This window comes from Nomascus leucogenys, chromosome 5 (genome assembly GCF_006542625.1).
Source record: "Nomascus leucogenys isolate Asia chromosome 5, Asia_NLE_v1, whole genome shotgun sequence".
NCBI lineage: Eukaryota > Metazoa > Chordata > Mammalia > Primates > Hylobatidae > Nomascus > Nomascus leucogenys.
Window position 1 is genome coordinate 20,108,546 of NC_044385.1, and position 69,231 is coordinate 20,177,776.

At 58.2% G+C, this 69,231-nt stretch overlaps 1 protein-coding gene across 1 annotated transcript; it reads left to right on the forward strand.

Annotated features, from left to right (window-relative positions):
• The first annotated feature begins 6,823 nt into the window (after window positions 1-6,823).
• WNT9A (Wnt family member 9A) lies at window positions 6,824-36,321 on the forward strand. Its single transcript, XM_030812761.1, has 4 exons — window positions 6,824-7,000; window positions 29,358-29,614; window positions 30,474-30,736; window positions 32,993-36,321. Exons 1-4 carry the CDS (start codon window positions 6,906-6,908, stop codon window positions 33,473-33,475), a joined length of 1,098 nt encoding a protein of 365 aa, XP_030668621.1. The 5' UTR covers window positions 6,824-6,905; the 3' UTR covers window positions 33,476-36,321.
• Window positions 36,322-69,231: the final 32,910 nt, after the last annotated feature.

A 69,231-nucleotide genomic window follows, 5' to 3' on the forward strand; every position in this document is an offset into this window, starting at 1 on the left:
GCTTTCTTGGGCATATTTCCTAGAGATAGGAAACTTATGTTCACAAAAACATGGACATGAATGCTTATAGCAGTTTTATTTGTAACAGCCAGAAACTGGAAACAGCCCATGAGTGAGTGGTGAAATGCACTGTGGTGTATCTGTAGAATGGAATATTATGCAGCAGTGTAAAGTCATGAACTATGGATTTCCATAGAACTATTGATCCATTTGGGTGGATCTCAAGGGAATTCTGCTGAGTAAAAAAGTGAATCCCAAAGAGTTACCTGCTGTAGGATTCCAGGTAAATGGCATCCTCGAAAAGACAAAATGAGAGATGGAGAACAGATGAGTGGGTTCCTGGGTTGGGCTGTGTCTATGCAACAGCAGCATGAGGGGTCCTGTGCTGATGGAAATGTCCAGTATCCTGATTGTGGTGGTGGACACATGAAGCTAATATAGAACTAAACACCCACACACACAAATGAGTGCCTGTAACAATGTCAACTTCTTGCTGTCATAATGTCCTAGAGTTTTGCAAGCGGTTACCATTGGGGAAAACCGGGGGACGGATACCAAGGGTCTCTCTGCACTATTTCTATGCAAGTGTCCAGCATGCATCTGACAGAGGACATGGTGCTATCCATGAGAATAAGCAGGACAGGTCCCGTGCTGGATGCTGCCTGAGGCGTGCGCGCGCGCCGGCGGGGATGCAGGCACCTTCTCTAGCTGGCCTGCAGGGGGCAGCCCCGCCTTGCAGGGAGCTGAGCTCAGCAGACGCCCCGGGCTGGGCTCAGCCTCCCAGGCCTGGCCTTGTGAGCCCAGGAGCTGTTCTGTGTCTGTCTGTGTCTGTGTCTGTGTCTGTGTCTGTGTCTGTGTCTGTCTCTCTCACACGCACACACACACACACACACGGCGCAGCCCGTGAGCTCACTCTGCCCATGGCTGGCAGTCTGGGTGGGTTGCTTCTGCTTGAGCTCTTTGTCCAGCTCCATTTCAAATGACTCATGAGTGGTTTTTGCCCTCTCCCCTAGGGACACCCCCTGCCTGGCGTCATAAACCTTCCCAAGGAGGCAACATTTCCTGATAAGCAGCCTCTCGCCCCACTCCTCCAAGACCACCCAAGAGATTGGCCCCCCCTCCCTGGGCGGTGCCAACAGCCTCCCCGCCCTGGGCCTCCCCATGGCCTCTTGAGCTCAGAGCAGTGGTGTGCAGCTCCCTGGAACCCCATCCTCATGTACTCTGTTAGCTGGGCCAGGTCCAGAGAGGAGCACATCAGCTGGGGAGGAGGCCTCCCCCTGTTCTCCCAGGCCTTGGTGGGCGTGGTGGCGGGGGGCACCTTTGCCCAGTAGGGCATCCTGGCAGCGCCTACACTGTGGCAGCTCAGGCAGCCCTGCTGCACACCCCTCCTGCAAGGGTTTAATCAGCGGCTTGTGGCCATGGGGATTCCTGTTCTCTGTCCTCCCTGTCCCAAGGGAAAGGCTCCCTTTCTCTCACTGGTTCATGCTGTCTCTGTCTCTTTCTCACATGCTCTTACTCTGTTTCTCATTTTCTATCTCATTCATTTATTGTCTTTCCCTCTCCATCTCTTTTTGTCTCTCATTCTCTGTCTTCGTATCTCTCTCCGTCTGTCTCTTTCGTCTCCCTCTCATTCTCTCTCTTCATCTTTCATTAATTCCGTGTCTTTCATTCATTCTGTCTCTCCATCTGTCTCTCATTCTCTTTCTTTCCTATCTTATCTCTGTCTCTCTTTCCATCTCTGTCTCTCTCTCTGACTCTGGCCCAGGGAGCATGGGACTGAGGAGGTTGGATCACTGGACTGGAGAGGTGGAGATAGGAGCCGCCAGGATCCTCACCCTGCCCAGTTGCTGTACACGGCCAGGGACAGCGGGGCAGGAGTGGCCCTGGGGCGGAGGCGTCGCTCAGTTTCCCAAGGGTCCCGCCTCCTGAGCTTTCTGGCAAGGCCTAGGGGAACAAGCACCTATTTCTGCCCAGCCACATGGTGACTTGAGTGGATCGAAGGATGTTAGAGTTGCTTCTGTTTGGTGGGGGCACCTTGGCTTTCGAGAGGGGCCCACCGTTGGGGGGGTGTGAGCCCAGAGCCCTCCAAGCCCCTCACAACCCACACCACTTCCCTGAGGAATCCAGACTGGGCCTGGAAGGGGGGTCGGGATGAGCCTGGCCTCAGGGGGTGGCTGCCTTTGCCCGGCAGGGCGTCCCAGCAGCACCCAGACACCACGGCAGCTCAGACAGCCCCTGTACATGCTGTCTCGTGTGGGCATAGTCAGGGTCTGCAGCTGTGGGGGATTCAGCACTTCATAGGACAGGGGTCTGCACGAAGACGGATGTTTGCAAGAGCGCCTGGACGTGATGAGCATTCACAGGCGGCTTACTTTTTGGGGTTTTTTCTCTACGTGGTGAGGCTCCTTCCTGAGCCCACACCTCCTCCCTGGCGCTGACACAACCTGTCAGGGTTGTGCCTCCCCCACCCCTTGGAAAGCATGCTGAACCCTAGTTGGGGGTAGGGCAGGGAAAACCCAGCCTGGCCTTAAACACTTCTTGCAATCCCTTGGGGCTTCTGCCAGCTGCCCAGCGCATCCATTACAATTACACATCTGGAGCTGGGGAAACCACCACAGAAGGGGCTCCAGGAGCTGTGGGAGCAACTGGGAGTTGACTGAGCTACAATTCCATGGGTTCCAGGACCTCTACAAGCCCCTGCTGTGCCTGGAGCCACCGCGACCTGCTGGTTCTCCTGGAATCAATGTTGGTGCAGGGCTGTGTCCAACTGTCCCTGAAAGGTCTGATTATCTCCTCTCCCCACTGCATGGTCACCCTGGTAAAAGGTCAGAAGTGCCTTTGGGGAAGGCTGGGAGAAAGGTAAGAACAGTAAGTTTTTGGTAGTGCAGCGGGTCCCCCTCAAGGGGGCCCAGCCTCCCCTCCATCCAGGGGGTTCTGGGTCTGCAAACTGGCTCAAATTTGGGACTTGACTGAGGAGCTTGGACTTTTTCTTTTTTTTTCAGACAGGGTCTCACTGTTGCCCAGGCTGAAGTGCAGTGGCGCAATCATAGCTCAGTGCAGCCTTGAACTCCTGGGCTCAAGCAATCCTCCTACCCCAGCCTCCTGAGTAGCTGAGACTACAGGCACACACCATGATGGCCAGCTAACTTATTTTATTTATTTATTTATATTTTTAGTAGAGACGGGGTTTCGCCATGTTAGCCAGGCTGGTCTCGAACTCCTGGCCTCAAGTGATTCTTCCCGCTTTGGCCTCCCAAATTGCTGGGACTACAGGTGTGAGCCACTGTGCCTGGCCCAGCTAATTTGCTAATCTGTTTTTCTTCTTTTTCTTTTTTTTTGTTTTAGATGGAGTTTTGCTCTTGCTGCCCAGGCTGGAGTGCAATGGCACGATCTCGGTTCACTGCAACCTCCGATCCCTGGGTTCAAGCGATTCCCCTGCCTCAGCCTCCTGAGTAGCTAGGATTACAGGCGCCAACCACCAAGCCTGGCTAATTTTTTTTGTATTTTTAGTAGAGACAGGGTTTCACCATGTTGGTCAGGCCAGACTTGAACTCCTGACCTCAGGTGATCCCCCCACCTCAGCCTCCCAAAGTGCTGGGATTACAGGCATTGAGCCACCACACCTGGCCCGCTTGTTTTTATTTTTTATTTTATAGACACAGGGTCTTGCTATGTGTCTATAGCTGGTCTCAAACTCTGAGCCTCAAATGAACCTCCAGACTTGGCCTCCCAAAGTGCTGGGAGTAGAGGGATAAGCCACCACACCTGGCCTGTTTTTGACTGGAGGTAGACTTCTGTTCACCTGACTGTGGGCCCAGTGATGGCTTGTCCTGCCTACCTGGACAAGCCATCCCTTACCTGCAGAGCTTCTTAGGCCTGGGAGGCCATAGGGAGTTGTGGGGTACAATGCACCTTCCAGCCAGAGAACCACCAGCCCCACCTTCTCCAACAGAAACATAGGGGCCAGACTGCAGCATGGCAGATGAGAATAAAGCCCACACTTCCTGGGAAACGTCTCCCCCCTCACACTGTGCCCAAGGTTGTCTGGATATGGCTTGAGAGAAGCAAGGGGTGGGGGCAGGTGCTTGCCTTCTTAGCACCGTGTGCCCTTGGGCAGGTGAATGCTGCCCTCTGGGAAGGGCCACTAGCAGCTGAGACAGCAGGCAGGCCATGGTGGGCAAGGGCAGCCTGACATGAAAGGGAGTTTGAGCCTGGGAGATTCCTGGGAGGGGGTGTGATTCTCCCTGGGTCCAGGTAGGCTGAGGGGACTGCCTCTATCTGCCACCATCATCCTAGGTGCAGGGAGGTAAGAGCTGAGCCAGCCCTGCCAGACCTCAGGTGTATCTCTGACATTACCCTGCCTCGGGCACTGGGCCCTACCAACCACTTGCCCTGGGTCCTGTCAGCTACATGCCCTGGGCTCCTGCGCATTCTGATAGGCTCCTGGCTGGGGCTGGGCCGGGACTTCAAGTGGGGGTCTGGTGGGGCCACTCAGGGCTGGCCTGCCACTCCCACTACCACCAAAAGCTGCCATGAGCTGATGGCCTCCCTTCTCTGGCGAAACAGCAGGGTCCTTCCCGAGTCCATGGATGTCGGATCATCCGTCTCAGCACCCTCTTGTACCAAATGTGGTCCTGAGAGTGCAGGACTGGGACTAGAGCCCCCTGCCTCTCAGCTGGCCAGACAGCTGCCTCCTTCCTTGGGGACCACCAAGCTGCTGCTGCTGGGAGAGCGCTTCACCCCCAGTGGAAGGGAGCTCTGTGATGCTGGAGGCGCTTGTGATGCATATTTACAATCTCACACGTCTTCTTCTTGGAGGCAGCCTTCAAGCCTTTAAGCATGCCATCGTTGGGGGGGGGGGGTCTCCCGTCCTGTCTGCTTCCCTCTGCTGCCTCTCACCTCCTGGTGCTGGAGCCAGACTTTGGGGGCTCACTGGAGCCCATGGCCGTGGGGCAGGTGGGCCTCCCACTGGGGTCGCTGCAGCCTGGGTGGGCTGGGCTGCCGTCTGTGCTCCCTCTGCTGAGTCAGCCCCATTTCAAGAGAGGTGGCCCAGCCCCCTGAGCAACAGAGGACAAACAAGTGCCCTCTCCCCACAGGAGGGGGATCCTATGGATGGGGAAGGATGTGAGACCAGTCACACCTAGTGGAAAAGCAGAACCAGGGGCCAGGGCTCCCACACAGGACATCATGCTTTGGAGAAAAGCCACCACTCGCTGGAGTTGGATGGGTCTCAGACGGGGAAACTGAGGCCCTGAGAGGGAGTGACTGCCCAGGCCCGGTCTCCTCCCTTCCCCACCCTTGCTTTGCCCCACATGCACCTGGAGCTCACCTGGCAAGCTGGCCATCAGAGACTCAGAAAGAGCATGCTCACTGGGGTGACCCACATGGCCAGGCTTTCCCAGGGAAGCAGGGCCAGGAGCCCAAGGGGTGGCAAGGTTGGCTCAGATCCTCGTGGGGGCCATTTTCTGCTGCTCCTATCTTCTTTGTTTTTCCTCTGAGGACCCCTCATATTCGCCTCTGTTGCTGCCACTGGCAGGGTTTCACAGCCTTCCGGGGGCATGTGCTCCACCCCCCAGGCTCTGCGGTCACTGTGCCAGAATCAGTCCCTGAAGGCGCAGAGGGCACTGCCTAGACAGCTGGCACTGCAGCCCAGGTCTCTGAGGCCCCTGCAGCACGTGGCTGGGCAAGCTCGCTGGCCCTGTGTCCTTAGCCTTGGCAACCTAGCCCGTGTTGGAGGCACCATCCTGCACTGACCAGGGTCTGCAGGTGGCAGGCATGCCACCGCCAGCCTGGACCCCAAGCCCTGTTCTTGTGTCCCTTGTTGCATGTCACAGAGGCCCCATCCAGGGAACTCACAAGCCTTCTCCTGGACGCCACCCCCGGGTCTGTCTGGAATGTGTGCACCTGTATCCTAATGCCAGCTCTGGGTTCTCTGACACCATTCTGCTTCAGAAGCAGCTCCAAATCTGTATCAGCAGAGGGGACGAGTCCCTGGGCTGTGACTGTGCGCTTCTAGCTGTCTGGGCGTGCACCTTCCATCCCAGGAGTCCTCTGTCTCACCGTCCCGGCCAGGAAACAGGCTCTGAGAAGGGCGTCGCCCGATGGCTGGTGTGGCATTGACTTAGCCGCTAGCTCCACTCCCACAATTTAAGAATGGGGAGACCACCAGGACCCCAAAAGGTAGAGCTACTCACCTCACAGCTCCAGCAGGCTACGTCGCTTCATTCCCAGGCCGAAAGCGGCCACAGTCCCCGCCAGAAAGGAGCGATTCTCTGGCCCCGCTCCTCGAGGGGGTCAGCATGCGCAAGAGGCGAAGGCATCACCGGCTGGCCCGACTCCTCACCAAGCTTCCCCCGGAGCAGCCGCGCAGCGCCCAGCTCGTGGCAGACGGCCGGGTCCTCTGTGGAACCATCCCCGACCGTCCCGGCCTGGAGCCCCGCCGGCGGCTAGCCCGGCCGCCAACGCCTCCCCTCCCCTCCCCCTCAATCCCGCCCCCGGGGCCGCCCCAAGCTCCCATTGCGCGCCCCCAACGCTCTACCCGCTTCCCGATGCCCGCCCCCGGCCCCCCCAATGCCGTCCCGCCGTGGTCGCCCCGGGTTCTTGCACGCCCCGCCCTCGGTTCCCACCGCTCCCCGCCTCCCCGTCCTCCATCCCCGCCGGGCAGGGCGCGCCCGAGACCCGCGCCGGGAGCGGCGGCCGGGGCCCCGAGTGGCCGGGAGGGGCTGGCGGGCTGGCGCGCGCGGCTCGGGTTTCGGCCCGCCCCCGGCGCCGGCGTGATCCCCTCCCGGGCGCGGGGCGGGGCCGGGCCCAGCTGGCCGCGCTCCGGGCGCTATAAGAGGGCGGCGGCCGCGGCGCGCCCTGCGCGGAGCTGGGAGCGCGATGGTCGGCCGCCGAGGCGCGGCAAGATGCTGGATGGGTCCCCGCTGGGGCGCTGGCTGGCCGCGGCCTTCGGGCTGACGCTGCTGCTCGCCGCGCTGCGCCCTTCGGCCGCCTACTTCGGGTAGGTGCCTTCGGCGGCCGGCGCGCACTGGTGGGCGGGGGCGGCGGGGCCGGGGCGGGGTCGTCCGGAGTCCCTGAGGCACCCGGGGTGGCTGGGGCCGGGGCGCGGCGGGGCCGCCGGGTTGCCTGGCGCTATTTGTTTGCGGCGCGCGCGTCGCTCCGTCCGCCGCACGGCAGGGCTACAGAGGCAGGCGGGTGGACCCGTCGGGCTTGCGCCGGGCCGCGGTCCTCCGTGACCGCCGAGTCGTCGTCGTCGTAGTCGCCGCCGCCACCGCCTCCGTGAGCAGGACTGCCTCGCGCTTAGGGACTGGGATCAGGTCCCGACTTCCTTGGGCCGCCGTGTCGTTGCCAAAAGGCTGGAGCCTGAGTCCTCAGCCCCTGGCCATCGCCCACCTAGCAGCTTCCCCTCCTTTCTCTTCTCGAGAAGTTAATTTAACAATAACAACAATACGTACAAAATCCAGATGTTCCTCGCGCTGAGCCCCAAACGGAGAGAGAGAGAGAGAGAAATCCTCCAAGCTGGAGGAATTTATTTTTCTTGCGCTTTGCTTCTAACGCTGTGGCCCGGGCCCCGGCCCGCGGGAGCGCGTCCATGGGACCTGGCCGGGAGCGCAGGGCCCGGCCGGGGCGTCCCGCGGTGTCACTGCCCGTGCTCGCGTCTCTCTGCAGCAGCGCTTTGCGGGGCTGTCGGCGCGTCTCTGTCTTTCTTTCCCTTCCTTCTTCCCTCCCCCTCTCCGAGGTCTGGGATGCCGGGTCCAGCGACCTTTACAGGGACCCTCGCTGCGCTTTGGGCGCGCTGAGGTGCAGGGTGGCGCCGTGCGAGGCAGCGCCCCGGGCCTCCCCGCCACCTTCCCGCCTCCTACCCCGAGCGCCGCCGCTGGGAGCCCTGGCTGGCCTTCGGATCCCAGCCCCCGACCTGGACGCCCTGGGCCGCTCCCTCGGCCGGGCCGCCGCCCTCCGCCGGTCACCTGTTCCCGGCCTTCTGGCCTGAGCGCCAGCGCTCGGCGGGCTGGCCGGCAGAGGGCCCCGTTGGTCCAGGAATCTGGCACCCGCCCGGGCAGGGAGAGGCCGCCTGGGCCGAGGAGCCCTGCAGGTGTATCCTGTTCTCAAAGAAAATAAAATATTTTCATGGGAAACTTTCCCTTTGTGTTTTTCTTTCTCCCCCTTTCTTCTCTCTGTTCCTTTCTTCTGGGTCGTCTTCCAGGGTCAGCCCGGTGTCTCAGTTCCCTGGGGCCCCCACCCGCAGCCCTCTCCTGGCTCCAACTGTGGGTACGGCCCTGGGCCTGGGCTGGCACGCCACGGCACGCCATCTGTGCAGCCCGTAGCCTCACCCGGGAGGGCAGGAGGGAGGGCCACAGGTCCGCGGTGACTCACCGTGGCCTTGTCAGCCAGCTGTGCTTCCCTGCTCTCCGGCCCAGCGGAGGCTCTGCTTCTTGGGCTTGGGACACACCCTGGGCTTGTTCGGGCTGCAGCGGCTTTGTCCCTGCTGTGATCCGATTCCTGGAGACGGGGTGGCGCTGGGTCTTGGCCTCTCCTTCTCTGACCTATCTCTGGGCTTTGTGCCCTGGAGAAGGTCAAGGGGCTCTGCTGCTTTGTGTGCGTGTGTTTCAGCTCTCTTGCAGACAGTAAGTCCAGGCTGGTGCCAGGCGCATAGCAAGGACTTAAGTGCCGTTGTGGCTTCTCTGGCCAGGCCCCCTTGGCCCTGCTTCTTGGCTCAAAAGGACCCATCAAGGGAGAATTCCTGAGTCCTGTCCGAGGGCAACTCTCCATGTAGCTGCCCTGTGGGAAGTCCAGAGGGCAAGCGTGCTGCCTTTGGGGACAGCTGGCATTGCAGAGGGCAGCTAGGACTCTGTTTGACTGATGGAGAATGAGCACCTTCCTGAACTAGGGGCTGGGGGGCATCCTGGGTCAGGGCAGGCCAGGTTCCATCTGGGCTGCTGGAGGCCTTGGGCCCCCCTTAAGTCAGTTCCCAAGATTGGGCTGGGGAGGGGAAGCAGGGTACAAAGGGCTCCAGGCTGGGTTGTGTGGAGGCCTCTCCTGCTGTGGTTCCTGGCCCAGCAAAGGCAGGGGGTGGCCCAGGGCATTAAAGGCCAGGCGGGGTTGGAGCTGGAAGGGGGCTGGGGTGGCCCTTCCCAGCTCCAGTCCAGGAAGCAGGGAGAAGGGGCTGGGATCTAGGGCCGTTTTCTCCCTTCCCCCTCTCGAAAGCTCTGCCTGGCACGGAGGCTCCCGGGCAGGAACGCGGCTCCAGTTACAGCCCAGGAACCCGGAGACGAGAGGCTGGCCTGGGGGAGGGTCACGTGGACCCACGGGAGCCCTCCCTGCCTGCTCCCTGAGCTGCAACCCAACCCTGGCTGGCGCCCGCTGCCTTCCTAGAGGCCTCCGGCCACCAGGCTGGACCCCCTCTGGGGAAGAGGCTCCCCCTTGGCCTGGCCCTGCACCTTGGCCTGGCTAGCAGGTGGCATCTCCATCTGGTTCTCCCATGGCTGTGTCCCTGTGCTTCCTCGCTGGCCTGGCCCCAAGCCCTTCTAGACAGAGGGGTAAGCAGGGAGGCCGGCCCGAGGTCCTAGGGAGGACTTGGGGTGCAGACTCAGACCCTCTCCCCAAGGTTACAGCAAGAGGGTGGGCCTGGTGGTGGTCTGAGGATGTGGTTTGTCCTCCATTGGGAGGCCCTTCTCGCTTCACCCTTGCTGGGTTGTGGTCTCAGCTGAGATGGTAGATCCGGATTAGACGCCGGGGCTGCTCCTCTGCTGGGCCCAGACCCTCTGGATATGGAGTCAGGGCTGGGCCTGGGCCTGGGGGCTGTTCCTGCCCAGCGGGGTTTGGACCCCCACCCCTGGCTGCTAGGCTGCCTGGCTCCCTGGCACCTTGCAGCCCTTTCCTTAGGGGTCCCGGGCTGGCTCGGGACAAGGGCTGAGGCTTCCCACTGGAGTTCTTCTTTAAAGACCCTGAGGCTGTTTTGTGGTGGTGGCCCTTGCAGTTTACATCACTCAGGAAACATTTGCAGGTTACTTTGGGGGGCACGATGGTGGGAGGCCAGGCCCTGCCAATTTGCCCCCTTCTCTGGGCCTCAGTAGCCTGGAGGCCTGCCTGGAAGAGGCATAACCAAGGCTGGCACTGAAGGATTGTTGAGGTGCCCCCGGCCATGGCCCCACAGCCAGCCATCGGGGCTGGAAAGGTGCTTGGAACTGGTCCAGAAGCCAGGCTGGAGGGAGTGACCACTGTGAATTGTGGGCCTGGTGGGCCTCAGGGCTGGCCGAGGCTTTTTGTTATTGGCTGTAACTCACGTCCTGTAAAATCCACTCTTTTAATGTATACAGCCCTGTGATTTCGAGTACCTCATTTGCCAGGCCATGCAGCTCTCACCACTGTTTAATTCCAGAACATTTTCCTCACCCCAGAAACCTCACACGCATTAGGCAGTCGCTGCCGGTTCCCCTCCCCCAGTCCCTGGCAACCACTCATCTGCGTTCTTTCTCCGCGGGTCTGCCTGTCCCGGACGTTTCCTAGAAATGGAATCCTATGCCGTGTGGCCTCCGCGCCTGGCTTCTCTCACTCAGCATCACTGTTGTAGCACGCGTCAGTATTGCCTTCTTTCTTACAACTGAGTTAGACTCGACTGGAAGACTCTCCGAGAGATTTTTTGACCCGTTCATCAGTTGACGGACATCTGGATCGCTTCCACCGTTTAGCTGTGATGGATAATGTTGCTGTGAGCATTGGTATGTGAGGTTTTGTGTGTGTGTGTGTTTTCAGTTCTTGGGGTACATACCTAGAAGTGGAGGTACTGGTAACGCTGCATGTGATGTTTTTGTTTTTGTTTTGTTTTATTGAGACAGAGTCTTGCTCTGTCACCCAGGCTGGAGTGCAGCGATGTGATGAAGGCTCATTGCTGCCTCCACCTCAGAGGCTCAACCATCCTCCCGCCTCAGCATCCCAAGTAGCTGGGACCACAGGCACAAGCCACTAATCCTGGCTAATTTTTTTAAATTTTATTTTTTGTAGAGACGGGGTTTTACCATGTTGTCCAGGCCGATTTTGAACTCCTGGGCTCAAGTGATCTCCCGCGTCAGCCTCGCAAAGTACTGGGGTTACAGGCATGAGCCCCTGCTCCCCGCCTGCATTTAGGTTTTTGAGGCCCTGCCAAACCCTTCTGGATGCAGCATTTTACATTTCTGCCGGCAGCACAGAAAGGCCTGTTTCTCCATTTCCTCGCCAACACTAGTTTTCTGTTTTATTTTCTACTGCAGCCATCCTAGTGGGTGTGGAATGGCACCTTGTGTGGCTCTGATTGCATTTGTCAGGTGGCCAGTGGCGCTGAGCATCCTTTCGTGGCCTCATGGGCCATGTGTCTTCTTTGGAGAATGTCCATGCAGCTCCTTTGCCTGTTTTTAGTGGGGCTGCTTGTCTTTCTCCTGTTGAGTTATGAGAGCTCTTTACATATTTGGATCTCTCCTTGGACTGAGGAGAACCTTGTCTCTAGACCTGTGAGCCTGTGGGCACTCTTACCCCTGCACGAGGAGCCAGTGACACCCTGGCAGCCCCACTGGGTGGGTGGGGGCAGCCAGGACATCCCCCATTTCCTAGAGCCTGGTGTGGGGCAGTTCTGGGTGCTCGGGACTCTCAGAGGAGGCTGCGGAGAGGTTGCTGTCGCGGGCGTGGGGAGGGGATGTGTTTCTCACATTAGTGCCAACATCAGACCCCGCAGGGTCCAAGAGGGAGGCCGCCGGCTGTGGGCAGGACATACCCTGCCTGGTCCCATGGCTCTGCCTCTCTGAGCATCAGGCCTGGGGCACAGCTGGCTGCCTGGACGAGGGGCACCTGTGGGTCCCTGGCAGGGCTGGAGAAGGAGGGGTGGGCCTGAGGTGTGGAATCATGGGGCTGTGTGGTGGGCAAGAGAAGCCTGGGAAGGGGCTGGCAAGAAGGCGGCATCTGGGGTGACCCCTTGGCTGGGGCCTGGGTCGGGTGCTCTGAGCACTGTGGGCCAGGGGGTTTGGGAGCAGCTGAGAGCTCAGGCTTAGGTTTGGGCAGGCGCTGTCCTGGAGACCCGCCCCCTCCAACAACTTAGGACACCCCAGGAAGCACATGGGGCCTGGCATCAGGAAAAAAGGCCACACAGAGTGCTCTGGAGGGCCAGAAGGGCAGGGAGGAAAGGGGCCAGGCAGCTGCCTTGTTTCGAGAGATCATGGAAGTGGCTCAGTGGGGCAGACCTCAGCAGAGGGCTGAGAAGAGAGGCCCTAGGGGGCCAGGGGACTCCCTGGGGACTTCTTAGCATAGAAAGGAGAGGACGGGGCAGTGGAAAGTCGGGGCATTTCTCCAGGACTCCTGGCCAGGGACCCCGTGGCCAGTAGAGGGACCCAGGTGCCTGGCTTCCCTGACAGTGGGGCCGTAAGTGGAGGGCCTGGAGTGTCAGCCTCATGGCCCCTGCAGGCACTGGTGGCCGTCCTCCTTCCTGCTCTGCACCCAGGGGCCTTGGAACCCCCAGCCTCTCCCTGCCCCACCTGCTTGGGGGTCCTGGCTCCCTGGAGGGTGTGGAGGGTGTGCAGTAAGGACGGAGCAGCAGCGCCTGGCCTCCCACAGCTGAGGGAGCAGATGTCCTGCCCACAGCCGGTAGACGTCTGGTTGGGGAGACAGCTGGCCTCATCTTGCTCCTGCCCTGCTGCAGGCTACAGAGGGCCCCAGTGCCTGCCCTGGCCTGGGACCTTCCGCCGGCTGCTGGGATGGCCCGGGCTGGGGGTGCCCTGCTCTGGGGTTTGGTCATCAAAGAAGCGTGTGGGTGACTCTTCCCCTAGGAAAGAGCACACAGGCACGGATACCTCCTGGAGGCTCTGGACCCTGGGGCAGGGAGGAGGTGATGCCTGTGGGAGGGTGGGGGCTGCGGGAAAGCGACACCTGTTGACAGGCCTTGGTCGCGCCACCTGATCCCGGCTGCGGCACGGGCTCCCTTTGTGCATTGTGCTAGGCAGTGGGGTCAGGACCGGTGCAGTTGTCTCGGAGCAGGGTGGCTCCCACAGGAGTGTCTGTGGGACTGGGGACTGAGCCAGGCCCCCGGAACCCAGAAGGCCAGCCAGGAGTGGGGGTTCCCCAGACCCCATGCCTTCTGGCTGGAAGTTGACCTCTGATGGGGCCGACCCCAAGGGTCAGGTGAGGCCCTTGGGGCACAGTGGTGCCATCTCCCCTGTGCTCCCAGGGCCTTGCCTGTCCCTCGAGGTCGGCCCTGGCTGCTGCTTCTTGCAGGAAGCCCAGTGACTGCTCAGATGCCTCCTTCTCTCCTTGGTTGCTCAACTCTGGGGTCGGCCAGGAGGGTTCCCGTGGGGTCTCTTCAGATGCATCCTGTTCTCCCTGGTCGCTCAACTCTGGGATCAGCCAGGAGGGTCCCCTTGTGTTCTCCTCAGATGCATCCTTCTCTCCCTGTTCGCCCAATTCTGGGATTGGCCAGAAGGGTCCCTGTGGGGTCTTCTCCAAGCTGCATTCTGTGTGCCCCCCTACCCCAAGACTCCCTCAAGCATGAGGCTCTCCCTGCCAGGTGAATCTGTGTTACTCATTCACCTGACAGCCCAGCCCTGGGTCCTACAGGACCCTGACTCTGGCAGGGCTGTGTCTGCACTTGTGGCCAGACGTAGTGCAGTGCAGACGTGGCTGCCAGGCTGCCGCACCTTCCTGTGTGTGGATGGTAGGCCAGGTGTTGATGGCCCCACCAGAGCAGCCATGCAGAGTGCAGCCCCGGCGGGGATGTGACCCTGGTTTTCCTTCAGGGGTCATTTTCAAGCACATCCGTGGTCCAGGCCAGGCAGGGTGGCAGGTGACTGGGGATGGTGTTGCTGTGCCTGCTGACCTGGGTGGCACTGGGCTGCCCCGGCTCCGTGACCTGCAGCCTGGGCCCTCCCTGGAGCCTGTCGCCCTCCCGGCGTGGTCCTGGCTGGCTGGGCACCGCTGCCTGCCAGAGGAAGCCCAGCTGTCCAGCTGGCAGTTGCAGCACCTCAGGACCGGTGGCCGGATGGGACGATGGAAAAAGGCAAGCCGCAGGCTGCATTTGTTTTTCTTAGCGATACCTGAGGTCAGTGCAGCCAGGGGAAGTGGGCTGGAGGTCTGGCCCAGGAGGAGCTGCTGCCAGAGCCTCCCAGAGCTGGAGAACGTCAGGGCCGGCATCCCTCCTGGCCTGATGGGGACAGAGGCTGCAGCCCTGGAGTCACTGTGGGTGGGGAGGGGAGCCAGGTGGACTTTGGGATGCCCCCTCTGTGACACCCACAGTAGAGTGATCTCCAGAGGGGATGACAGTGTGGGAGGTGACACTGGTGGCTGCTGGAAGGTTGCATGGCTCTCGCTGTCCTGCTGACCAGTTGTGTGGGTCTGCGGCTGTCTGGGAAGGCCATGGGGGGCTGTGGTCACTGAGCACAGAGGCCTCCTGGAAGCTTCTGCTCTTCACCTTTCCCCCAGGAGTCCTGTGTGCAGCCTTGGTTGCCTGTCTTGCAGCCCACAGACCAGCCATGCCCCCTCTGGGGTCCAGGACCCTGCCCCAGAAAAGGGCAGTTAGCCCAAGTGCCCTGGGGAAGCTGGGCTGGCCTCTGTGGTCTGGTTTGGGGGACCCCATGGATGCTGCAGACACAGACAGGGCAGGGCTTATTCCAGGTGCTGCCGTGGGACACGGTGCTTTCAGCAGGGTGGAGGGGGCGTTTCTGTCAGGCCGGAGGATGCCTCGCCTGGCAGGCACCTGGGCATCTGCACAGGCCACCCCTGCCATCCTTGCAGCATGTGTCCCACCTCCTCCTGGGTGCAGCTGGGCCCTGGTGGCATTACAGCCCCGAGGGACACAGCAGACGTGCTTGGGCTGGAAGCTGGGCTAGGGGTGGGTTGATTTGCAGACCACGGGAGGGTGGAGAGTTGATCTCAGCCCTGGTTTCTCAGTGCTAGAATTTGTTTTGATTTTGTTTCACACAGAAATTAAACGCTGTCTGCAGGACTGAGGTTTTGCTGGCGGGGCATTGTGGCTTCTGGAACTGCAGTCTCCTCTCCCTCTGTCCCAGCCTGGGGAAGAAAGCTGGGTCCCGGTCAGGGTGGCTAGACCTGCTGGCAGGAGGCAGGGAGGTCGGAGGCTGGCCTTGGTGATGTGTGCTCCCTCCGTAGGACTTCCTGTCTATCGTGCTGGGACCCGGAAGGAGCCTGTGGCTTTAGGGACCGGGCAGTGTGGGGTGGCTAACCCTGTTTGTCTCGGGTTCTCTCTGGGGACAAGGCCCATTTGCCTGCCCTCAGGCTCAGGGCAAGGTGTCTGAGTGTCTGGGTCCTTCCAGGGTGGCCCAATCCCCAAGCAGCCAGGACATGGCAGCATCAGGCCTAGCCCGAGGAGCAGGGGGCCGTCCCCAGACTCAGCACCATGTGTGCTAAGCTCCACTCCTGTGGGGCTGGGGAATGGTCTCCATGGAGCTTCTGCAGGGGTCAGTGCTCACCACCACGGCCAGCTTCCAGGGCTCAAGGAGGTGGCCGGGTCACCGTTCCCTGGAGCCACCTCCCCCATGGTCCCTGAGACCAGCATGTCTGCGGCCCCATCTGGAGCGTGGAACTGTTCTGTGTGCCCTGTGGCATGGCAGCCGCAGCCACGTATGGGTGTTGAGACGTCTTCCTTCTCTCCAACTGGCCTGTGTCCTCCTGCATGGCTGCACCTGGAACAACAGTCAGAGGTGGGAGGCGGCTGGGGCTTGAGGGGTATGGGTGTCCCGTGGAGCCGTCGCCATCCGGGCCCTTCACCGGGGAGAGCAGTCATGAACTGGTGCTGCTGTGGGCCTGGCAGGGGTGCCGCCAGGTCAGAGGCCGCTTTCAGGTCCCAGCCCTGCCTCTGCACTCACAGGCTGCACAGGCCGCTACACTGTTTAATCCCCTGAACCTCAGTTTCTTGCCGGTGTAGCAGAGTAAAAAACACACTCACCAGGTAGTTTAGGACATGAAGACACGAGACACTGGAGAGCATAGATGCCCGTTTTCAGCAACAGGCCCACAAGACTCAGAGGCTTTTCTGCTTGAAACAACTAAAGCTGAATTTTTACATGGATCTTACGTGTGTACATGCATGTATATGTATGTGTGTGCATGTATATGTGTTTGCGTTTGGATGGATGTGTGCATGTGTGTATACATGTATGCATGTGGGGGGTTGTGTGTCTGCACGAGCGTATGCGTGCATCTCTGGGTTTATCGGTTCATATGGGTGTGTCTGTGTGTACACATGAATGTATGGGTGTATCTGTGTGTATGGGGGGTTTGTGTGGGTGTGTTTGTTCCTGTGGATGTGTGTATGCATGTGTCTGTGTGTATGGGTTTATGGGTTTGTATGGGTTTGTGTGTGTACACATGTGTGTCTGTGTGTATGGGTGTATCTGTGTGGGGGGGTTTGTGTGGGTGTGTTGTTGTCTTTGTGCATGTGTATGTGTATATTTAACTTTGTAAGTGTCAAAGAGCTGATGAAATGGTTGGTAGGGATCTCTAGAAATAGCAAGAATAGATGCTGAACAAGGAAGTGTGAAGTTGGTTTGGTCTCATGGGATGAGGGTGCATAGTAAAGGCCAGGGTCCGCTAAGGAGAGAATACTCAGAGGAGACCCTCCCACAGCCCCAGGTGGCCCCCAGGGCAGGGCACAGCCACCACGTGTGCGCTGAGGCCTGAGTCACCAACGTGGTCCCAGGCCCTGGCCTCATGCTGGGTTTTGGGTGGCCTGGCTCTGGGACTGCAGGTGGCCCTAGAAGCCTGGCTGGTGTGCACATAATGAGGTCCTTTCCAAAATCTGTGCTAGTGTCCTGGGACTGCTGTCAGGCACCACAGACTGGCTGGCCTAAAACAACAGGACTTCTGTCTCAGGTGTGAAGGCCAGAAGTCTGAAATCACAGCGTCCGCAGGGCCATGCCCCTCTGGAGGCTTGAGGGGAGGGTCCTTCCTGCCTCTTCCAGCTGCCAGTGATGGCTGCGAACCGTGGGGCTCCTTGGCTGGTGACTGGCCACTTTGCGCCCTGCCTCCATCTTCACGTGGCCCTCTCATCCGCCTCTGTGTCTTCTCCTTTTTCTTATAAGGACAGCCTCCGCTGGCTCTAAAGAGCCCACCGTGTCTGGGATGATCTTGCCTTGAGATCCTTATCTCAGTTATTTCTGCAATGCCTCTTATTCCACATAAGGCCCCTGACTGAGGTTGCATTAGACGCATTTGGTGAGGGACGCCGTTCCACCTACTGTAGTACCTTTATCCTCTCCTTCAACTTGTTTCTGCCAACTGTTTCCTCAGTACAGTGAGCAGCCCGGGGTCAGAGCTAACCAGGCCTGCACAGAAACACAACGGGGGCCTCGAAAGACAGCCGCAGCCCAGGAAGCGGAGCAGCGGTGCTGAGTGTAGCGGCTCTCCTCACTCTGCCTCTAGGAAGGAAGACACTTGGGGATGGCTGCAAGGCTCGGGAAACCACAAAGACTGACCCAGCAAGTTTGGAAAAACCAAATAGAGCTAGAGGGGGAAAAAAGTAAGTAATGGCCTGATTTAAAAGCAGATTAGAAACAGCTGAAGGGAATTAGCACACCGGCAGATAGGTCAGAAGAAATTACCCAGAGTATACCAGAGAGGCGGTGAGATGTCAGACAGAGGGCAGGACACCTCAGCGACACGGGGAGGCCATGCTGGAGGCAGCCAAGAAGGGTGCGGGAGTGGGACAGGGCTGATATGTATGAGGGGAGAGGACGAGAGTTTTCCGAAATTGAATAAAGCTGTAAAGAACATTCCAGAAGCCCAGTGTCTTCCCAGGCCAAAAGTAAAAATAAGTTCACCCTGGAACATGACACATTAGAAGCACACAGCATGCTGGGCATAGTGCCTCATGCCTGTGATCCCAGCACTTTGGGAGGCTAAGGAAGGAGGATCACTTGAGTCCTGGAGGTGGAGGCTGCAGTGAGCCAAGATAGCGCCACTGCCCTCCAGCCTGAACAGAGCAAGACCATGTCTCAAAAAAAAAAAAAAAAAAAAAAAAAAAAAAAAAAGGGTGCAGTGGCTCATGCCTGTAATCCCAGCACTTTATGAGGCTGCGGTGGGTGGATCACCTGAGGTCAGGAGTTTGAGACCAACCTGGCCAAAATGGTGAAACCCTGTCTCTACTAAAAATACAAAAATTAGCTGGGTGGCCAGGTGCAGTTCCTCACGCCTGTAATCCCAGCACTTTGGAAGGCCAAGGTAGGTGGATCACCTGAGATCAGGAATTCGAGACCATCCTGGCCAACATGGCAAAACCCCGTCTCTACTAAAAATGCAAAAAAATTAGCCGGGCGTGTTGGCAGCCGCCTGTAATCCCAGCTACTTAGGAGGCTGAGGCAGGAACAATCGCTTGAACCCAAGAGGTGGAAGTTGCAGTGAGCTAAGATGGCGCCACTGCACTCCAGCCTGAGCAACAGAGCGAGACTCCATCTTAAAAAAAAAAAAAAATGAAAAACTGCACAAGATTGAAGACAGAGAATCATGAAAGCCATCCGAGAAAGAAGAATACAGATGAAGCATGAGGACACCAACAAGCTGGTGCCAACCTCAGGAGGCGGAGGCCCTGCTGCATAACAAGATGCAGGAAGGAGTGAGGGCAGAGCATGGGCTCTGAAGGTGCCAGGAGGGAGTGCTGACTGATAAAACAGTGTCTTGTTGGGCCCCCAACTGGAGGTAAAACACGCAATTAGCACATAACTCAGGGTGGGAGTGTCGATGGGAGTGTGTTCTCTGGCCCTGTGCTGCCCAGGTAGAGAAGGCACTGACCAGCATCAGGCTTAGGTAGGTCACAGACACATGGTATAGCATTGAAGGTGACCGCGGAAATTACAAAAAAGACTATGCAGCTTCAGATGAGCAGAGGGAAAATGTGGAATAACAACAACAACAACAGCAACAAAAACCCAAAAAGAAGAAAAGTGGATGAAAAAACCCAGGACAGGCATGGTCAACAGAAAGGATGAGACGAGAGTAAACTGAGGCCCCAGACCCTAGGGGATGAACTGCTCCAGGCGAAAGGCTGGGTTGATTGGAGTGTAGTTAGGGGTTAGTCTAATTTCCCTGTAAGAGACACTCCAAGGACGGAGGATTTAGAATGTTAGAGGAGGGGAGAGAACTCACCAACTCAGAGGGCTTAGGGCACAGAGGGAATCTCGAGAGAAGAAGGAGGAGAGGGCCAGATGGTGAACCAGACTCTGCAGCATGACCTGAGTCTGTGACTTGGTCTCTGTTTGGCAGCCTGAGATTGTGACTCAGGCTCTCTGTGGCAAACAGAAACCTAGGCTGTTACTGGGGTCACAGTCCCCACTATAGTGAACTGGAGCTGTGACTCCATCTTTGTATGTGAACTGAGTCTGACTCAGGCCCTGTATGGTGAACTGAGGCTGTGACTCAGGCTCTGTATGTGAACTGGGGGTATGATCTGGGGTCTGCTTGGCAACCTAAGGCTGTGGCTGGGGTCACAGTTTCCGCTATGGTGAACAGGGGATGTAACTCAGGCTCTGTGTGGTGAACTGGGGCTGTGACTCAGGATCTGTATGGCAAACTGAGCTGTGACTCAGGCTCTGTATAGTGAACTGGTGCTGTGACTCAGACTGTGGTGAACTGGGGCTGTGACTCAGGCTCTGTATGGTGAACTGGGGCTGTGACTCAGGCTCTGTGTGGTGAACTGGGGCTGTGACTCAGGCTGTCTATAGTGACCTGAGTCTGTGACTCAGGCTGTCTATGGTGACCTAAGATTGTGACTGGGGTCACAGCCCCCACTATGATCAGCTTGAGCTGACCTGAGGCTATGACTCAGGCTCTGTATGGTGAACTGGAGCTATGACTCAGGCTTTGTAGAGCTCCGTGAGGCTGTGACTCAGGCTCTGCATCGTGACCTGAAGTTGTGACTGAGGCTACAGTTTAGGAGCAACTGAAATGATGACAGTGATAGCTTTAAGTGCACATTTTAGAAGAGGAGAGAAACTAGAACACACAGTACTGTTGAGAAGACAGAGAGAGAACTACAGGCCAACATGAAAGGAAATAGAAGGAAGACATTGGAAATAGTGCCAACAGTAATTACATAAGAGTAGACATGCCGTAGAGATGACAGCTCACTTCTTGGAAGTATCTGAGACTAATCCAGAAAGATGAGGCTCATTGCATTAGTTTCCTGTCTAGGGGAATCCCTACAGATTCTTCAGACAAAAACAGGAGAAAGCAATTAATAGATTCATGACAATAAATCTGAAAATTTAGATGAAACTGACAAAATCAGAAAAGAAAAGTAATAGAAACTAAGTCAAGATACAGAAATATTCATTAATCCTATAATAATTAAAGAAAATGGGGCATTGAGAATATAAAGTGCAGCAACATTGGAAAACATCTGAGTTCCCAAGGGATTAAGCACAGAGTTTCCCTGTGACCCAGCAGCTCCACTCCCAGGTGTATACCCAAGAGAAGTGAAAACATATGTCCACACAAACACATGTGTGAATGTTCATAATGGCATCAGGTATGAAAGCTGGAAAATGGAACAACCCAGGTGCCTCTCAGCACGTGAATGGATGAGCACAACGTGTTCCGTTCACACAATGGAATAGGATTCACCCTTAGGAGGGATGTTCTGACACAGGCTGCAGCCCGGATGAACCTCGAGGACATTGTGTTCGGTGAAATAAGCCAGCCACAAAAGGTCAATGCTGCGTGATTCCACTTAAATATCCAGGATAGGCAAATCCATCAAGAAAGCAAGTGGATCAGGGCTGGGGGAGTTTCTGAGGAGATGGCAGGCCCTGCCTCTGACTGTGGTGATAGTTGCCCATATCGGTGAATTCACAGCGAATCTTGCAGTGGGTGAGTTTGTGGTGTGTGAGCTGCAGCCTGACCCTGCTCCACTGTGCTTGGCTCTGTGGTGCCATTGCATGTCAAGGGTTAGTAGCAGCCCTGCCACAAGCACGTCCTTTGGGGCCATTTTCCCAACAGCGTGTGCTCACTTCCTGCTTGTGTGTCACATTTTGGTAATTCTTGCAAGATTTCAAAATTTCTCATGATTATATCTGTTATGGTGATCTATGGTCAGTGATCATCGCTGTTGCTATTGTAAGTATTATGAGGTGCCGTGAGCCGTGCCCATGTAAGACAATAAACTTAATTGATAAACGTTTTATGTCCTCATTGCTCCACCGACAGTCTATTCCCCATCTCTCTCCCTTTCCCCAGGCCTTCCTATTCCCTGAGACACAACAATATGAAAATTAGACCAATTAATAACCCTACAGTGGCCTCTGAGTGTTCAAGTGAAAGGGAGAGTCGCATGTCCCTCACTTTAAAGCAAAGAATGATTAAGGTTAGTGAGGAAGGCGTGTCCAAAGCCAAGACAGGCTGGAAGCTGGGCCTCAGTTAGCCAAGCTGTGAATGCAAAGAAGTTCTTGAAGAAAATGGAAAGCGCTACTCCAGTAAACATACAAATGGTAAAGTGAAACAGTCTTATTGCTGATATGGGGAAAGTGTGAGTGGTCTGGATAGAAGATCAAATCAGTCACAGCATTCCCTTAAGCCAAAGCCTAATTCAGAGTAAGGCCCTAACCCTCTTCAGTTTTATGAAGGCTGAGACAGGCCAGGAAGCTGCAGAAAAAAAGTTGGAAGCGAAGAGAGGTTGGTTCACGAGGTTTAAGGAAAGAAGCAGTCTCTGCAACATAAAAGTGCAAGTGCTGTTGGAGATGCTGCAGCACGCTCTCCAGCAGTTCCAGCTAAGATCACTGATGAAGGGGGCCACAGCAACAACAGATCTTCAGTGGAAATGAAACAGCCTTCTACTGAAAGATGATGTCATCTGGGACTTCCATAGCTAGAGAGGGGAAGTCAATGCCTAGCTTCAAAGCTTCAAAGGACAGGGTGACTCTCTTGATAGGGGCTAATGCAGCTGGTAACTTTTAAGTTAAAGCCAATGCCCATTCACCATTGCAACAATTCTATGACTGTTAAGAATTACGCCAAATCTACTCTGCCTGTACTCTAGAAATGGAATAACAAAGATGTCATCGAGATGACAGCACATTTGTTCCCAGCCTGGTTTACTAAATATTTTATGCCCACTGTGAAGACCCACTGCTCAGAAAAAAAAGATTCCTGCAAAGTATTCTTGCTCATTGGCAGTGCCCCGTTCACCCAAGAGTTCTGGTGGAGATGTGCCAGGAGATATATGTTGTTTCCATGCCTGCTAATACAATGTGCATTAATTCTCCAGCTCATAGATCAAGGAGTCATTTCAACTTTCAAGTCTTATTATTTAAGACATTTCATAAGGCTACAGCTGCCATAGACAGTGATTCCTCTGATGGATCTGGGAAGAGTCTATTGAAAACCTGCTGGAAAGGATTCACCATTCTAGATGCCTTAAGAACATTCATGATTCACGGGAGGAGGTCAAAACAGCAACATGAACAGGAGTTTGGAAGATGCTGATTCCAGCCCTCAGGGATGACTCTGAGGGATCCCAGACTTCAGGGGAGGAAGTCACTGCAGATGTGGTGGAAGCAGCAAGAGAATGAGAATTGGAAGTGGAGCCTGGAAATGGGACTGAATTGCTGCAGTCTCATGAGAAAATGTGAATGGATGACAAGTTGCTTCTTATGGATAAACAAAGAAAGTGGTTTCTTGAGATGGAATCTACTTCTGGTGAAGATGCTGTGCACATTGTTGAAATGACAACAAAGGATTTAGAATTGATATCAATTTAGTTGATAAAGCAGTGGCAGGGTTTGAGAAGAGTGACTCTAATTGTGAAAGCAGTTCCACTGTGGGTAAAACGCTAGCAAGCAGCATCACTTGCTATAGATAAGTCTTTCACGAAAGGGAGAGTCCATTGATGTGGCAAACTTCGTAGTTGTCTTGCTTTAAGAAATTTCCGGCTGGGCGCGATGGTTCATGCCTGTAATCCCAGCACTTTGGGAGTCCAAGGCAGGCGATTCAAGAGGTCAGGAGTTCCAGACCAGTCTGGCCAACATGGTGAAACCCCGTCTCTACTAAAGATACAAAAAAAAAAAAAAAGACATTTCCACAGCCACCCCAAACTTCAGCAGCTACCAGCATGGAGGCAGACCCTCCCCCAGCGAAAAGATGACAACTCAGTGAAGCTCAGATGATTGTTAGCCTTTTTTAGCAGTCCAGTGTTTTTAACTAAAGTATATGTATTATTTTTAAAACATAATGCTATTGCTCATTTAAAGGCTATAGTGTAAGCATACCTTGTAGAAGCACTGGGAAACAAAAAAACTCATGTGATTTGCTTTATTCTGACCTTCTCTTTATTGCGATGGTCTGGAACCAAGGCTACATCATCTTCAAGGTGTGCCTGTGTATCTCAGTAAAGCTGTTCAGAAAGAAAAGAAAAAAGAAACTGGATCAGAAAGGAAATCTTTTTGCCAAGAATAGCTCAGTCCTTAGATGGCTTCATGGCCAGTTCTTCAGAACAAACAGTTAAGAAGATATAATTCTCATCTGATAGAAACTCTTCTAGGAAAATTAAACAGAAGACCCCTCACACAGGCACTGAAACTCAGTGGGAAGAGCTAGAGAGAAGAAAATCACAAACACAGATGTGAAAATCCCAGGAAGACACTATCAGAAGACATCTAGCCCCATAGAAAAGGATGGAGCCCGTCCTGGCCAGGTTGAGTCTAGGAAGACAAACTTCCACAGAACATTGGTCAGTTTCTGTAGCTCACTGCAACAGTGAGGCTGCAGTGAGCTGTCATTGTGCCACCGCACTCCAGCCTCGGTGGCAGTGTGAGACTCTTCCTCTAAAAAAAAGGAAAGGAAGGAAGGAAGGAAGATGAGAGAAAAGTCATAACTCAAAAGATGTAGGGATGACATTTGATAACATTCAATTTTCATTTATGATTTTTTTTGAGACAGAGTCTCACTCTTTTCGCCCAGGCTAGAGTGCAGTAGCATGATCTCGGCTCACTGCAACCTCTGCCTCCTGGGTTCAAGCGAGTAGCTGCGATTACAGGCGTGCACTTCCATGCCCAGCTGATTTTTATATTTTTAGTAGAGACAGGGTTTCACCATGTTGGCCAGGCTGGTCTCAAACTCCTGACCTCAAGTGATCCTCCCACCTTGGCCTCCCAAAGCGCTGGGATTACAGGCGTGAGCCACTGCGCCTGGCCTCATTTATCATTTTTAAAGGTTCTTAGCAAACTAAGAACTAAAGGGCGCCTCTGTGGCCTGAAACGGTGTGTGGACGTCCGGCTTCATGCTGAAATGTTGAAGGCATTCCTCTGAAGATGAAGAACAAGACCAGGATGGCTGCTGCCACCTTTATATAAACCGGGGTGATGCAGATTGGTTTTTTTGTTTGTTTTTAGATGGTCTCAGTCTGTCACCTAGGCTGATGTGTGGTGGTGTGTCTGTGGCTCACTGCAGCCCCCACCTCCCAGGCCTGTGCCATTTGTTGAGTGTGGAGCGAGTTCCATGGATTCTGGATAGGCCATCTGTGCGCCGGCACAGCTCACAGCTGTGTGGGGAAGAATGTGCTTCCTCCATCTTTGGGTCTTTGCTTGGTCCGGTGCAGCCACAAACACGTGCACCCACATGCAGCCCTTGCTGAGCTTATCCACCCACTGCTGGGCTCTGCTTGTCCACTGAGCACACCTGGGGCGTGACTCGGCATGGATTCACATGGGGTGGCTGGCTGCTCATGGACCACGTGACACGCCACAGAGCGTGTGGATCTGATGTTCCCAGCTGCTTTCCTGCTGTCTCCAGCACCTTCCTATAACAAGGCTGTGTTGAATGGCATGCTGGGAAGGTACAATGCACGTGCAGGCTGTGCTTCCAGAAAGATGTGATTATATATGTAATTGTCGGGCATCTTAGTTTACGCAGGCTGCTATGGCAAAACACCACGGCCTAGGAGCTTGTAAAACACAGAACTATGCTGCTCACAGCTCTGGAGGCTGGAAGGCCAAGGTCAAGGTGTGGCAGATTCTGTGTCTGGTGAGGTCACTTCCTGGTTCATAGACAGTGCCTTCTCACTATGTCCTCACATGGCAGAAGAGGCAAGGGTCTCTCTAGGGTCCCTTTTATTTATTTATATTTTATTATTATTTTAACCACAGCTCACTGCAGCCTTGGCCTCCCAAGCTCAAGCGTTTCCCCCGCCTCAGCCTCCTGAGTAGCTGGGACCACAGGCATGCACCACTGCGCCTGGCTAATTTTTAAATATTTTATAGAGACCAGGTCTCAATATGTTGCCCAGGCTGGTCTCGAACTCCTGACCTCGAGTGATCCTCCCGCCTTGGTCTCCCAAAGTGCTGGGTTTACATGCGTGAGCCACCGCACCCAGCCTGGGGTCCATAAGGACACTAATCCTGTTCATCACCTAATCACTTTCCAGAGGCCCCACCTCCTAATGCTACCACTTTGATGGTGTTAGGTTTGACCATATGAATTTGGGGAAGACACAAACATTCAGACCACTACAGTGGATGATTTTTAACGTTTCCTAGATACGTCAGTCCGGAATTCCAGCCGTGGAAGAGTGTCTCCCCGTGTCCTTGACAATATTCTCATCAGACATTTGATTTGTGCTTATTAATTAACGAAGCATAATGTATCAATATAGTTTTTTTTCTTGAGATGGGGTCTTGCTGTGTTGTCTAGGCTGGTCTCCAGTTCTTGGGCTCAAACAACCCTCCCGTCACGGTCTCTGGAGCAGCTGGGAAGGCAGGCACAGAATGTCTTGGAGTGGGGCCGAGTGTCGGCTCATGGGTTTGAAGAGCCAGTTGGTTTCCTTCCCTTGGCCTGTGGGTTTATACCCTTTGTCTGTCTTCAGTCGATTCCTTTGTTATTGGTTTATAGGAAGAGATACGCATCCAGACACACACACACACACACACACACACACACACACGTGCACAGCGCCGGCCCCTGGTCTGGGGTGTGAGTTGTAGGCATTTGCCCCAGATGTAATTTGTCTGTTGGTCTCTGGACTCTGCGCTGCCTCTTTTTTGTTTTTTTGCTATGCAGAGATTTTTACACTTTTAAGTAGTCAAATATATTCACTTTTCGGTGACTTGTGAGTCTCACAGAAGAAAGCGTCTCTGTTCTGAGGTTGTGTTGGGAACCACCCCTCCCTTCTTCAGCCCTTCTGTGGCTCTGTCGTGTGGCAGACAGAGAGCCCCACCTGGGAGCCCTGCCTGTCCGGAGGGTCTGGGCCCCCTCTGCTGGGCCCAGGCTCTGAGATCGTCCATCCTGTTCCCCAGCATGCCCTGTGGGGCCTGTGGTCTGCCTGTTTATCCTCCGACCTGCACCCCCTGAGGCTGTGAGTCCCCTCAGTTGGCTATATGTGGAGCCCACCCTGACAATGAAGGAGGCATGGGGCAGGGGTTACCCAGGGTGGGAGAGGTGAGGGGGCAGGAGCTTAAGAAGGCCATGGCCAGAGCAGCACAGAATTCAGTGACTACTCCAGGGAAGGGCATAGCCCTCGGGCCTCAGGCCATCCCTGGCCACTCCTGGGCTGGGGCCACCCTCCCTCCACACCCTTCTGCCAGTGCCGACGGCCCACCCTGCCCACCCTGCCTGGCCTTGGATCAGGGTCAGTCACCTGTAGCTGCATTTAGGGAGTTGCCTCTGATAGAGGGGTGTCCTGGGGCCAGAGGGGAGGGCAGCTGCCCTGCTGTCTGCCTGCTTCAGGGGTGCCCTAGGGAAGGCTGGAGGACTCAGCTAGTCACCGTCAAACCAGCTCTCAGTGCCCCGGTGTGCTCGGGCCTCACACTGACCAGTGTGGGCAAGGTGGTGGGTCACAGGGAGAGGGCAGGGCAGGCTGATATCCTCAGTCCCCATTGACAGGGAGGGAGGGGTGGCTTGAGTAGATGGGGTTCCTCCCCCTCCTCCTCCTCCCCTGCCCTCTTACCTTCCTCCTCCTGTTGTCCCCTCGTCCCCTACCCTCCTCCTCTCCCCTTTTCCCCTCCCCCTCCTCTTCTTAGCGCCCTCTGCCTCCCCTCCCCCTGTCCCCTGTCCACACCCACAGTTGGGTTTTGTAGCTTGTGGAGGTCCCATGCTGGCCTGGCCGTAGGGGTTTTCTGGGACAGTGGCTTGGGGCTCGTGGATCCTGGCGGGTCCAGGCCTGGGGAGGCACAGGTGGGAGGCTATCGTCTTCCTGAGGGCTGTTCTGGTCACAGCTGTGGTGTTCCGTCTGGGGATGGAGGTCTCCACCTGCAAGCTGCCCTTGTGTGTGAGGTGTGGCTCTCCTGGCCCTACTCCCCAGCCTGCCTCCCGCCCTAGCCCTGTTCTGTGTGCCCAGCTGTCCTGGGACATCCCATCCCTAGCCCTGGGGCTTGGAGGTATCTGTGCATGGATGCCCACAGTGCCGCCCCGTGCTCCTGTCCTGACCCCTAGGGCATCTGAGGGGACCTGTGTGCACTGCCCTTCCTTCCCTCACCCAGGCCTCTCCCAACCTCAGCCCACGGCAGTGTCCAGGCTCGGAGAACTGGCTGGTCCCTCCTGTCCTCCCCATGGGACCCGTTATGCTACATGGGGCCTGTGCCTCGGGGACCTTAGGGATTTGCTAGAAGGGCCCTTGGGCGGCTCCTCTACCCACTCCCTGGCAGCCTGGCACATAGGTATGTGTCCTGAATCCTGGGCATGGCCTCTCCAAGTGAAGACCCCCTCCGCGGCACCCCTTGGTGGCTCACTGACTGGTGGGGGGCCGTTGCAGGTCCTTCTGCCTGCAACTCTGGCTCAACTCCGAGGGCTCCCAGGGTCTTAGGCTGTCTCTGAGCATCCTGGAGGAGCAGACACCAGCTTAGGGGGCAGGACGTCAGCTTGGCCAGGCAGGGTATCTCAGCACGCCCACCAGGCAGGTGGCTCCTGTGGAGGGGCTGTGGGGTCCTTCCTGGGGCCTCTACCTGCTCCCCCTGTGGCCTGCGCCTGTGGCCCTGGAGGCAGGTGCCCCTCAGTAGCCTTGGGGTCACCTGTGTGGCCTTGCCTTTGATGGGGTGTGATAGGGAGCCTCTTGGGCCCCTCCCCTCCATACCCCTGGGCAGGACCTACTCCCTCGGGGTGGGTGGTGGGGTCTAGCAGGGCCATGTGAGGGTGTGGGGGGAGCCTTCCCAAGCTGGCACCCCGGTGGCTCCCAGAACGTCCTGAGTCTGCTGTTCTCTGCTGAGTTCTGCTGGGGGTGGGTTGGGCAGCATATGTCCAGTGATGCTCTCGGGAGGGGCCTCCGAGCCCTGTCCCTGTCCAGGCGGGTGCCCTCCTAAGGGCTGGAGGGTTGAGTCTGGCTTGAGGTGGCCGTACCTGGGGCCCCTGACATTCAGTCCACCCATGTGGGGACACTGGGCTGGCAGGTCTGACACACAGCTGCAGAGCATGCCTGGTCAGTCCCAGGATAGACAGGTGACATGGGGGCGGGGTCAGGGTTTGGGGTTGAGGGCTCTTGGCTCAATATGGGCTGGGCTGTGCCAGGGCGGGGTGTGAGGGAAGCCCTGTGAAGTGAGCCCAGCAGCAGCAGCAGGTGAGCCAGCAGCCCGCTGTGGGGAGGGGGCACCCAGTGGGGTGGAGCCGGGTTCCTGGAGCAGTTGAGGTTGGGGATGCGTCCTCAGTGCTGGGGGCTGGTGCAAGGCCTTGTTTAAAGATGGAGGGTGGTGTGCATCAGCTCAGAGGCCCCCAGGGGTGGCCTATGGGGATAGGTTAGCTGAGGTCTGTCCTGCAAAGGAGGATGTCCAGACTTGGTGAAGTGAGGGGTAGAGTGTCAGAGAACCAAGAGCCACTTCCCAGTGCCACACCCAGGCACTGAGGTGGGGAGGCCTCAGCCAGAACCTGGGGGCATATGCATAGACTGCAGGAGTGCTGGGAAGCTGCAGGGGGCCACAGGACTGTGGACATCCCAGCAGGTCATGGCAGAGGGTAGGGGGACCTCAAGCGGGGTCCTGCGGGTCAGCTGGGGCCAAAGAGGGTGGAGGATGTGGCAGATGCCCATCAGGCATAGCTTGGGGTTCAGGCTCCGGAGCCTCCTCCCTGCCCACAGCCCTAGGCGGGGCTGTCCTCTTGCGTATGTTGTGTGTGTTGTGGGGGTCTTATCTGTCCAATGCAGCCAGAGTCAGCTAGACTCCCTGAAACTGTGGGGGTCGAGTCGGCAGCAGACAGCCCTGTGGTTGCTGAGACCATGCTCGCTGGAGTGGGAGCCATGGGTGTGCAGGGGGCCAAGGCCCTTCTCGCCTCCCCCTCCCCTGCCTGGCTCATCCTGGATTCTTTCTGCCCCTCTCACCCCCGGATGGACACGCCTGTCCCCTGTACCCTGGCCACCGAGACACCTGGCCAGGCTCCAGCAGGGCTTCCTGGGGCCGGGCTCATGCTGGCCTCTCTGTGCCCAGGCTGACAGGCAGCGAGCCCCTGACTGTCCTTCCGCTGACCCTGGAGCCAGAGGCGGCCGCCCAGGCGCACTACAAGGCCTGCGACCGGCTGAAGCTGGAGCGGAAGCAGCGGCGCATGTGCCGCCGGGACCCGGGAGTGGCAGAGACGCTGGTGGAGGCCGTGAGCATGAGTGCGCTCGAGTGCCAGTTCCAGTTCCGCTTTGAGCGCTGGAACTGCACGCTGGAGGGCCGCTACCGGGCCAGCCTGCTCAAGCGAGGTGAGTGTGGCCGGCCCGGCTCTCAGGAAGGCCCCAGACAGAGGTGGCAGCCCAGGCCTTGTCCATATCCCAAGAGGCCCCATTCAGGCTGCACTCCTGGGGACTCGGGGCCCAACCTGCCCAGAGCTCCTGGGCCTAGGCCCTGGAAAGGGCAGCCCCTGGACCTCCCTGAGTGCTGCCTGCCCTGCCCTGCTTTAGGCACAGGCACAGTCGTTGCTGGTGGCCAGGGCATGCTGACTCGGCCTTTGACGGGGCCCCAGGCTACCCGGGGCTGCCCCAACAGCCCTCAGCTGCCAGATGGCCCAGTGCCCAGTGGGCTATGCCTGTGCCGACTCTCCTCCTGCCCCTCCCACCCTCATGAGGGCTCTGCCGCCTTATTTCAGCCACCCTCCCACCCAGCCTCCTCCCGCCCCCTCCCAGGGGCTCTCCATCACCTATTTCAGCAACCCTCTCACTTCAGCTTCTGGAGTAGCTGGGGCTGCAGCCATGTGCCACTGCACTGCATAAGCTTGTTTAAAAATTGGGGAACCAAGGCCCAGGGCAGGGCAGGCCTTGCCAATGGCCTCATGGTGAGGCTGGGAGGTTTGAGACCCTGATGGGGACTGTGACCACAGAACCAGAGCCATGGCCATGGCGGGCTCTGGTTTCTCCCCCCAACTAGCCCTGCGCCTGGGACACCTGGGCGTTTCCTACCCTGTGGTGCCCAGGGCACACCCACACCCTGTCCCGAGTGCAGCACCAGGAAAGATGTTCTGAGCCCCTACATGGGATTCATACTCTTGGGGTGGTTTGGCTGCAGGACAGTGAAGGGGGAACTCTGGGCAGCCTGGGCTCACTGACCGGCCTTTGCCAACCCCAGGCTTCAAGGAGACTGCCTTCCTCTATGCCATCTCCTCGGCTGGCCTGACGCACGCACTGGCCAAGGCGTGCAGCGCGGGCCGCATGGAGCGCTGTACCTGCGATGAGGCGCCCGACCTGGAGAACCGTGAGGCCTGGCAGTGGGGGGGCTGCGGAGACAACCTCAAGTACAGCAGCAAGTTTGTCAAGGAATTCCTGGGCAGACGGTCAAGCAAAGATCTGCGAGCCCGTGTGGACTTCCACAACAACCTCGTGGGTGTGAAGGCAAGTGGGGTGGGGCTGGTGGGGTGGGAAGGGAGGGCCAGAAAGAGTGTCAAGGGGATGGGGGTGGGGCCTGGGGCTGGTGGGGTGGGAAAGGAGGGCCAGAAAGAGTGTCAGGGGGATGGGGGTGGGTCCTGGGGCTGGTGGGGTGGGAAGGAGGGCCAGAAAGAGCATCGGGGGGTAGGGGTAGGGTGCAGGGTTGGGGGCGGGGCTGCAGCAGGGTGGGCAGGCACACAGTGGAGTGGCCCCCTGCAGGAGGGTGGAGGCCGTGCAGTGCCAGCCATGGTCCTGGAGCCTCTCATGCCCGTAAGGCTCCCTACCCACCAAACGGGGCACTAGCCAGGGAGAGGTACCCTAGGTTCTCTGTAGAGGGGTGCCGCATGTCTGCCTACAGAGGGGCCCCCACGGTCCCTGTGGGGCCACCAGGAGGGTCTTCTTGGTTAGGCGGTCTAACCAGGATCATGGCACTGTGGGCCCCACCTGTCAACCAGCTGGCAGGCTTGTCACCAAGACCGGTGGGAGGAAGATGTGCCCCCCACAGACCAAGGTGGGAGGCATGGTGGGCAGGGGATCCCAGGGAAGGGTTAGGGGTATAGAACCCACTCACCCAAGTCAGGGGAGTCTCGTTCTGCCCCACCAGGCCTCTCCGTGGCCAGGCCTCTGTTCTGAGAGACAGGATCCCGACCTACAGACTTTGAGGTAAAAGGGCTCTCTCCTGAGCTCTTCCAGGGGCCACTGGCTGTTGGGGTGGCTGACCCGGGGTGACCCCGGCTCTCTGGTCATCCTGCGTGCTACCTGCAGCCTGTCAGTGCCCAGGTCCACATGTCTGGGGGAGTCCGGGCTGGACCTGTAACCCCACTCTGCACAGAGCCCCCAGCATCTCTGCAGTTCCTGAACAGGGGTGGGCAGGGTTGACACCTCTATTGGAAGCTGAGGAGCATTTCTCCCTTCTGCCTTCATCTTCACATTTGCCAGGCAGGCTGGGAATGTAGAGCCCCAGCCTGGGGAGGGGTGAGGTAAATAGAGCCGGCCCTGCTCTGAGCCCCACTTGATTGAGAAGTCAGAGTACCCAGTCACCCACTTACTAAAGGATCAGCCTCCCCTGTTTAGGCCTCTTGTGCCTCCTTCCTCCTTCTTGGGCAGGGGAGACCCTTCGAAGGCAGATTCAAGCCCCAAGCAAGGCCCTTTCTTTTCCTTTGTGTATGACCCCCCTTCCCCTCTTTGCTGCTTTGTAAGAGATTAATGAGAAGTCGGAACATGAAGGGTGCTCCATTAGCTCCACAGAGCCTGGGTCAGCGACATTTTAATTAAATTGGTCCGGGTTTCTCTGCAAAGCATCATTAAATGTGACTCTTCGGTTGCCGGGCCAGAGGTGGCTGGATTTCTTAATCCTCCTTGAGCCGGCCCTCCTGGGGGCTGCTGGCGTGGGAGCAGAGCCGCCTGGCTCGGGTCCCACCTGGGAAGGGACCTCCCCAGCAGGCCTGTCTTTGCAGGTGGGGCCCTAAGTCCTGGGAGGGGGCAGGCCCAGCCAGGCTTCTGTGGCAGCCCCCAGTATGGATTGTGGGTACCTGGCCCTCCTTGCTGTGGGTGAGGGGTGCACCCCACTCTGGGGCCAGACTGGACACTCTCCTGTGGTATAAGGAGCTCTCTCTTCCCCAGGAGCCCCTCTCCCCTGCAGCGTGGGCCTCCCTGCTCCTGCGGTGCCTTCACTGGCCCCCCAGCAGGCTGATCCTCAGCACTTGTGGGTTGGGGGTCGCGTCTGCGTATGCAATAGCACCTGGTTCCCGATACTAGGGGTAGGGAGGTCACGGTCAGCTCAGACATACACCACTAGATGAGGTCACATTTGTCCTCACCTGTCCAGCGAGCTGTGTGCTGAGAGCAGATGTGAAGTCCTGGCAGGACTGGGATTGTGGGCATGGGGGCAGAAGGTCCAGCCCCTGCTGAGGGCAGCCCCTGACGCAGAGTGGACATCAGGCAGGAACCTCCCCTTGTGGAGATGCAAGGGTGGCCACCCTGGGGGCTGAGGTGCCGGCCCTGGAGCTTCTGTCCTGGGCAGTCGGCAGCCTGGAGGAGGTAAGGCAGCCCCACGAGCCGGGAGACTGAGCTGGATGTGAGATGTGCAGTGGTGATGCCCGCCAGCAGGGCCTGGGACTGGGTGGGGGTGTGGGGTCCCTCTGGGGGTCAGGGGCAGGGTCTGCTCACTGGGCCCACCTGCACAGCCCTCACACTGCCCTCCCTCCCGTGCCCTCCTGCCAGGTGATCAAGGCTGGGGTGGAGACCACCTGCAAGTGCCACGGTGTGTCAGGCTCATGCACGGTGCGGACCTGCTGGCGGCAGTTGGCGCCTTTCCATGAGGTGGGCAAGCATCTGAAGCACAAGTATGAGACGGCACTCAAGGTGGGCAGCACCACCAACGAAGCTGCCGGTGAGGCAGGCGCCATCTCCCCACCACGGGGCCGTGCCTCGGGGGTAGGCGGCAGCGACCCACTGCCCCGTACTCCAGAGCTGGTGCACCTGGACGACTCGCCTAGCTTCTGCCTGGCCGGCCGCTTCTCCCCGGGCACCGCTGGCCGTAGGTGCCACCGCGAGAAGAACTGTGAGAGCATCTGCTGTGGCCGTGGCCATAACACACAGAGCCGGGTGGTGACGAGGCCCTGCCAGTGCCAGGTGCGTTGGTGCTGCTATGTGGAGTGCAGGCAGTGCACGCAGCGTGAGGAGGTCTACACCTGCAAGGGCTGAGTTCCCAGGCCCCGCCAGCCCTGCTGCACAGGGTGCAGGCATTGCACACGATGCGAAGGGTCTACACCTGCACAGGCTGAGTTCCTGGGCTCGACCAGCCCAGCTGCGTGGGGTACAGGCATTGCACACAGTGTGAATGGGTCTACACCTGCATGGGCTGAGTCCCTGGACTCAGCCCTAGCAGCCTGGGGTGAGTTCCTGGGCTCAGTCCTAGCTGCATGGGGTGCAGGCATTGCACAGAGCATGAATGGGCCTACACCTGCCAAGGCTGAATCCCTGGGCCCAGCCAGCCCTGCTGCACATGGCGCAGGCATTGCACACGGTGTGAGGAGTGTACACCTGCGAGGGCTGAGGCCCTGGGCCCAGTCAGCCCTGCTGCTCAGAGTGCAGGCATTGCACACAGTGTGAGAAGGTCTACACCTGCAAGGGACGAGTCCCTGGGCCTGGCCAACCCTGCTATGCAGGGTGAGGGCCATGCATGCAGCGTGAGAGGTCTACACCTGCAAGGACTGAGGGGCTTTTCTAGCATGTTGGGGCGTACAGTTGGAGCAGGGTGCCGGGGGTCCTCTGGGTTGGCTGTCCAAGCCCTGTGTCTCCCCCTCTCCAGGACCCAGAGGCGGGAGTTGGCTCTGGTCTGGCGTATGCAACCTCTCTGCTTGAGCTCTGGGCCTCAGCTTCCTCCCTCTGACCCGAGAGCATTGTACCAATGCTTTCTGAGCTTTCTCCCATCCCTAACACACCAGTTCCTGGGAAGCGGCTCCCTATGCCAATCCATTGGCTTTCCCTCCCCACCTCCTCTGAGGCATGGGTGGCAGGTGCACCTTGGTGACCATGTGGCCTCCGTGTGGGCCACCCGTTGGGGACTGGCCTGGCCCAGGCTGCCCCAACACCAGCACTGTCTTCAGAGACTCAAACCACTAGAAGAGGACGCAGCCTGTTCTGCACTCCCAGGGCCCAGCCATGCAGGTGCCCAGGCTCGGGGGACACTGCCGACCTCTGACATTGAGCACTTCTCTTTGGAGTAAATATCAGTGACTTTTAAATTATTATGATTATTTAACTAATATAATAATTATTATTTTCTCCATCCCTGCCACCTCCCGGGCTGCAGCTACCCGCTCTCGGCCAAGCCCCAGTCTGGGAGGGCCCCGCCTTCTGTCCCTGACATGTTCCCTCCTAACCCTGCCTCTGATCTGCTTAGTCGTTTGAAACCACTAAATCGAGATAGATGTGTGTAGTTAAGGAAATACAGTGAGCTGCGTCTGGCCACAGCCCTTGGGGCTTCTGGAAGCCAGCTCCCCCCACCCCATGCCAGCCAGCCACTGCCATGTGGTGGGCCAGCCGGCGGCCCCTGCCCTGCACCCTGTGGGCAGACGGCCCGGCCTCCAGGCAGCTCGGTGCGGATTCTCGGGCTGGGGGTGGTGGGAAGGGGTGGGCATGGTGAGGGGGCAGGGCAGTCCTTTGATTGGTTCATGTCATGTCATGAGGAAGCTGCTTGCTTTGTGTCACTGGGGGACAGATTGGGACAGATGCGGTGGAGGCAGTCTTGGGCTCGCATCTGGCCATGGAACGCCATGCTTTATGGCCCTGCTGTTGTGTGTGCTGGGGACAGGGTGACCTGCACTGACCTGGCTTGGTTTGAGGGTGTAGTGTGTGTGTGTGTGTGTTGTGAGAGTGTGTGTGCTGGCGCGGTCAGTGTGCATACGTGTGCGTGTGTTGTGAGTGCGTGTGTGCTGGCGTGGTTAATGTGTGTAAGCATGTGTTGTGTAAATGCGTGCTGGCGTGGTGTGTGTGTGTGTGTGTGTGTGTGTGTGTGTGTGTGTGTGTACTGGCGTGGTCAGCTTGGCCGTGCTGTGCTGTCAGTGGCATGGCGGTGCCTTAGGTTCCCAGAGCCTCTCGCCCTGGGCTCCATCTTGTGGGTGTCCTGATGGCTGTGGGCTGGGTTCTGGGTGGGTTGCTGGTATGGATACAGGAACTACTGAGTGAATAGGTGTCTCAGAGCCCCAAGGTCTCCAGAAAGCCGGGGTGTCTGCGTTTTTAAAAGAAAACCTATTTATGTTGCTGTGGGTCTCCGCCGTCCCTGTGTTATAGTACATAAGAACCTTTATTCTCCTGTGGTTCAGAGAGCACCCTGACACGTGCCTGCAGCTGCATCCCCATACCACAGTGTGGGTGCAAGACGCTGGGTTTGTCCTTTGCCTGGTGAAGCCTGGCTAGAAGCGGTGGGGGTGGTAGCCCGTGCCCTCTGCAGTGTCCGCATCCACTGGACCCTGAGCAGCATAGCTGGCCACACCCTCATGACATGACAAGACTGTCACTCAGTCACTATTGGGTCTATGAAGGGCGTCAAGTCAGAGGAAGGTTTTTATTTTTAATCAAATACCACATTTAGCTCTATGTCATAAATATTCAGAAAAGTATTTTTTTAAACAAGGCAGACCAAAAATGTCTGCTAGCTGGTTACACATATATATTCGAATGTGTTGCTGGATGAAGAGGCCACTCAGCCGGAGCCTCCTGTTTCATGCGCTTCTCTTCAGAGGGGCAGTAGAGGAGAAAGGGCTGTTGGGAGGGGTTTAGCCCGCTCCTTGGCCAGAGGATCCCAGCCACCTTCTGTGCACCGGGCCCTGCCACGAGGGACCTGGACCCCCAGGTGGCTTCTGGCCAGGTGTGGGTGGGTGGGAGGGGCCCTGTCTGTGCTCCGAGTCTCCGTGGGTGCAATGATTTCTCTACCTCATCTGTGTGGCCCGTCCCAGAGGGACTGTGGAGAATGTATTTATTTAACAGCTTTGTGTCACAGAACCAGAAACAAATGGAAACACTAAATAAATGTATTTTAAATTATAGCCTCATCTCAGTCTGCTGCCTTCACAGGGGCTTCTGTAGGCCTGGGACGAGGAGGAGGGCCTGAGGAGGAGGCCTAGGAGTTGGCCTCTGCGAGGAGGAGGACAAGAAAGAGGGTTGGAGAGGAGGTGGGCTCGGGGAGGTGTGCCTGGGAAGAAGGAGAAATTGGGAGGAGGGACCAGGGAGGAGGAGGAAGGGGGAGGTTTTCGGGAAAAGGGGTATCCACGAAGGAGGACCCTGGGGAGGAGGAGGACCCTGGAGAGGAGGGCCTGGGGAAGAGGAGGGCCCTTGGGAAGAGGACTTGGGGAAGAGGAGGGCCCTGGGGAGGAGGAGGGCCCTGGGGAGAAGGAGGACCTGAGGAGGACAGCCCTGAGGAAGAGGAGGACCTGGGGAGGAGGATGAGAGCCCTGGGGAGGAGGGCCGTTGGGAGGAGGAGGACCTAAGAAGGAACCCCAGGGGAGAAGCCCCATCTCCCAGCCACATTGGGCACCTTTGTTGGGCAGGCATCTCCAGGCTGCGTGTATGGCCCCAGCTGACCCTGGTCTCTGTGCTTCCCATGTCCAGGCTGGAGAGCCTGAGGTGCCATAGGAAGCCCTGTCCAGCCCCGTCTTCTCAGACACCTAGCTCCATCCCACCCCTGCCTACAGCCTCTTGCTGAAGGAGGCCCCTCACTCTTGTAGTGCTGGGTCCCCGGCAGGGCCTCATCATCCCCCTGCCCTGCATCTGGGGTCTTCTGGGCACAGCCCCTCACCTCCCTGACTCGGAGCCGGTTCCCAGCCCACAGTCCTCACCCTCCTCTCACCTCCATCACCCTTCTGAGCCCATGTCGTGGGTCCCCCACTGCTGCAACATGCCCTGCAGGAAACCCCTCACTGGCCCTTCCAGACCCTGCCTGCCCCTCTCCTGCCACCTTGCGTCTGGTCTGTGCCCTCCCGGACATCCAGGTCCACGCCCACCACAGCACCGGGGAGGGAGGGGCTGCCCACTGAGGAATGTGGGATTATCTCCCTGATGGGAACAGTCCAGGCTTCCTTTCCAGACCCATGGCCACAGCTCCTACTAAGAGGCCGGTGGGGGCTTCCTGGTGCCGGCCCCTGGCCCTCAGCCTCTGGCCACTGCTGGGTGAAGCCACACTGGATAGCTCTGCCTGGAGGGACAGGCCTCTGGAGGGCAGGGTGGTCAGGGGCTTGGGCCTCTGTGCCCACGCGGGAGGGGGATGTGAGCTGTCCAGCCAGGGAGCAGGTGGCCTGAATGAGACCATTCTTCTGAGTGACAGCAGTGAAACCATAGCTGAATTCAATCCGGGTGCAGGCGACAGGCAGGCGGGGGCCAGGCTGCTGAGGAGACAAGTCGCTGGTGGGTGGACTGGCTGGACAGGCCACTGTGCACAGCCAACCCTCCCCCTTTGTCCTGGGTCCAGTTGTGTGGGCTAGGGTTCCCTGTGTATGGTGGATGCTCTGTGTGTCTGGTCTGCATCTGCACATGTGTGTGTGTGAGGTTGGATTCGTGTGGGTCTGCATGTCAGTGCATCTGTGTCTGCAGGTATTGTGTACCTGTGCATGTGTCCACATGTCTGTGTGCATTTATATGCAAGCATGCATGTGTGTGTGGCTGGGTTTGTGTTGTCCACATGTGAGCATGCATGTGTGTGTTGTGCACGTGTCTCCATGCATACATGTGGCTGGGTCTGTGCATGTGTCCACATGTGTGCATGCATATATGTGGCTAACTCCATGCATTTGTGTCCATGTGTGCATGTCTGTCTCGAGTGTGTCTGCATGCATGTGTGTGGCTGGTTCCATGCATTGGTGTCTGTGCATGCATGTGCATACATATGTGTATCTTTTGTGTGTCTGCATGCATCCACGTATATGGCTAGGCCTATGCATCTGTGTCTGTGTGTGTCTCTTCAAGTATGTATGTATGGCTGGGTCCGTGTATCTGTCTACATGTGCGAGTGCATGTATGTGTGCATATGTGTGGCTGGATTCATGCAGCTACCTTAATATGTGTGCATGTGTGTGTGCATGAATCTGTGTCGTGTGTCTCTGCACACAGGTGCATGTGTGTCTCTGCACACAGGTGTTTGTGTCCATGTGGGTGCATGCACATGCATGCACGTGTCCATATGTCTGTGTCATGCATCTGTCTCTGCATGCACACATGTGACTGAGTGCTGTAGGTGTGTGCTGAGCCATAGCTCATCTCCTTTCTAGCCTCCTACCTCGCCTTTCCTGGGTGATTGAGGCCTGGCCCCTAACCCCACTCTGGTCTCCTCCAGCTGACAAGCTCCCACTGGCCCTGGGCCCACGCTGTCCAACGACATCCACCAGGTGGGGGGAGACACCTTAGAATCCACGAGGTGCTTCCCCACCTGCTCGAGCACAGGTCAGATGCTCCTGGGCAGTTTCCAGACGACAGGGCATCCCCATCTTGGCTCGCGGGGGTGAGGAAAGCAGGGCCCACAGGGCGTGGAGCTACTTTAGCCAAGCAGTCTCAGGTGCCATTCGCAGGTGGGAGACAGGCCCAGGACACACAGGTGGCCAGAGGCAAGCCCAGGCTTGAGCCCAGGCTGGTTGGGCCCGGGCGGCTGGGGCGGTGGCAGGCATCTGGCTCCACTCCAGGCGGCGGCAAGGGATGGCTAGGGGATTAGGTAAGAAGGCGCGGTTAGGTAATGTCTCAGAAGGGCCTGGGGTGTGCAGCAGGAAGGTTTGGGTGGGATCCTGCCTGGCCTTCCAGGCTGACTTCAGAGACGGAGGGAGAAAGTGGAGAGGAGGAGGGGGAAGGGTGGGAGAAGGAGTAGGGGAGGTGATGAAGGAGAGGAGGGAAGAGGAAGGACACGGAGGAGGAGGAGGAGGGGAGGGTGCAAAGAGTGAGTCTGGCGCCCCAGAGCCCAGACAGGCCGTGGTGGGGTCCTGTGTTGCCCTTCCTGTGTCATGGACCTTGGGAACTGTTAGGGACCCCAGGATGATGTCCTCACTGCATCCATGGGGTCTGGCCCAGGCTGCACACTGTGGGTAATCTGGGGCCAGCTCCTGAGGCAGCTGCTGTCAGGGTAGAAGGAGGCGGCCCAGGAGGCCCGGGGGTGCAGGAGTCTGGAGGTGTGGGAGGCTCAGACTCACTCCCTGCCCCACCTGGTTACGCAGGCTGCAGCCCCTGCATTGGGGCCTGGGGTCCCAGGGGTTCACCTTCTCTGCATGCACACTCTGTTCCTGGTGCCTCTTCATGTAGGTGGGCCTCATCCTGTGGCCAGGGGTGGCTGTTCACAAGGGGGTGGCCTCGATCTGTCCTGCATCTCATCCCCGGACCATGCTGCCTGTCTTAGTGCCCCTGACGTGCACTAGAGCCCCTGCTCCTCTAAGCCCCACTGGGCTCACTCTCTCTGCAGCCTCTGTGCTCCTTGGAAGCCCCTCCCCGCCCACTGCCCAATGCATACAGCAGCTGGCTGGCCCTGGAGGAGCGGATGCTGGGCAGAGCTGTCACCTCCCTGGAGGCGGCCTTGGGTGAGCCAGGCCCAGGGGGCTGATCGGGAAAGAGCAGGCCACTTTTGGGGGCTGCAGAGGGCCTAGGCTGGGGACCAGAGTCCTGGCCCTGCCTGGTCCTGCCTCTGCCAGGCTCCAGGGCCTTAGTTTCCCCATCCACCCCTTGGGAGGCCTGGGATTCTGGGCAGGGGTCTGCTGTGGGGCTGGCCAGGCCAGGTGGAGGGGCTGGCGTAGGCACCAAGGGCAGCGGGGCCTGGCTGGGCGGCTTTGCCGGAACGCCCCCGTGGATGGTGGACAGAGTGGAGCAGGGGTCCAGCAGATTGCCAGGGAAACAAGACCAAATAAACACTCCCCCTGCAGCCCTGTGGAGGGGGCTCCCATGGCAATGACCTCATCTGCCCACCCAACCCTGCACAGGGCCAGACTGGAGGTGGGGGGTCCAGGGCTGGCAGGGGAGCCTAGCATCCTGTGTTTGTGTTGGGCCCACATCCATGGCAACAGCTGGGGGCTCCCGCTGTGCTTACCAGCCAGAGGCCGAGGCCTCCCCAGCAGGGAGGGAGGGGAAAGGAGGAGGGGAGAGGAGAGAGGGGAGAGGATGGAGGAGGGGAGTTAAAAGAGGAGGAGGGAGAGGAGGGGAGAGACAGGGGAAGGGGCTGGGGTGGGGCGTGGCCCAGGCCTCCAGGGGTGGCATTAGCTCTGCAGCCAGTCCTCCCTGCCTTCTGCAGCAAGTCCTAAGCTGTGGAAGGGAGCAGTGGCTCTCACAGGTGCCCTGGGTCTGTCCAGGGCTGGGTGGCAGATGAGTGCATGTGCACGGGTTTTCACCCACACAGGCTTATCAGCACCCATTTCAGGGGACTGGGGCCTCAGACCCGGGGTCTTTTGATGTGTCAGCCAGGGCCAGGGTCTCATCTGAGGCTGGCCTGGAGCAGGTTCTGCTTCCAGGCACTGTGCCCTGTCAGAGGGAGGGCCTGGGTCCTTGGGAGCTGTCCCCGAGGCCATCCTCAGCAACCTGCCAGGAGGGCCTCTCTGAGGGGCGGCTTCCTCCACTTCCCAAGGTGGGGGTGATGGAGAGAGTATGCTGGAAGGAGGGGCCTCGAAGTCTGTGGAGCTGCCAACAGGGGTGGGGGGGGGTGCGCCGCTGCTTTGCTCTGCTGGGCAGGAAGCAGGTCAGGGCAAGAGCCTGGGGCACAGGGGTCACAGGATGCCTGAGGGTCTGCCTGCCATGGCGCCCAGCATCCTGCACCAGGATTCACCAACTGTTCACATTTACAGCTGGCCCTTGAACAACATGGATTTGCCCTGTGTGGGCCCCTTACTTGCGGATTTTCTCCTGCCTCTGCCACCTCTGAGACAGTGAGGCCAAGTCCCCTCCCTCCTCCTCCTCAGCCTTGCAGCGTGAAGACCAGGAGGACAAAGGCCTTTAGGAGGATCCATTCCATGCAGGGAAGAGGAACTACGTTTTCTCTTCCTTGGGATTTTCCCACTAACGTTTCTAGACTCTAGCTTGCTGTATTGTGCGAACACAGTATGTGACACAGATAATGCAGAATGCGGGCTAATCACCTGTTCATATTCTCCTCAAGGCTTCCGGTCAGCAGGAGGCTGTTAGCAGTTCAGTGCCGAGGAAGTCAAAACTTAGGTGGGGATTTTCCACTGCATGGGGGCTGGCGCCCCTAACCCCCACGTTGTTCCGGCGTGAGCTGTAGTCATTTGATCTCTCTTCTCTTCTGTCTCTAAAAACAAGATGCATGTCTTTTTGCTTTTTGGCCCCTTAGAGAGGAAGTTGGAGGCATCTGGTACCGTACGCGAATCGGCATTCTCCTTTCACATGTGACAGCGTGACGGGATGGTCTGGGGCCCACAGCGTTTGCACTGTCCTGCCCTATCCTCCCTCCCGTGGTGTTCCTTTGAGCTGCTCTTGCTTTTTGTGTTTTTCCCGGATCCAGGCTCTAATCAAGGCCGTGCCTCATCCTCGCGGACTGCCTGCTTCGGTAGGTGAAGAGTTAGCTGCCCTTGAACGGCGATGCTCCTGGGCCCCACGGATGCTCCTGCTTCAGTCCTGACATCAGCACTTCCAGCTTTCTCATTCTGTTTCCCCTGCTACACTGATGAGATGTCATCATTCAGGAAAGAAAATTCTCCCTCCCTTATTTGTGTTTGTTTTTTAGTATTGCTAAAGGTGCGTGGGTCCTTCCTTCTTTCAAATTCAGTGTGTTTCAATGCAATGCCATTGTGATTCTTTGAGTCTCTGAGGACTTCCTTGCTTTCTGGATGTCAGGGGTTTGAGGCAGAAGTGAGATGTGGTCTGATTTATGTGTCCATGTGAGTGCTCCAGGGAGACAGACCAAAAAATGATGCTGAAAGAAACAGAAATAATCCAGGGCGCAGACAAGAGTTTTAAATAAACTCTAATCAGTATCATTAGGAAGGCCTGGGGAAAAAAATACCATCTAGGGCAGTGGCTCACACCTGTAATCACAGCACTTTGGGAGACCCAGGCCAGAGGATCACTTGAGTCCAGGAGTTCAAGACCAGCCTGGGCAACATAGCAAGACCCTTTCTCTGCACAAAAATTTTTAAAAATTACAGGTGGTGGGCGCTGCTAGTCCCAGCCACTTGGGAGGCTGAGGTGGAAGAATCGCTTGAACCCAGGAGGTTGAGGTTGCAGCGAGCCAAGATCATGCCACTACTCTGTCTCAAAAAAGGGAAGGGAAGAAAAGAAAAGGAAGGAAGGAAAGAAGGAAGGAGGGAGGGAGGGAGGGAGGAAAGGAAGGAAGGAAGGAAGGAAGGAAAGAAAGAAAATCATCTGCCGGGCACAGTGGCTCACACCTGTAATCCCAGCACTTTGGAAGGCCGTGGCGGGTGGATCACCTGAGGTTGGGAGTTCGCGACCAGCCTGACCAACATGTAGAAACCCCGTCTCTACTACAAATACAAAATTAGTCAGGCATGGTGGTGCATGCCTGTAATCCCAGCTACTTGGGAGGCTGAGGTAGGACAATCACTTGAACCTGGGAGGCGGAGGTTGTGGTGAGCCGACATCATGCCATTGCACTCCAGCTTGGGCAATATGAATGAAATCTGTCCAAAAAAAAGAAGAAAAAGAAGAAGAAAAAGAAAATGATCTATAAAAAAGGAACAATAAAACAAAAAAGTAAACTACTGAAAACAAAAATATGGCCAGTGAAGTAATTATTTTCAATAAAAATTGGAAATATAAAGCCCAAGAAATCTAGTGAGAAAAAAATAGGTCAGCTTTTCCTTGGTTGTAGGAGAATCTACGATGGGCACTTGACACCCTTTTGGACAATGAGATGTCATGATAAATTCCTACAGCGAGAAGGTCTCTTCTCCAGCAAGCAGGCAAAGCTTTGCTGAAAGCCTGCCCATTTTGCTCAGCACATCTTTTCCCTTGCACCCATTTCCTGCATAGGCTACAGGATGTGATGGTGGAGTCACCGCAACTGTCTTGAGATCATGAGTAAGGAAGAGACCCATTAAGGATGACAGAGCAAAAATAGAAAAGGCTCCAGTGACCTCATGGTGCTCTCGCATGAACCCTAGTTTTGTTTTGTTTTGTTTTGTTTTGTTTTGTTTTGTTTTGTTTTGTTTTTTGAGATAGGGTCTGGCTCTGTCACCCAGGCTGGAGTGCAGTGGTGAGAGCTCGGTTCACTGCAGCCTCAACCTCCTAGGTTCAAGCTATTCTCCCACCTCAGCCTCCCGAGTAGCTGGGACCACAGGCACCAGCTTTATATGAGTTTTATAAAGACAGCAGGTGCCACCATGCCCAGCTTATTTTTGTATTTTTGGTAGAGACTGGGTTGTACCATGTTACCCAGGCTGATCTCAAACACCTGGGCTCAAGTGATCCTCCCATCTCAACCTCCCAAAGTGCTAGGATTACAGCCATGAGCCACCACGCCAGGCCAAATCCTAGCTTTTGTTGTGTGTGTGATTTAAAACAAATGAAAGTGTGTTTGTTTAAGCTAGAGTTGGCTGTTTTCTGTCATCTGCCACCCAAGTCATTCCTAACTGATGTGCACATCAAGCCCGGAGTATCAGGCCTGTCATCTGCAGCAGGGATGCTGGGCTGAAATGCAGAGGCCCCTTGCAAACTCGTAGGGAGGGTCATTTGCAACCTAGATGTCCATGCCTAGCCAAGCTTGCTTTTAAAAAACTAGAATAAAGACATTTTCAGGCAGGCAAATTCCAGAAAAGTTCATCACCCTCACATCTTTTCCAGTCAACGATTTGAGGGTGTGCTTCACAAAACAAGGGCACAAACCAAGGAGAGAAATTCTGGAGGTCCCAAGGAGCAGCTCCCCTGGGTGGTGAGGAAGGGAATTGGGCAGCAGCTGCAGCGGGGCTGGCCCTGCAGCCAGGGCAGGGAGGCAGAGAGGCAGGGATAGCCACGGCCTGACAGCCAGCCTGTGTGACTCTCTGCGCAAAAAAAAAAGCAGGTCCTTGTGTTAAGATAAAAATAAAGACCTCGACATGGAGACATCTAGGGAGGAGGCTGGGCTGAGGGTGGGTGAGTTGGAGCCCACTTACCATCCTCCGAGGACTGAACCCTGGAGGAACGGAGCAGAAACCTCTCAGCGTCACAGTTTCCCAGCACAATGACGCCTGGGGCTGGGGCTGCCTGCAGCAGGAGCCTCCAGCATGGGCTGAAAGGCTCCTATCTCAGCTCCTATCCTCCCATTTATTTTAATGGAAGAAGCTTTTTTTTCTCCCCCCAAGACGGAGTCTTGCTCTGTCACCCAGGCTGGAGTGCAGTGGTGTGATCTTGGCTCACTGCAACCTCCGCCTTCTGGGTTGAAGCAATTCTCTTGCCCCAGCCTCCCGAGTAGCTGAGATTACAGGCACCCACCACCACGCCCGACTAGTTTTTATATTTTTAGTAGATACGGAGTTTCACTGTGTTGGCCAGGCTGGCCTTGAACTCCTGACCTCGTAATCCACCCACCTTGGCCTCCCAAAGTGCTAAGGATTACAGGCATGAGCTACTGCCCCCAGCCAGAAGAAGGAGTGTTTAACAACACATACCTGACATGTTAAAGATTTACCTCAGGGTCCCTCAGTGATCCTTCCAGATAATCTCCTCACTTGCCTGCCTTCCCTCCCTCCCCTCCTCCCTTCATTCCTTCCCTCCTTTCTCTCCTTCTTCCTTCCCTCCTCCTCCCCTCCTGCCTCCTCCCTCCCCTCCTCCCTTCCTTCCTTTCTCCCCTTTCCTTCCCTCCTTCCTTCCCTCCTTCCTCCCCTACTCCCTCCCCTCCTTCCTTCCCTCCTTCCTCCCCTACTCCCTCCCCTCCTTCCTCCCCTCCTCCCTCCCCTCCTTCCTTCCCTCCTTCCTCCCCTCCTTCCTCTCCTCCTTCTTTCCCTCCTCCCCTCCTTCCTCCCCTCCTCCCTCCCATCCTTCCTTCCCTCCTTCCTTCTCTCCCTCCCTCCTTCCTTCCCTCTTTCCTCGCCTCCTTCCCTCCTCCCTCCCTTCCTTCCCTCCTTCCTCCTCTCCTCCCTTCCTTCTTCCCTTCTCCCTCCCCTCCTTGCTCCCTCCTCTCACCCTTCTTTCTTTTTTCTTTCTTGTTTTCTTTTTCCTTCCCTCCCTTCCTTTTTTTCATTTTTCCTTTCATATTTTCTTTTTCTCCTTTATTCCTTCCCCCACCTCTTTTTTCTTTTCCTTCTTTTATTTCTTCCTCTCTTTCTCTTCTTTCCCCCCTCCCTTCTTCCTTTCTTTTTTCTTTTTTCCTCTTTCTTTTTCTCCTTACTTCCTTCCCATAATTTAAAGAACATATTTCCAGTCAACACTATTCATTTAAGGGAGCCCTATAATTAAATAAACTGTAATTCTCTTGGCCTGTATGTTAACCCCAGGATCCTATAGAATGCACGAGGGAGGCCTGGATTAAATTTCACATAGGATTAGCACAGTTTACTTCTCAGGGAAGGAATCTGGGGTCATGTTTTACTCTCATGGTGCATTTATATTTTGCTTGATTTTTACAAATACATGACACCAATCAATACTGTTTAGTTTTGGTTTTCTGAAAGTCATTCTAATGGTGGAAGAGGCTGTGGACAAGGGGACTGACGGTGAGCATGATGAAGGAAGAACTTGGCAGGTGGACTGGGCCTTGGAGGTCATTGGCCAGCCTGCGTATGGCCAGAGCAGCTTCTAGGGAGCCGTGCAGGGGCAGCACAGACCATGAGGAGGAGCTGGTTGGGAGGAGCTGGTTGGGAGGAAGCAGAGAATGGAGAAGGGTGTGCAGTCCAGGGGCCAAACACACATATTCCACAGGCTACAGGAGCGCTATGGAGATCCATGAGGGTGGCCCTCACACATCTTCATGGAACACACATGCACATGACATGTGATGCATGCTTACCTTGGGGTGGAGGCTTCACATGTAAATGTATTCCAATTAGGTCTTTCCAGGACTCAGAGGTGCTCAAGTGCACAGCCTCTGTAAACTGGCCAGGACCAGCCCATGGTCGTGGTCTCTCACCAGGAGAAAGCTCCTGAAGTCAGTATCCTGTCCAGTGAACGCTGCCGTCGTGGCTGGTGGAGCAGGGGGTCGGAGAGTCAGCCTCTGTGAGCTGGGTAAGCTGCAGTTGTCTTAACGTTGCTTAGCTGGAGGCCAGTGCTTGTTTAGCTGCTGGAGAAAAAGAAAATCCTTGTAGCACAGTTAGAACACAGTTTATTCTTTAAGTGTAGGGGCCCATGGCATGGTCATAGGTCCTGTTATTTTATTTATTTAATTTTTTAGAGACAGGGCCTCATTCTGTCGCCCAGGCTGGAGTGCTGTGATGTAATCACAGCTCCCTGCAGCCTCAAACTCCTGGGCTCAAGCAATCCTCCCACTTCAGCCTACCAAGTAGATGGGACCACAGGCATGTGCTACTGCACCTAGTTAATTTTTAATTTTCTGTAGAGATGGGGGTCTCACTATGTTGTCCAAGCTGTTCTCGAACTCCTGGGCTCAAGCAATCCTCCTGCCTCAGCATCCCAAAATGCTGGGATTACAGGCATGAGCCACTGTGCCCAGCCCCTTGGGGACTTTCTAAGCACTTGGCCCACACAGAGTGGCAGGGACCCCCACACAGCCAGCGCAGCCTTGATGTCCCTGTAACTCTGAGCCAGTGGCCCCCAAGATGGCAGAACAGGTGTTAGCCACATCTAGAAGGAGGCCTAGGGACCTGCAGGGTGCCACCCTTGGTGAGGCGGCTGTGGGCCACCCTTGGTGAGGTGGCTGTGGGCTGTGGGTGAGGCAGCCCCTTGGCGAGGGGCTGGGAGGAGTGGGCTTCTCTCAGCCTGGCTGGGAGTCCAGGTGCCAGGGTCACTAAGACGGGCCTGGCATGCGCGTGTGGAGGCTGGCATGGTTTGCTCGGGCATGGGTGGGGAATGGGACAAGCTGCACAGGTGTGCACAGCACTCTTCACATAGTCACTCCCTCTTAGGAAAAGACTCCCTCCTGCACTTGAGAGGGCATCAGGCCAGCAGGGACCAGACGTTCGCCTAATCCAGAGGCTGTCCCCCACCAGATAAGGGCGTAGCCAGGCACACTGTTTACCATCCGTCCTCACCAAGGACTCTGTGGCTATAAAAAGAGTAGGGCTTCACCAGCTCGAGGCGGCCTTCGTAACAGACGCCATCCTGCTGTCACTCATGGTCAGACTCAGCATCCGCAGGCCGAGTCTCTGCCACATCAAGGCCTCTTCTTTGCAAGATGCTGACATCCATTAGGGTCAGGCCAGGATGCTCCTTGTCCATGTGGCTCTCCTTGGACCAGATTGTTGACCCCTTTTCCTGTCCCGTTTCTCTTGCTGTTAGGTGTCACTTGGTTGTGGAATGCTTAATCTATACCATTACACATGGCTTAAGGTGCTTTGATGTGAGGTATGCAGTAACTACTGCCCTGTGCGGTGGCTTGAGCCTGGGTGCCGGCCCTGACAACCCGGTGAACTGGAAGTACTAAGGAGCACTGCCTCCCTGGGAACTCCTTGCAGCTCGTGGCTTTTATAATTGAAATAGCATCAGTAAAAGCCTGCCATTGTGAAAAGACAAATGGGCATGGGCCTGGTTATGTCTTGTGCTGCTCAGGACAGCAGCAGAAGACAGCAGCCTCTAGGAAGGAGGGAGAGAGTGGGAGGGGAGAGGGAGGAAAGTAGGAGGAGGGAGGGAGGCAAGGGAGAAGCAGAAGGGAAAGGGAGAGGGAGGGAGGAGTAACAAGGAAGGAGGATGAGGAAGAGGGAGGGAAGAGGAAGAGGGAGGGAGGAGGAAAAAGGAGGGAGGAGGAGGGAGGGAGGGGCAGGAACAGGAAAGGAGGAGAAGGAGAGTGGGAGGGAGGGAGAGAAAGGGAGGAATAAGAAGGAAGGGAGAGGGAGGAATAAGAAGGAAGGGAGAAGGAGGAGCAGGAAGGGAGGAGGGAGTAGGAGGAGGGAGAAGGGAGTAGAAGGAGGGAGGGAGAAGGGATGAGGAGGGAGTAGGAGGAGGGAGGGAGGAAGAGGGAATAGAAGGATGGAGCAGGAGGAGGGAGGAGGGAGGAGGAAGGAGGAGGGAGGAGGGAGGAGGGGGGGAGGGAGGAGGAGGAGGGGGAGGAGGAGGGAGGGGGGAGGAGGGAGGAGGAAGGAGGGTGGGAGAGGAGGAGGGTGGGAGGAGGTAGGAGGAGGGAGTAGGGGGAGGGTGGGAGGAGGAGGGAGTAGGAGGAGGGAGGAGGGAGTAGGAGGATGTAGTAGGAGGAGACAGGAGGAAAGAGGAGGGAGTAGGAGGAGGAGGGAGTAGGGAGAAGGCAGGAGGAGGAGGGAGGGAGGAGGTAGTAGGAGGATGGAGTAGGAGGAGGGAGGAGGGAGTATGGGGAGGGTGGGAGGAGGAGGGAGTAGGGAGAGGGAGGGAGTAGGAGGAGGGAGGAGAAGGAGGGTGGTGGGCACGGTGAGCAGAGGCCAGGAAGGCAGGGAGACACTGTGTGGAGCCAGTGTGAGGGACCTGAGTTGCCAGGAGGACCTTGGGGCTGAAGAATGGTGACAGGGCCAGGCCACAGGGACAGGAAACCCAATGAGCTGCTGAGCTGAGTGCCTCCTAAGGGATCCACTGCAGTGGGAGGCTTGGCAGCCCATGCCCGGGCAGGACTTGGAGTTCTAGCACTGGGAGTTGGCGGCTCCCCTCCCTTCTGTCTGCTCGGCCTCGGTTAATTCGGGAGCTGGAGGTGTGGACTCTTCTGTGGCTAGCAATGGAGACCAGGCTCCTCCAGCTTCAGTCCCCTGGCAGCCTCCGGGGGCAGTGCTGGGTAGGGCCCTGCGCCTCAGTCCATGGCGTGGTCAGCTTCCCCGGGCGTGGGTCCCCTGTGCAGCTTGGCTAGGGCAGGCAGGCAGTGCCCACCATGCTGGCCACAGGGCCCTTCCCCAGGGAAGCGGGCATGGAGCCAGAAGGTGTCACTGTGACTCCTTTATGGGCAGCTGGAGACCCCCAGGCATTTGGATCCTGTACTTCCAACGCTTGAGTCTCCTGCCTCCAACGTGGGCGTGGGTCCCTCCAGGGGCATTCAGCTTGGGCCTGGCCAGCTGGGAGCAGAGCTTTTTCCACGGGGCCCACTGGAAGGCCCAGAGAGGCCTAGAGCTCCTGGAATCACACAGGAAGTGGGAAGGAGCAACAAGCTGTCCCCCGACCTGGCCCACAGCGAGGGCCTGGGCAGGGTGGCCAGCTCTGAATGGTGGAAATAGGCACCGAATGTCTGCGGCCAGTGACATTATGGGGCCCCAGGGGCGTCCTCAGTGCCAAATAACAAGGCCTACATATCGGGGACAAGCATATGAAACCCAGGTCCACATGGAGGTCGTGAAGGTTTTATGGGGGCATCTGGGCCCTTGCAGCCTGGGGTGGGGGTGGGCCACGCTATTCCCAGGAGTCCTCACTGCCCTCCCAGAGGAAGCGGGGCTGATCTCTGCGAAGTGTGTGACTTGAACTGGGGAGCTGGGAAATGCTGGTTCCTCGAGGACCCCACCAATCTGCAACCATGGGGTTGGGAGGAGGCTGGAACCCTGCTGGCATGGCACAGAGACCCCATCCTGACTTGGCCTCTCGGCTCCTTTTCCACACTGGCCAATGCATGTGGCCCAATGCATGCTCAAATGCCATATGAACGAAAGAAGACAGTAGGCCCACTCCTTCTGTCCAGGGGCTGCTGGGCAAACCCCTCCCAGGGATGGCCCTGAAGGGAGAGGTGAGGCAGGGGCTGCCCAGGGGCAGGGATCCTAGGAGGAGGGGCCCGGGTGCCCTGGCAGTTTCGAGTCTAGGAGGGAGCAGAGCCCAGGAGGAGCACTGAGGCTCCCAGGTACACAGAGACTGGAGCCAGGGCGCTTTTGGAGTGACCCTGAGGGGTGCCCAGCCCCCCGGACCAGTCCCTGCAGCCTTGTGTGTGAAGATGACGGGGCTTGTGGGCCTCTCACCCCATGTTGAGTGGTCCAGGTGCTGCCAGGGACTGTGCCCCACTCCTGAGCCTCTGGCTGCCGTCCCCACAGAAGGGCTGGCTGTGGGCACTGTGCCTGAGGCTCACAGCAGGAAGGGTGGCTGCCCACCGGGCCGGACAGGGGCATCTGCAGAGCCACCCACCTTGAACAGCACCTCCAGGCTTAGGGGACAATGACCCTCCCCAGTCCAGGGCTGGGGCCCTGTGAGAGCTGCCCTCTTATCCCCCTGGTGGAATGTGAGGGTCAGATGCTCTTGGGAGCTCAGGCACAGACGGGAGCCACAGCGAACCTTCCAGGGAACACCACCGCCACCCGGGATCCCATGGAGATGTTGCCCTCAGCTGGTGCCCACTGACCCCAGGAGATCCCCTGGTTGACACCTGGCTAACCCCCTGCTGCCCTGGCTCCTGCTGCCCCCAGCCGAGGATGACTGGCCGAGTGCCAAGCCCCAGTGGCATGGTGGGGATGCACACCCCCGCCCCGTCTGCACCCAGAGCACAAAGTCCCCTTGGCAGACCCAGGGCAGGGCTGGGGGGCCCACGAGGCCTCCCTGGTCAGGGAGGGCCCAACTGCCTTGTCCCCATGACAGGCTGGGAAGGACTGCAGCTGGGAGCCGGGATGTCACAGGGCTACCTGGCCTTGGCAGAGGGTTCATGAACAGCTGGAGCTCGGCTGGGCATGCTCTAGCAGGAATGGGGAATGACCCGCCTGGCCAGCTGTACGCTTCTGGCCACCCCTCCACCTGACATGCCCAGGTCACAGCCCAGAGAGGACCAGGGCAGAGCCAAGGTTGGGTTCAACTAGGTCTCTGGGAGCTGCCAGCCCTGTGATCACAGCTGTGTCTCCAGAACCAAGGTGGGGCTGCATCCTCCAGACCTCAGGGTGAGGCTGTGTACCCCAGGCCCCTGAGCGGGGCCACATCCCACAGACCCCAGGGTAGGGTCACGTCCCCCAGACCCCAGGTCGGGGCCACGTCCCCCAGATCCCAGGGTAAGGCTGTGTACCCCAGGCCCCCGGGTGGGGCCACATCCCCCAGACCCCAATGCAGAGCTGTGTTCCCCAGAACTCAGAGTGGGGTCACATCCCCTGGGCCGTGTCCCCCAGACCTGAGGGTGAAGCTGTGTCCCCCAGACCCCAGGGGGGCCACATCCCTAAGACCCCAGGGCAGTGCCATGTCCCCCAGACCCCAGGGTGGGGCCACATTTCCCAGACCCTAGGGTAGGGCCACATCCCCCAGACCACAGGGTAGGGCCATGTCCCCCAGACCCCAGAGTGAGGCTGTGCCCCTCAGACCCCAGGGTGGGGCCACATCCCTAAGACCCCAGGGTGGTGCCACGTCCCCCAGACCCAAGGGTAGGGCTGTGTTTCCAAGATCCCAGGGTGGGGCTGCATCCCCCACACCCCAGGCAGGCGTGGGCTCCTCTCCTGCCATGAGGTGTTGGCTTCCTTTCCACCCGGAGGCCTTTGGGCAAGGGGTGCCCTGTGGTGCCCATGGGGCTGCACCTTCTCGGCTGAGGGGTCTGCTGTGTGGGAGGAGGGGCGCCCCTCTCCAGCCACCATCCGGGGCCTGGCTAGTCTGTGAACAGCCCAGATGGGGCTCCAGAGCCAGCTGTGTGTGGGGTGGGTCTGTGAGGTGGGCAGGGTCCCACCCTGGGGTTTGCAGAGGCCAGGCCCTGGGTCTAGATCCTCTTAGGCTCGAATTTCAAGGGCTGCGGGAAGGACAGGTCTTCCTTGGAGCTGTAGGATGTGGGGATATGCCGGTTGCCCAGTCCCCCCACTGCCCCACACTGTCTCGGATCTCCTTGGAGCCCCCAGCCTCAGCCTGGGGTTTGGGGAGCCCCTCTTTGCTCATGATCAGGCATCCTCGCCCCACTGGTGCCCACAGTGGGGCTGGAGGAGAGGATGGCAGGAGCACTGAGGCAGCCCTGGCATGGGGGACTGGCGGCGCCACAGGACAGGCCAGGCTGGCATGTCCCGGGTTCCTGAGCCCTGCCTGGCCCCTGCTGCCCTGATCTCGGCTTGGGGAGCAGTTGCTCTTTCAGGCTGGGTGTTCCAGGCAATGTGAGGCCACCTCCCTCCCTGGTCAGCCCCACCCCCTGCTTGGTGCTGTCTCGAGAGTTCCAGGATGGAACCCTCTGCCCACTGTCCTTGCCTGTACACGTGGCCCTGGGTCCCCAGCCTCTGGACGGCAGGAGGTCTGTTATCCTAGACCAATGATTCTTTTCCTCAATGCACGGGTGGGGAGACCAAGGCCCAGGAGGCCGGGGCCAGCAGGAGAGGCCCCTCCCCACGGCCAACAAGGCTGAACCAGGCCACATCACCCGCAGGACCTCCCCAGGCGACCAGGGAGACCCAGAGACACAGAGAGAGAGAGAGAGACACACACACACACTTACAGACAGTGAATAAGACAGAGACAGATGCAAAGTCAGAAAGACAGAGACAAATAGAGACAAAGACAGACAGAATGAAACAAAGAGAGGCAGAGGCAGACACAGAGACATAGAGAGACAGAGACCCGCCTGGCCTGGCCATCAGGGGTCAGGGTAAGCCGTCCCTGTTCCCCTGGGAGCAGCCTCAGATCAGGGGAGTCTCCTCTCCCATCCCTGGGGATGCAGGAGTGGGCAGTGGGCTGAGCCTGGGGGGCGGGGGGTGGAGATGTGCCCTCTCAGGAGCCCGTCCTAGGGCTCTGTCGTGAGCACCCCCACCCTCCTCCCAAGCTTCTCCACCGTGAGGCTGGTCCCCGTTGTCTTGTCCCTAGCCGCCTTCTCCCTAATACCTGGACCTAGGGCTGGACTTCTGTTTCCTCGGGCGGTCACCTGCCCCAAGTCTGCCCCTCCATCTGTTCCCCTGACAATGTTCTGACTCCTGAGGCCAGTGTCCCTGCCTTGCCTATGGCCCACATGCTGTCCAGGCCCAGGAACTCTGCCTGGACTCTCCTGGCCTTCTCACCTGTAGGTGGAACTCCCATCACAAATGATTCAAGTGTGCCACCTCCTCCTGCAGGCAGCTTCCCGGGATTGCCTGCCCAGGCCTAGGTGCCACTCTCAGAGACAACGTGTCTATCCTGGGCCAGGTGCCTTCGGGGATGATGCCCATGGGAGAGGGGCTTTTTGAGGCCCGGTGGGCTGCCCGGAAGGTCCCAGTGCCTGTCCCCAGCAGGGGCTTGGTGTGTGTGGACGGGAGGCCCGATGTGCCCTGGGTACAGCCAAGGAAGAGGCCAGGCAGCCCCACAGACTGCTTGGTCTAGCATGGTCGCTGGGACAGGGGAGGAGGGGTACTCATGGAAGTGCTGCTGAATTCATGACGTCAAGCTCACCGGATCAGAGCTGGAGAGCTGGCCAGCGGCTCGGGAGAGGCTGGGTCTGGTCCAGGCTCCCCAGGAAGGGGAGCTCTGCAGGGGGAGGTATCGCAGCTTCCTTGACTCCCAGGGCCAGTCCCCGATGGACCTTTTGGGCCGGGGAGGTAACCAGGAGGGCTGGAGGGGGGTTCTCTGCTGGGGTCTGTGAGCTCCAAGGTCACTTGGAGATCCCTCCCTATTGACCCTGAGCTTCTACCAATTCAAAGGCCCGAAAGAAAAAGGGCTGGGGCCCTCCTAGTCCCAGTTACCCACCCTGAAAGACCAGCCAGGTTCTTGTGCAATTGGGAATCTTTTACACAAGAATGAGCCTAAATGGTGGGAAAAGCAAACAGTTGGCACAACATAACTGCACAGACCCAATGGGCACCATGCCTGATCCTCTTCTGAGAATGTCCAATTCCAGACTGCCAGAGGCTGTTGACAAGCCTGGAACTGGGCCAAGAAATTGAAAGTTACAGACCCAAAGGCAGGAGCACAGGGCACGGACAGGACAGGACCTGGAAGGGACACATGGCCTAGGTGCCCGCATTGACACGGGAGTGCTGTGGAGAGACAGGATGTGGAGGGGACATGTGGCCCGGGTCCCCCCATGGACACGGGAATGCCATGGAGGGATGGGATGTGGAGGGGAAGCATGGCCCAGGTCCCCCTGTGGACATGGGAATGCTGTGGAAGGACGGGATGTGGAGGGACATGTGGCCCAGGTCCCACCATGGACACGTGAACATTGTGGAGGGATGGGACGTGGAGGGGACACGTGGCTCAGGTCCCCCTGTGGACATGGGAATGCTGTGGAGGGATGGGATGTGGAGGGGATGTGTGGCCCACGTCCCGCCCCCCTCCGTGGACATGGGGACACTGTGGAAAGACAGAACACTGAGGGGACACATGGCCCAGGTCACCTCACGGACATGGAGACCCTGTGGAGCCAGGACACTGATATTGTCTGTCCCTATGTGTCTATCTCACTGTCCTGTCTCTCCTGCTTCCATGGCCACCAGCCTCTGTGGGCTGACACTGAGGGAGGGACACTGAGCATGGCTCCCGTGGGTCTGTGCTCTGGCCTGGCCACACGCTGTTGGTGGGCTGTGGCACCAGGCTGGTGCCCTGCCTGCAGTCTGTTGTGAGTGTGACTGAGGCATGTGTTTCAAGGCCACTTTCAGGTGGGAGGCGTTCTGGGGTCTGGTCCCGGCATGGTGGGGCATAGGCCAGTGACCTAGGGCTGTGGGGAGGCTGTGGAAGTCGGGGAAGTGCGTGGAAAAGAGGTTCAGGCTGGGCTGCCTGGCGGAGGTGTATCCTGGAGGGGCTTCTCTCCGTCCCACAGCCAAGGTGGGTGTGTGGGCCCTCCAGCTTCAGAGAGTTTTTCTTGCACGAGTTCCTGTGGGACTGCAGGCTGCCTGCGCCCCGCCTTCTACCCCTGGCCCAAGCACATTCTCGGCCCTGGATGAAGGAACTTCAACAGCAGAGCAGCATGGGACGCCCCTGCACCCACCACTGCCCTCACACAGCCAGAGGAAAACAGCTGAACATAGACACTAGTGGGAGGGACATGCCGGGAGACAGACAGAGACAGGGAGAGGAAGAGATAGGGAGAGGAAAGGAGAGAGACAGAGAAAGATGGAGGGAGACAGAGAGAGAGAGAGAAAGTGAGAGACGGGGGGAAGATAGAGACAGAGGTGGGGAGCAGAGAGACAGAGACAGAGGGAGACAGAGAGTGGCAGAGAGGCAGAGACAGAGACAGAGAGACAGAAACAGAGAGACAGAAAAAGAGAGAGCCGGAAAGCAGACTGGGGGCTGCCGAGCCTGGCGTGAGCACCTGCACCTGACACTTCGCAAGGAAAGGAGAAGTGACAGAGGGCAGGGGTGCCTAGGATGTGACTTTGGGGAGGGCAGGGGTGAACCAGTGGCATCTAGGGAAGGGCCCGTCACCCAGGGGCTGGCTGGGGGCGGCTCTCCCCAGGGCAGCAGAAGGTCCTCAGCCTGGCCCAGTGCCCTGCACTTCTGCCCCGTGCCGCCTTTCCGGCCCCCTGTGTCAGCGGCCAGGCAGGGGGGTACAGCTTGTGACCCTGCTGTCATACGCCTGTTGGAGCTACCCCATCCCTTCCTCTCATCCTCGCCCCTCCCCCTGCTCTGGCCATTCCCCTGTGGTTCACTGAGACCCCCCTCTCCAGCTCTCCCACCTGCACCCCCTGGCCCACTGTCACTTGACCTGTGTTAGCTGTGAGAGGTGGCCTGTGTGCATAAGCCTGCACTTGAGTGTGCTGCATGAGAACATGTGTGTGCAGGAGCACCTGTGTCAGGAGACAGAAGCACTCACCTGGGGACTGAAATATCTGAAAGGACTGGGAGGTGCAGAGGGTGGGGCTGGCAAGGACAGTGGGGTCTGCAGAGCTGGGACAAGAATGGGCTTCTGTGCCCAGCCTCCTGAGCCAAGCTTGGAGCTTTGTGGTGTCCCCCATGGTAGAAACCAGCCCCATCAACTTCCCAGGATTCATCCACCCACCTCCCATTATGACCCCCACCCCACCCACACCACCTGCCTGACTCGCCAGGCAGCCATCCAGGGATCCACTCCTTCCTCTGCCACTATCCACCTGTTCATCCTCTGCGTGTGTCTGCCTAGGGGCCTGGGCCTTGTTCACTGTGGGCCCCAGGAAGCTGTCAGTGTGTGGGCTGCCCACAGGCAGGGCGTCCTCTGCCACGGGCTCCTCAGTGGTCTCGTGAGGTTTCGAGGTTCTGTGCGTGACTTCCTGGTCTGTGTGTGGCTGTGTGACTGTGTGTGTGTCCGTCCATGTGTGTGTGCCATGTGTGCACCACCCCACGTATGCTTCATAGAAATTCCAAAGGAGGGCAATGGGGTGGGGAAACTGAGGCATTTTTTTTTTTTTCATAATGTGTGAGATCCCTGGGCCAGTAGTGGTCAGCTGTCTTATCTCCTGCCACCCACCTCAGGGTCAAGAGGTGAGGGAGGAGACCCATGGGTGTACATGGGGCTATGGCTGAAAGAGGCAGGTGGGACCCTCCCAGTGCTGGCTGGGGGACTGGGCCACAGGCAGGGGCCTTGAATCACTGGGAGGATGAGACCCTGTGGATACTCCTCAGAAAAGGAAACGGGGGCTTGAGCTGGGCCCTGGCCTGTCAGCAACACTGACCCTGGTGGTCAGATATCTGCTGAAGGGACAAATGCATTCACTCCTCACTGGCCAGGTGCCTCATTCATTTGTTCATTCATTCAGCCATTCACTCATTTTCTCCTTAGTTCATTTATCAATTCATTTGTTCCTTTGTTTAATCATGTGTTCATTCATTTATTAATTTGTCCAGTAAATCATTAGTTCATTCATGCATTTGTTTGATTAATCACTAGTTCATTCATTCATTCCTTTGTTCAATCATTTGTTCATTCATTGATTCCTTTGTTCATTCATTCAATCAGTTCAGTCACTTGTTTATTTGAGCACTTATCCATTCATTTCTTTGTTCATTTGTCCAATCATTAGTTTATTCATTCATTAATTTGTTGAGTAAATCATTAGTTCATTCACTCATTTGTTTGATTAATCACTAGTTCATTTATTCACTCATTTGTTCAGTTAATCATTGATTTATTCATTCATTTGTTTGGTCAATCATTCGTTCATTCATCCGTGCATTCTCTAGACAGCCATGAGGCTGGCTGAGCCAGGCAACGGGGCTCTATCCCTGGAAACAGCCAGATCCAGAGCCACTCAGCCTGGAGGGAGGAGACAGCGCTGTTTCCACCTCAGGTCCATCCCCAGCCAGGAGCTGGTGGCCCCCATCTTGGGCACAGCTGACTTGTGGAATGGCGACCCCAGAGCCATGGGCTGTCCCTGGAGGTGGGAGCTCTCTGTTGCTGGGGAGGCTACAAGAATATCCTGTGGGGGTCAGCTGGATACAGAGTACTGGGCCTGAGCCCCATACCCCAATCCAGCTGTGGCCTGCACCAAGGGCTGAGAGCCAGTCTCAGGGCCCCTCCTCTTTGTCCTGTCTCCCTGCTCTCATCCCCACACTGCAGAACCCAGGAAATAGAGATTTCCCACAGTGTGGCAGATGGCTTGCAGCCTGTATGTGAGGGGCTGGCAGCTCATCTCCCGGATGAGGACACTGAGGCTGTGAGGGGTGAGGGAGGACCCATGGGGCAGGGGAGGAGCTGGAGGGGACAAATGGGACTCAGTCACCCACGTGGTCTCCCCTGGAGGAAGCGGGGGCCCAAGCCCAGTGCTGGGGGACTCTGGGTGGGGCCATGGCCCTGTCCACCAGCCTGGCTCCCATGTTTGAGTGGCCTGGGCCTCTGAGGCTGCCCCCCAAGGCTTATGAGGGACCCCTACCCTTAGTGGTCCCCAGCAGGCCTGCTCCCAAACACAGGGCTTCTGCCTCTTGAAGCCTCCATGCACTGGGATGCCTGGGGACAGGAGCTGAGATACTGGGCAGGGGCTCTGTGTGTCTCTGTGGGCTGTTGCGAAGCCTGGCAGGTACAGGGAGTGTGGGAGGGCTGGCCCATGGGCCACTGCTTTGCAGGAAGAGGAAAGGTCATTGTAACCAAAGCTTCTACCCTGTGGAAGCCTCCTGGCCCCATCTGCCCTCACCCTGTCCCTGCTCATCTCTCCTGGGCACAGGCTTTAGTCATGGGACCCTGGAACCACAGGCCCCTGAGGACCACCCTCTGGCAGGGAACACGCTTCTCACTTTGTGAACTCTAAGTCACACTGCAAAGCCCATCTCGGAGGTCCCCTTACCTGGGTCCCCTTCCCTGACTGCAGCTCTGGATGCTGACAGCTCCCTGGACCGTCTGTCCTGGGCCTCACCCACGGCTGCCTGCCCGCGTTCCCTCCTGACTGTGGGCCCCTCCCGGGCAGGGTGGAGGCTCGAGCCCCTGCCACATAACAGAGTCCATGAGTGACCACTCTAGGAAAAACTGACTGAGCGGATGGATGGCAGTGGGGAAGCTGAGGCTGAGAGAGGGCAGGCACCAGCTGAAGCTGCTGGGAAGAGGGAGCCATAGGGTCAGAAGGAGTCAGTCTGACTCCAGCCTCCTAGCAGGCCCGCCTCACCTGAGCCTGAAGACAAATAGCTCTTTGTGCTCTCCCAAGGCCACCTGGCAGCCCAGGTCATGCTCCTGGGGTCCTGCAGGGGAGGCAGCTGGACGCTGGGCGCCTTTGCCCAGTGAGACTCCCAGCGGGGCCTGGTGCTGAGCGGCCGCCCCGGGCATGCTCTGCGAGAGGAATGCTGCCCTGTCAGATCTGGCCCTCTGCTGGAATGCAGGAAACCAGGCTGGGCCTCCTGAGCTGAGAGTGCCTAGGGGTCTGAAGCCCCTGTCCTGGGTGGCTCTCCCGACAGGCCGAGGGACCTACAGGGCCAGCACTCACCCAGAGCCCCTCCTGGGAAAGGTGCCAGAGACTGGAGCGAGCAGAGGCCCAGGAGTCCAGGCCTGGGGTGCTGGGCCCCGGGAGCTGCCCGGCTCATGGCCGCAGCGAGAACGGCCAGTGCATCTGAACTTGGAGGCGGCAGGTACGCGAGCAGACGCAAGTCCTACCCTCAGGCTGCTGCCAACTCGCTGCCTCCAGGCCTGACCTTTGCACTTCTGTAGTTGTGTCTGATGGCTCATTTTTATTCTCATTTTTGTAGAGATGGGGTCTTGCTATGTTGCCCAGCCTGGTCTTGCCATCCTGGCCTCAAGAGATCCTCTTGCCTCAGCCTCCCAAAGTGCTGGGATTATAGGCATGAGCCACTGCACCTGGCTTACATGGTCCAATTTTATAAAGAACCTGACTTAGTCCTTTTAGGCAGAACCCCACACCCTGGATATCTGCTCACCCTCAATGACATCCGATGGAGTCCCTCATCCTCCACCGTCCCCAGGTGATGTCTGATCACCCTGCCTGCCTGCAGCAAGGACCCTGTGAGGCGGGTTTAGCCAGACCCCCCCTCAGCCCTGCTGTCTCCTCTCAGTCATTCCCACACACGGACCCCATGCTGCTCCTCGGCTTCCCCACCCACTGCCCTGCTGTGTCGGGGTTGAGCCCCATCTCCCCCAAGGCCCCGAGGCAGGGGCCCACACCCACGTGATGTGCCTTGGTGCAGTCTTCCTCACTGATGTTAACATGCATCATGAGTAATTTTTTCCTCACAGAGGGCATGGCAGCAAGTTCAGGGGATGACCCCATGTGCCCATGCTGCTGATGGGCCATCCAGTGGCAACAGGAATGCTACTGTCCTGGCTGACAGTATGATGGGTGAGTGGAAGGGTAGATGACTCTGGCTGCCATGCTAACCCTGAGTCACCAGCCAACCCAGCGTCTAGGGGCACCCTCCTGCAGCAGCCTGGCCTCAGCCCCAGCCCCTGTGCCCCATCCCCCTCCGTAAGTCCCCAAGGCCTCCCACCCTCTAAGCCTGGGGGTAGATGTGTCATGGAGGTTGCTTTTGTGGACCCCTGGACAGGTGTGAGTGTGCTCTCCAACCTGTCTGCCGTGTGACTGTGAGCACGAGCATGTGCTCCCACCTGGTCTGTGAGCAGAGAAAAGGGATCTATGTGTGTGTTTACAGCTGTGGACTCTGAAAACAGTAGCAGGAGGTGCCATGCATGGGCGTGGGTGCACACCATGTGTACTGGGCACATGCCTGCAGGCATCATGTATCTGGGCTCATGTATGGACACTCTGCTTCACGGGAGGACACACACGAACACGTGTGTCATGGCACCCTGCGTCTGAGTCCATGTGAAGAGCATGGATGCGTTCGTGAACACCAAAAGTCCCAGGCGCATGCCTGCAAGCACAATGTGTCCCGGGCTTGTGTGTGGGCACCCTTCGTGGCTGTGTGCATGTGGCATGGGGCACGTGCGTGGATGCTTGCGTCGCGGACACTCTGTCTCTGAGTCCATGTGAAACGCATAGGCACGTTTGTGGACACCATGGGTCCTGGGCACGCGCCTGCAGGCACCACACATCCTGGGCTCGTGTGCAAACGCCTGTTGTGGTTGTGTGCTTGTGGGCTCTTGCACTGTGGATACCCGGCGCCTGGGCTGGTGCACAGAGCCGTGCATGGATGTCTGTGCTCCAGGGCTCTCGGGCACCCACCTTGTCCCATGCCAGTGCCCAAAGGATGCGATCGCTCCGCCCCACTTGCTCCCCTTCTCCTGCGGAAACATTGAATGCAGTCCAAGAGAAACTGCCTCCAGGCAGTGTTTCTAAAGTTCAGAAGAAGAATGTCCAAGATGCCGCAGCAGATAAGTCCATTCCCTTCGCGTTGTGTTTGTGCTTTTGTTCTTGCTGCCTCCGAGTCAGGCCGTGAATGTTTGAGAATGTTTGGATGGGGGTGGTGGAGCTGCTGGTGGCACGAGGGGCGGCCGGGACAGAACAGCCAGTCTCTATACTAGAAGAGGGTCTGCAGGGGCAGACATCTGGGGACACCCTATATGCCCTCAGTCCCTGAGTGGTGCTTTGAGGGCCTCGGGAACCCCCTGTGACACCCCCAGTCTCTGGGGGAAAGCCGAATGGAAGAAGGGAATGGTCGGGGGCTTCTTGCAGGAGGAGGTGCTGGCCAAAGAAGGATCCCACTGGGTTTGTGGATGTCAGGCTCAGAAAGGGTCATGTACCAGACAGGGACCCTCAGGACTCAGGACCCCCAACTCCTGCATTCTCCTTCTCCTCCTCGGCAAGCACTCCCCTTCCCCCAGCCACATGGGCTGGAGACCCAGCAAGGCCACTGCCCCAAACTGCCCACTGGCCTGTGGGCAATGGGACGTTTGTGGGATGCAGCCAGCCCCCGAGCTAGGGGTGAGGGCAGGTCAGTACTGGCCTCTTCTGTCCTCCCAGGTTGGTGAGCACAGCAGGCATGGACCCAGAGTCAGGGCTGGGGTGTCTCTGACCTGACCGTGGCCTTCCAGTGGCATCAAACCGCAGCCTTGAAAGGGGCCGGGGGTTCCTAGAGAGGGGCCACAGGTTCCTAGGCCCTGCAAGCCTGTGGCCTTCCTCTTCCCAGACACTCCCTGTCCTGGACCTCACTCTCTCGCTGCTCCTGGGCCCTAAGGCAGAAGAACTTGAGTCTCGGAGGCCCTTTCTTGGTGGGCCAGGCATGGAGGCCCAAGAACCCTGATGGCCCTCAGGGGACTGCAGGTGGAAGAGACCCCTAGCCGTCATTCCCTGCTCTTCTCCTGGCCCCTCTTCCCTCCCCAGATCCCAAACTGTGGGTGCTGCGGTGTCGCGGGCTCAGCTCCCTGGAAAGTGCTCATGGGACACCGCCTAGAGGCCAGACTTTGGTGGCTGCAGGGAGGAGGTGATTGGAGGGAGAGTGGGGAAGTGGCCTGGGCTGGAGGTGGTCAGCAGGGGTGATGGGGACACAGGCTTTGAAAACCAGGAGTCGTTTTCAGTCTCTGGCCTGAGGGCAGGGAAGCCTCAGGGTTAGAAGTTGTTTTTTCTGATCATAAACATACTATGTGCTCTTGCGGAATTCAGAGAACCAGGAAGAAGAGAACAGTCAGGCACTTCAGCCCCACCAGAGCCCCGCCAGCCTCGTTCCTCCCACCCCCTTCCTGCGAATTCCCGGAATTCCTTCCCCATCTCCTTTCTGAGCTGGGTGGGATCCAGGGCTCTGTGCTCCCAGCGCCATCTTAGAGCCTGGCTCCACACAGGGCTACGCGGCCACCAGCCCAGCTGCTCCCGTGTCTCGGGTGGGACAGAAGCTGTTGTCTGGCTGCACCAAGCAATCAGGACTGGCAGCCTCGGGGTTCCTGCAGGGCCACCTGGACACCCCAGGGGCTTCCTGACTACCTGGTACTGGGCTCCAGGAGGAGGTGGGGGGAGAGAGAGAGGAAGAGACAGAGAGACAGAGAAAGAGAGAGATAGAGACGCAGAGAGAGATAGAGGGGCAGAGACAGAGAGAGACAAGAGGCAGAGACGAGAGATAGAGAGCATGGTTGGGAGCTGGGCCCACCTTTCGTCCAGACCTGGAACCTCCTATCTCCCTGCCCACCTGCATCACAAAGGCCCACCCAGCCCTGGGGGCCTCTCCTCCCTGATGGGAGGTGAAAGGGGTGAAAGGCTGGAGGCTGATTGAGGTGTTGCTGTGGCCATTTCTGCAAACCCAGTGTCCTCATGGTCCAAACGCAGCCTCCGTCATGACCCCCAAGCTGCATCTTCAGGCCCTGCTGGCCCCACCTTTAGAAGGACCCCTCACTGTTACTACTTGAAGACAGGTGGAGATGATGTGGGTGTGTTTGTCAGGCAGCACATGCTGTCTGCTGCCTTCTAACTGTAGCTCACTTGCGGGACATTCCCAGCCTCCCCACTGCTGCAGCCCAAGGTCATCACCAATTCAAGGGCTGTGCTCCCCTGGGACGAGGCCCCCATGATGACGGGGAACCCTAGAACAGCTGCAGGCTCTGGAAGGCTCTTCTGCAGCCTGTCTGTGGGACACTGCATTCCCCATTCCTTGGGGCAGAAAGCAGGTGCAGGGTAAACAGGAAGGGACACTTGGAGCCCTTGCCAGGTGGCCCTCTCACAGAACAACCCAGGCTGCCCCACCATGCTGTGTGTCCTGAGTCCTCCAGGGCTCTATCCTAACCCCGTCCTGGCATCTGCCTTCTCTGTCTGACCCTGCACACTCCAACACAGGGTCCCCCCAGGGCTGAGGCCAGACGCAGCCTCCCGGACTCCCTGCCTGCCCTGGGCCACTGTGGCTGCAGCCGCCGAAATGTGTGTTATTTCACCTGCTGGATCCCAGCATTCCAGGGCTGGGCTGAGGAAGGTCATAAAAACGTTGCGGTCACCTATATATTATTTTTATGCCGGTGCTTAACACGGCGTCTTTGACACATGTGCGGGAGCCCCGTCGTAAATCAGGCATGGGGTCCCCCTTGCGCCCAGGCGGGGGGGCGGGGCCTCTAGCACATATGCTCGGCCCCCATGGCTGCCCTCCGGGGAGCTAAGCTCCAGGGCTGGTCTGGGGTGCAGCTGCAGGCAGCCTTGCCCAGCCTCCCACGGAGCCTTCCCTGGTGCAAGGAGGGAGGCCAGGCTAGGGAGTCCCAGGCCAAGCTCATGCCAACTTGGCAGGCACACGTGTGTGTGTGTGTGTGCTCACACGTGTGCACGGGTGTGTGTGTGAGTGTCGCTTAAGCACAAGCTGGCTCTCCCATCCCCTCCTGTGCAGCCTGTGCAACTTCATCCGCTGCTTGGAAGGGTCAGGACGACTTTTCCCCACCTGCCCAATCTGGGCCTGGCTCCTCGGCCCCCTGGGTAGGCAGAGAGATGTATGTCATCCCCCCCCAAACTCTAGGAGCACCTCTGGCTTGATCCTGGGGCTGAGGAAGCCATACAGAGTCAGAGCTCTCACCAGCTCTCTCTGCCTCAGTTTCTCCATCTGCACACAGGGGTGGTCCCTGGGCTTGGGTGGCCACGGACAAGGGGGCTGAGGTGAGAGTGATCCCCTCCTTGGGTACCCTTATCTCTGGTCAGGGATAGATAGGCGGCTCGCTGGACCTGTGGCCTCCCATGGAGGGTCCCAACAGGACACTCACGACCTCCGGCCTTCCTAACCTGCCCCGCACCTGCAGAAGGACTTTGCAGGTGTTCCCGGGATCCTATTTCTTTATCTTGAGGTCCCACCCTCTTCTTTCTGCCCTGGAGGCCTGCAGCCTCCCCCTGGCTGGGGTGGAAGTGTATGGACAGTCCCCCTGGTGCCCCAGTGGGCACATGTAAGCACCAGCCCTGGCCCTGGGATGCTGCAGCTGCACTCTCGGGGCTGTTTCCTCCCACAGCCATCAGTGTCTGGGTGTGCACATGTGTGCCCGTATGCCTCAGTGGGCCCCGGGGCAGCTTCCCAGCAGCATAGCAGGTCACACCCATGGGTGCCCAGGAAATCATCCGCCCACAGACTTTAAGGGTATGTATTCTGGGTGCATAACCATGCACCTGGAACCCAAGTGAACTGGTTTCTGTTCAATCGTTGCTTGCTGCCTCTGTGGTTGTCGTGGGTCAGGATTGAGGGTTGGCTTGGGCGGGGCATCTGTGAGGGGAATGGGCTCAAGCCCCCTCGAGTTGGGGCCAGCTGTTGGCCAGAGGCCTCGGTTTCTCTGCATGGGGATCTCTCTATGGTGCTGCTTGAGTGTCCTCATGACATGGCCAGTCCCCGGGACAACGACTGAAGCTGCAATGCCTCTGTGATGCAGCCTCAGACACACACCCCTTCTGCCTCTCTCTGTGGGTCCCTTGGGCCACCTCTGACCCAAGGAGAGTTAGAGTCTTCTAGAAAAAGCGTCATTTCTGCCAAGTCCTGCCCGTGATGGCTGGGGGCTCTCCTTGCTGAGACTTCCAGACCCAGCATTCTGGACACAGGAACAGACACTGGGAGGCCACGGGCCCAGGGAAGGGTTCCGGAATCGTCCTGCCTTTAAGAGAGTCCCCTGGGTGCCTTGCAGGGTGGGATTGGTCCTTCCCTCTCTGGGGCACTCCCTCCAAGGGGCCCTAAAATCTCCGGTTGTTTCCTGCCGACCAATCTCCTGCTTGCCCAGATGCTGCCCTGCTGTCCCGAGTAAAGACTGCTGGCAGGCTTTGGCATGGTAGGAGCCCTTCCTCCCCACATCCTCATCATTTGAGACTGGGGCGGCGTGGCTGCCGGCATCCTCTGAGCCTTCCTTCTGGCTCCACAGCTCCCTCGAGAAAGGCGGGGGTCAGAGGTCCTCCCCAGAGCAGGATAAGGGGGGTTGCCCTAGGTAGCAGGGACAGTCTCTGGGAGTGGCATTTCTAGATCTGAGGGGAGAGTGACTGGAGCATGGGGAGGGGCAGACCAGGAGGGGATGGAGGGAGGCAGTGTCCTCGGTGGCTCTGTCCAGCAGGTGGCTGGCCCCGAATGAGTGTCTGCAGCGAAGGGGAAAGTGAGGCCGGAGAGTGGCCAAGCCTCAGAGGCCACAGGGCAGCACCAGCCCCTGCCTGCTCCACTCACCCCTCTCCTAGATGCACACCCTGAGCCCCTTCCCACCGTGGGTGCCACAGAGCCCCCAGAGCTACCTGGGAAGGGGTCTGCAGTGGGGAGGGGAGTGGGCCACAGGGCCTCCCATGGGAGGTGCTAGGGCTGTGGTGCATGGGAGCAGCCCCTGCCCTCCCAGGCTCCTGGATGCATGGGTAGGGCAGGGGAGTGGGGGTGGGGGGGCGAGGGGCGGGCACAGGGCTGGTGGATAATGCTATTTGCAGCTGAGTGACAAGAGGATGGCCCTGTCAGTGCTGTCGGAAGGACAGGGCTCCTCCAGGAGATAGTGGCCAGCGGTTGGTGGTGACACCTGATAACGCTGGCCCAGCCAGGTCGGAGAGTAAAGAGCCAGCCCAGGACCCTCCGCCAGCTGCAGTCTTGCTCTCTGGGCTGTGGGCACCTGGGCCTTGCATGCCTGGGCCGTGAGCCATGCATACCTGGCTTGTGGACATCTGAGACTTAGATACCTGGGCTGTGGGCACCTGGGGCTTGGATACCTGGGCTGTGGACACTTGGGCTGTGGGCACCTGAGCCCTGGACACCTGAAGCCTGGGATGACTGAGTAGGTGTCTGGACTCGGTGGGGGTGGCAGGTCCCTGAGGCCCTGCAGGGGAGGCCGGGCTGGGCCTACCTACAGGGATTTGTTGACATTGCCTGTGTGGTGGGCAGGTAGGCGCTGAGATCAGCTCTGCAGGAAAACATAAACACCATGGAACACCTGGGCTGTCGCTTAGAGCAAGTGTTTGGGTGCTGGGAGTGCCTGTCCCATCCACCCACATCCTTGCCGTGCTGGGCACCCCTCTGGAGGGAGGCCTGGGCCCTCACACAGGCCTGCAGGACCACATTACCCAGCACTGCAAGCCTAGTGGTGGGGGACACCCGCTCACAGAGGCCAGACCCTTCTCCTACCCAACAGAAGCAGGATTCATCCTTGAGCTGCTGTGGGTTCAGGCCCCTCCCCTTCTTTGCCTGAGCATGGTCCAGGGGCAGGGGTTACAGCCAAGAACATCAAGAACAGGAACCCTGGGCCTTAGGTCCCAGGATAGTGGACCCCGTAAAGCTCCTTCGGGGCTGTGGAGGGAGGCCTGGGGGTGGCCACCATCCATCCCCTCCTAGCCTGGCTCCCACCGCCTTGGGGACCCGGTGCTTCCCTGTTTATGTGCAAAGTGTCGACGGGTCTCCAAGGCCCAGCATGAGCTCATTGGGCTCGACGCCCCCTCCCCATGAGTAGGGAGGCTGGTGGCCTGGCGAGGGGAGTTCCCGGAGGCTCCCAGCCCACAGCCCCCAGCGACACACGCATGCGCAGCGCCCGCGCACACGTTTTATAAGGACATCGGAGGTGGCGTCTGCCCTCCGCTCTGATGCATTTTATTAAAAAGGAAGAGGAGGGAAAAAGAAAGAAAAATAAATGAGTGGCTGCCACAAGGACCACACACAGTGGCGCGGTGCAGCCCCGGGGGCAGGACCCGCCGCCTGGAAACCCTGACCCCATCCATGGGCGGGCGGGCCACGTTAGCTGAGGTGGGGATGGGGTGAGGGGCAGAGGGTGCCCCTGCCCAGGGCTCGACTTCGGGGTCTTAGCACGGTCTCTGGCTGCACGTTCCCCCCACCCCGCCCGCCCTCATCACCACCTGGGTGCGCAAGGCCCTCCACGCTACGGCTGCCCTCCCCTTCCTGGACGCCCCCAGAGGTACCCCTGGAGGCCCTACGCTCAGGGCAGGAGGGACTGGACCCGGTCACGGAGGTGAGGGCCAAAGGGGCCCACAGCCCGGTCCCCACCATAGACGATGAGCCTGGCAGCCCCAGCTGGGTGTCCCCTCCCCTCCCTGGTGACCCACACCACTCCCCTGACTACCTCCCCTCCCCCGGCAAGGCTGTGCACCGCGGGCGGGCCAGAAGCCAGGAAGCCCCTCTATGGGATGAAGGAGATTTGGAATCTTGGAGAGGGAGGAGGGAGGGGGCAGAATGGAGGAAGCGGGGGGTGGGGGGGAAGCCCTTCTCAGGCCCCTCCCCTCGGGTGGGGTAGGGATTCGCCCCCACCCTCCCTCTCCGCAGGCCTGGCTTCCGGTTCCTTCTTCCACTCCGGGGTGGGGTCCCACCCTGCAGGGTCGGCGAAGGGGTTGGGCCCCAAGGAAGGCTGGCTGGCTGCAGCCCCGGCCCCAGCCCCCCGCCCCCCGCCCGGCCCGGGAGGGCGTCCCCAGCGCTGCTTCTGAGGGAGACAATCGCTGCGGGCTGCGTCGGAAAAAATGTTCTCATTGTGAACATAAACAGGCGGCCCGGTCTCAGCCAGATGTTCCTGGAGAATGTTTAGGATCCAGGCAGCGTATGAAATTCCCATCAAACTTTTATTAATCAGCAGGCATTTGTTGTCAACCCCGCCTGATACTCCTGGATGTCTTGGAAGGGCCTGTCCAGCCCCCCACCCCTGCAGCCAGCAGAGAGGCTCAGCGCCGGGGTCGAGGTCGGGGTCGTGGGTGGGGAGGTGGCTGCGTGGGGAGGGCTGCAGCTGCCCGGTCCTGGACTGGGTGTCTGGAGCTCCCAGGGCGACCCCCAGGCTTCCCAGGCTCCCGTCCCGCCTCTCTCCACCCACCCTGTCACCGGCAGACCCAGCTGTTTCCAGAGGTTCTGGACAGCTCCGCGGTGATCTCTTTTATGGGGTGGGAGACTTGTAAAGTCGCAAGAGCCCCACTTAGGAGCTGAGAAGCTTGGCTGGCTCTGCTGCCCAGGAGGGGAGCACGGTAGGCCTGGGGGAAGGTAGGGGAGAGGCCTAGGGGGAAGGTGCTAGGGAGGGAGCGCCCTGGGAAGGGGTCAGTGGAGAGGTCTCGGGTGGGGGAGGCTGGGCAGGGGAGAGGTCTGGGCATCTCAGGAGACCCAGGCAGCCCTATCTCTGTGACTGAGCTGGTGGGTGGGACCCTCCCACCTAGAGCCCCATGGGGGTCCCTCTGCAGGATACCCCTGGTCCCACCTAAGCTCTTGCTGCAGCCACGGAGCCCCCCACTGTCCCCTTGGCCTCAGGCCTGCCCCAGGGCCACAGGGGAGTCCCAGCCAGTCTGTTGGACAAGGGAGGGCGCAGGGAGGGACCCCAGCTGTCTGGTGCTGGCTGGCTTACAGATCATGCTGTGTTTATGCCAGCTCTGGACAGGCTAGGGCCAGGGTAGAGCCTGAGAACAAGGGACTCCCTTGCCCCCCAGCACAGTACTAGGCTCACTTCCCAAGTGGTTGGGGGACACAGGCACCCCCATTTTGGTCTTCCTGTAAGCAGACAGGAGAGACTGCCCACACCCTGGGGTCCAGTCCTGCCCTGACTACCCTTGTCTGTGATGGCCCGGGTTGGGTGGCCACTGGCTGCCCCCAACAGGTAAGTTCCCACAGGCGAGACTGGGCCCGCCTCCTCGGCTGGCCTCGGGCCACCAGGGCTGACTCACGGCCTCTGGGTGAACAGCGGAACAGGAACAGCGTGGGATCGGCTCATGGGTTGGGTCCTGGCTGCAGTCAGAAAATGGCTTTTTACCGGGAGGGTCTGTTTTGGTCGTTAAACTACTGAGGAGAGGCCAGTAGACCTGCCTGCAAGTCTGGTGGGTGAGGAGCTGTCTATGTGATTAGCTGGGCTGCAAGCAACGTGGGCC

Bases quoted from the DNA above. Each gene is read 5' to 3' on its own strand.
- WNT9A (XM_030812761.1), top strand. From the start codon at position 6,906: ATGCTGGATGGGTCCCCGCTGGGGCGCTGGCTGGCCGCGGCCTTCGGG. The intron at 29,615-30,473 runs GTGAGTGTGGCC...TGCCAACCCCAG, and splicing joins GGCCAGCCTGCTCAAGCGAG to GCTTCAAGGAGACTGCCTTC. The intron at 30,737-32,992 runs GCAAGTGGGGTG...CCCTCCTGCCAG, and splicing joins ACAACCTCGTGGGTGTGAAG to GTGATCAAGGCTGGGGTGGA.